This window comes from Anthonomus grandis, chromosome 1, assembly GCF_022605725.1.
Source record: "Anthonomus grandis grandis chromosome 1, icAntGran1.3, whole genome shotgun sequence".
NCBI classification, from domain to species: domain Eukaryota; kingdom Metazoa; phylum Arthropoda; class Insecta; order Coleoptera; family Curculionidae; genus Anthonomus; species Anthonomus grandis.
In genome coordinates this window covers 40,066,552-40,127,846 of record NC_065546.1, presented here as the reverse complement: position 1 = coordinate 40,127,846, position 61,295 = coordinate 40,066,552, and the positions used below count along the sequence as shown (strand labels likewise).

Genomic DNA, 61,295 nt, shown 5'->3' with positions numbered 1-61,295 from the left:
AAGAAATATACAAACCTCACAATAATATCAGTTTATAATGTAAAATATATTTAAAAAATGCTGAATGAATCTAGTTGTCTTTGTGCTATTTATGAACATAACAAAAACCGTCGAAATAATAAGATAAATAATCGCATACCTCGTACTTTTGATAATAATCCGAGGCCTAGCTCTCGCAAAAAGGCTGAGATATCTAATCTATCTTCAGATATCTAAATCTAAATGAATACTACCTGATGACCACAGACATACAGTATTGTGCATAAATATAGCAACAAGCGATGTTTTCAAAAATATTATTTGCTCCTTTATTTATTCCATATTATTTCTTTACTTTTAAGTACACGCCTCTGTATTATTTATAAATATACCGAGATATCATAAGAATGCCAATGCAGAGTAAGGAACTTCATGTTTGTTTATTTAGACAATGTGCAATAATATAGCAACATTCTTGTTTCGCCTTTATTTTATCAGTTAAATATCGATTTACCTGCTGTAAAGTTGTTATTTTTGAATCTCAGAATTAACTTAAAATGGGTCGCTCAAAAACCGTCTCTGGTGATGTAAGAAAAATTATTGTGGAACATTACGAAAATGGTGTTAGGCAGAGTGACATTGCAAGAAGCTTACGGCTTCACAGGTCAATCGTATCTAGAGTTTGCAAAAAATTTCGCCTTATTAGAACAGCTGCACCGGCGCCCATTCCTGGTAGACCCAGAAAAACAAATTTGAAGATGGATAGGCAGCTGCTACGAATTTCCAAAGAAAATCCTTTTTTGTCTTCTTCTCAAATTTTGGCAAAATTAAAAGAGGGTGAAGGAGTAAACCTCAGTTCCAATACCGTAAGGAGAAGATTACTTGATGCCAACTTACCTGCTCGTCACCCCGCCAAAAAACCGTTACTCTCAAAGAAGAACGTCAAGGCTCGTTTTCACTTTGCCCAATCTCATGTCCACTGGTCTGTAGCTGATTGGAAGAAAGTCGTATTTAGTGATGAATCTAAATATAATTTATTCAGGACTGATGGAGTGATGTACGTCAGACGCCCCACTGAACAAAGATTAAACAAAAAGTATATTTGCCCCACAGTTAAACATGGAGGGGGAAAAATTCTTGTATGGAGATATTTCTCGGCTCGTGGCATGGGACCCATAGTAAGAATAGTGGGCAAAATGGATCGTTTCATGTACAAAGACATTCTGCAAACATATTTAGTGCCATATATGGATGAAGTCATGCCAGTAACAGCCATATTTTAGCATGACAATGATCCAAAACATGCTTCTTAATTTGTTAAGAGGTGGATATCCAATGAAAAATAAATGTAATGGTCTGGCCATCTCAATCGCCAGACCTAAACCCTATAGAGAATTTATGGCATTACATTGACACCAAAATCAGGCACCTAACATGCTCTATTACAAATATTCTCTTTGAAATAGTGGAAAAGGCTTGGAAAGACGTGAACAATGACTATATTATGAAATTAATTGAGTCCATGCCAAGACGATGTACAGATGGTATAAAGGAGAAGGGGTACTACACGAAATATTGAATTGATTTTAATTTAGTTGGGTTATATTTTGTTTAGAATCAAAACTATTTTTTGTTGCTATATTTTTGAATAATAAATTTGCATAAAACAATTTGGTGATTTATTTATTATGATACAAAAAATATGATAATATAAAAATATAAACAGGCTCTAACTATTCTTGTAAATAATATATAAACCTTACATATAAAATAGATACTAAAAGATATATAACAGGAAAGTTAAATGTTGCTATCTTTTTGCACAATACTGTACATATCACCTACAGCCCGTTTAGAATTTGCATCCCGGTGATGGGGAAAAAATAATATTTTGCCTGTAGCTTTTAAGTTTAATGCAGAAAATCCAAACTTTTTAAATAAGATTCTTTGGACCGATTTTATGAGACAAAATTACCAGATATCCATAGGGGTAACAAATTACAAATAATATCCATATTTGGGCATATCAAAATCCTAGAGAAATTCAGCCAACATCATTTCAAAATTAATTTTTTATTATTAAATTAATAATGTTAATGTTCATCGTACACATTTTGGATTAATGGTATCGGACCAGTGGCATAGCCACCCAAGTTACAGGACCTTAATCCGCTATTATTTCGTATCCAAGTATTACGTACGGGGGACTTTTAAAGATAAAATTTATGCAACTGTATTTACAAGAGAAGATTTAATTCTAATGTGGACCACTGTCGATACAGGGGGGTCTGCACACAGGATCTTCGGACACAGTCTGCAGATTTCGCTGCAGGTCTGACGACCCCACACATGATACAACGCCGCAGTATAGTCTTCGCTTTTAGCAATGGCAGATTAAACGGATGAAAATATTATTTTAACGTGAATTGCTCTTTGCATAATTAGAGATGAAAAAAAACCGAAAAGGAAACGAAAATCTTGGTGTAAAGAATGGCTTATAAAACTGAGTCCTGTTAATTTATTGGAAGAGTTATGACTGTATCCAGACGATTGGCGAAGTGTATTAAAGAACACAAAATTTTACGAAAAATTAATGAGTGACAGATTAAATATACCTAAACCAGAAAAAAATTAACCTTACGAGCGAACCTTACCTTAGGTTTTGGTGGGATAATGCTTTTTCGTTAGGAGTAAATCTACTTAAACCATTTTCTTAGAAAAATTTAGGTAAAAAAAAATCAATTTTTAATTACAGATTGTCACGAGCGCGTCGTATCATTGAAAATGTTTTCGGAATTTTAGCAGCTAGATTTCGCATATTTCATACAGATATTAGGGTCAATCAAGAAGCGATTGAAAAGATAGTAATGACATGCTGCGTTCTGCATAACTTTTTGCGTAGAAAGACCGAAAGGATACACGCCTCAGTACCACTTGGACAATGAAGACCAAGAAGTTGGAACACTTAGCCAAGGGCTGTGGGTTACTCGAGATGATTTAATTGATCTGCAAATTAGTTCTAGGAATTCATCACAAGTTGCAAAAAAGACAAGAGAAATGTTTTTAACCTATTTTAATAGTGATGAGGCTGTTCCATGGAAAAACAAAAATGATAGTAAGTCAAAATACCACAATTTTGGCTTGTAAATATCATTTCCAGATTTCCAGATTTATTTGATTCCAAGTCCCATTTCCAGATTTATTTGATTTTTCTACTAATTTTAGTTCTCTTCTAAATGTTGTTCGAAATTTGTTGAGTTTCTCACTATATCCTCATTTGCATCTTTATTTACTGTTTGAAATTTTGCGACCAAAATTTCCATAGACCTTCTTCGGGCGTTTCGGTTATGATAGGTTTCACTTTTTATTTTCCACACACATTCTTGTTCTCTATATAACAAAAAACTCCCGTAAAAACTCCTATGAATAAATCGACATTTTGGTGATCTATAACCTTAATTTTTTTTTTGGTAACAGTATCAACAAGTCGGTCGCGTCACTTCCGCGTCAACCTTGACCCAGTCAACACGTGGTCGTTTTTTTCCTTTCCTATCCTTCGGATTCCTTTCCTAAATCCTTTCCCACCTCTCGCCATTGGACATAACGTGCCTTTAAAAATTAAATTTAGTGAAAGTATCAAGCCCACTTCCGTGTCATCCTTCACCTAGTCAACACGTGATCGTTCTTTCCTTTCCCATCCTTTGGAACCCTTCCTAGACCGTTTCCTGCCCTTTGCCAGTAGCTGAACCTATTCACGCCGGTAGCCAGTCCGGATGCATCGTGGGGAAGTTGAAATTGTGAAAATTATCGATTCGTGGAACAGGGTAAATACTCGACGGTTTTCCCGAATCTCCAAATCGTGCTGTCAGTTGCCTCGTAGCAGAGCCATTAAACTAGCAAGTCCAAGTCGGTCGCCGCCATACACGATCAAAAACACCACCGATGCAACGGCATTGTACAGCAGCAGTCGAACGTGTTTGTTTGCAAGCTTATTACGATCACATAACTGTCGATTTGGTTTGATGCGACACGGTCTGCAGCCTCTGTTGTATCGTGAGTGAGCCACCTAAGGATTCAGCAATCCTTCGATGAGATACGGCAAAATCCTCACGAGCCGTAATACATGCGTTAGGTAGAAGATCTCAAAAATGTTTTGAGAATCTACTACATTTTGGGACATTTTTGTAATTTTAAGTTTAATTTTCTTTCATTTGGTTTTTCTAGTTTAAGTCACTTGTTTTATTAAATTTTTTGTTTACATGTGAAGATTAACAAAGGGATTTCACCTTAATATTAAACAGCTGTTTACCATTGGTAACCTAGGTAATTAATTAAGAATTGGTTAAGCTAACTAGTTAGTTTATTGGTTGAAAACTCGACTAGTTTAACAAGTGATAGGTAACAAAATTATTTGGCAAAAAATTAACATCTAACTTAAAAAGATCTGCTTATTTATTTTCTTAAAGCATTTGCACATTTGTAGCTAAATCGGTTGAGTGGTGACAGGTGATTACACGGTAGTTTTAAAGCGGTTTAAAACCGGAGTATCCACTTATTTCAATCGATTTAACCTAAACCGGTTCACGATCGCTAAAGCGGTTTACAGATGAGTTTTATTTATGGAGACTCTAGTGCCAGACGTCTATCATCGATTCTCAGGGAATTGTCAGGTGCTTGCTATGATATATCAGGAAAAATAATGACTGGCGCTCCTTTTCACAGACTAAGTAAGGACCTTTTTGGTAATGTTATTAATTATAATAGTAAAGATAATGTAGTTGTATGTCTTAATTTATATTTTACGCAGGCCACATTGTCTAGTCTAAATAATCTGTTGTTTATAGGAAAGAATACTAATCTTATCTTGTGTATTACGTATAATTTCAGTCACAGTTACTTCTATTTTAAGACTCTTAAATACATCAATTCATTCATAAGAAATAAAAACCTATCTGTGAGAGTTATCACTAATGCTTTTCAAGGGCGATCACATCGGCTATCACCGAAATCACTCTGTGAAATTGTATCATTATATATATCTATCACTCACTCTGCCTTAAAAATAGTATCAAAAACTATACCTTGTATGGATCTAACATGGAATAGTGGACCTCTGGAACACAACAAAACTTTTCTAAGCCAAACTCAGTCGGAGTTTATTTTGCTTTAGCCCTTTTAAATATTCGGTCAGTCAGAAATAAATCTGATAAACTCTCTTTATTTTTAGCATGTGAAGATAACCCTGTCATTGTTGTTTTGACCGAACATTGGCTCAAACAAGGTGAACCTTTTTTTATAGAAAGTTATATTAGGCAGCCATCTATTCCCGTACTCAGTATAATCATGGTGGAACCTTGATATTAATAGATAATAAGTTTTTAGAAAGATATAACTTTGTTGATGTAACCAAGTTTGACTATCTCCTGGAAGAAAAAACTTGAATTTTGTATTGTTTATTCTAAACAATTAAATTTGTACATTTTAAGCCATTACAGGTCACCCTCGAGTAATGTTAGTAGTTTTATTGATAAATTATATAAAATTTTAAGCCAAATATCGGTAAATGCCTCACTAATATTGACAGGTGACATTAATGTAAATTTTTTAGACTGCAATAACTCTAACAATTATTTGTCGGTATATAGAGTGCTGAAATCTTTTAATTTAAGTTTACATGTAGATCAACCTACTCGCCTTACTCCTAATTCAGCATCACTTTTAGATTATGTTTGCTATACGCTCTGTGAAACACATGTAGAATTGTAAATGCTGGGTTGTCTGATCATGAAGCCGTATTGTGTTCTTCTAAGTGAAAAAAAGTGTACCTCAAGAAAAAAAAGTGGGGAAGGTTGTTCACTAGAAAAAATTTCTGTAAATTTAAAGAATGTTGTAATTCAATAGACTGGAATGGTATCATACTTGACAACGGTGATCCTTTTGAGAAATTCCATTCAACTTTAGTGGATGTTTTTAAGTCAACTTTCCCCATGATGACAATTAGGGAAAAAAGGAGAAGACCCTAGTACAGCAGGGGTGTCTTAATTGCTGGTAAAAATCTTCGGTGTTTGCACTCCATAAGAAAGTTTGCCCTAGACAACTCCAGATTCATATCCTACTTTAATAGATGTCGCAAAATTTACCGCGATACAGTGAAATTGGCAAAAAACTTATACTACTCAAGCAAAATAAACCAATCAAGAAATAAGTCTAGAGAGTCTTGGAAAATGGTGAATGACTTACGAGGTGAACGTGGGAACCCTTCTGTTTCTAATAGCACGGTGTCGGCCAAAACACTCAATCATTTTTTCCAGGGTGTTGCTTGGGGTCTATCAATATTATTGCCTCCGTCTGTTAGAGATCCGCGCTCATACTTACACAACATTAAGGTGCCTGAAACACTTTTATTTAGACCAACAGATTCTAGTGAAATAATGGAAGCTTTTTCCTCAATGAAAAATAAGAACTCTTCTGGATGGGATGACCACTACCAACCCTTGATTCTTTGGCTGAGGTGATAAATGTTTCACTTTCAAGTGAGTCCTTTCCACAATTACTTAAAGATTGATTATACCATTATTTAAGGGTGGAAACCATGATGATCCATCAAATTTGACCCATCGCCATGCTTCCCACGCTTGGCAAGCTTTATAGATTGGTAAAAACTAGGATGATGGAATTTCTGAAACGGCATAATGTTCTTAACCATCAGCAATTTGGATTCCGGACGAAACCAAGTACATTTGATGCTATTTGATGGTTGAACGCTGGGGAGAGTGCGGCGGCGGTGTTCTGTAACTTATCTAAGGCGTTTGATTGTGTAAGTCACAGGATACTGCTGCAGAAGCTAGAAACCTATGGATTCAGAGGAGTTGCTCTCGACTGGTTTCGTTCTTACCTATGTGGAAGAACACAAAGATTATTCTTTGACAATGATATGTCATTTCGTCTGGATATGGATCCGGGTGTACCCCAGGGTTCTGTTCTTGGACCGATATTGTTCCTGCTATATGTCAATGATATCTCTCAAATTCTAATTAGGGGCAAATTTACTATCTTTGTGGATTAAACAACATTACTTTGGCATGACACTGACACCAAGAAGTTAAAGAATATTGTTGATGAAGATTTAATTCTTGTAAGGTCATGGTGTGAATCTAATAGATTAACTTTTAATATTTCTAAAACTAATATTTTAACTTTTAAATGTAACTTTGGAACTGTCACTTTGTAAAATGAAACAATAAGTCCTTCCGAAACATGCAAATTTTTGGGTCTGACGATTGATTGCAATTAAAATTTAAAAATCATATCTCCTCTTTAATTGGGAAGTTATCATCCAACTGTTATGCTATTAGAGTAATAACACATTCTCTGGGACTTGATGTGGCTAAAATTGCCTACCAAGCTCTTATTGAGTCTCATCTGAGATATGGTATTATGTTTTGGGGTGTGTGCTCTCAGTATTTGTTCAGCTCTCTATTTATTTTGCAAAAAAGAGCCATACGCTACATGTCTGTAGCTCCCTTTCGTAGCCCCTGTAGGCCATTATTTTTAAAACACTCTGTCCTGACATTGCCATGCCTTTTTACTGTTTGTCTTATCCACAAAAAATATCGCCATCAGCTTGGCCCCCCCTCCTCGGGTTACAATCTCCGAAGAACCTTCTCTTTACCTCTGCCTATCCCAAAAAGTGAGCAGATTAAGTCATCTATTGTGTACGGGGGCAGAAGGCTTTTTAACCACCTACCCCTTTATATAAGGCTAATAAATTGTGAAAAACGTTTTAGGAAAAATATAAAGAAACTTTTACTTGCTAAAGCATTTTTTTCTCTAGACGAGTTTTTAAATACAACTTTTTGACAGTAAAGAGTTTTGCGTAGACGTGCGTAGCCTGGTGTTCTTACTACCTTTTCTTTGGGTGTGTTCTATATTCTATGTATGTAAGAATTGTTAAAAAATTTTATATTTTTGTAAAAGATTATGTTGTCAACTATCTTTAAGGTTTTATATAATGCTTTGTTAACGACAGATTATGTTACGTAACAATAAAGCTATTTTTGACTTTGACTATACATGCGAATTATCTTTAATCGATTTCCACTTAACCACTTTAACGTGCTCGTATAACTTGGTAATTGCTAATATCTGGACAAAAATTTATTAAAATCCATAGGAAATGTTAGATTTCGGCATTATATCAATTAAATAACATGGGGCGCGGACTATAAATAGTCGCTGGCAACCGACATATGCTGTGTTCTCGATTTGGTTGCTGGATATCGATCGGACGCTAGCTTAACAGACAATAGATGTGCTACACGGCGGTTATGCTTTGATTTGACAGATGACAAGAAAATTCTAGAAGTTTCTAGTTTTTTTTTATTTCCAAATTGGCGTTTTCCGTATTTGTTTGGGAAGATTAGAGTGGAATTGTTTTCTTGGATTTTCCTTTGGTAAGAAATGTAAAATTGTTACTACAAATGTATATTATTGTCCCTTTCATATAATGAATAATTATTTTACTTTAAGCAAAATATCTGATGGAAAAATACCATTAATATTTATATAAAATACCGGCAAAAGCAGCGTCCTCTTGTTATCTACCCTAACTATTCTAAACCTCTAAAACCACTAAATAAATTCCATGTGAATCTTTCCTGTTTCAGATCTAAAACGCATTTGTCAAGATGTCTCCTCCATACAAACTTACTTATTTTGATATCATGGGCCTTGGTGAGCCCATTCGTATTATGTTGACCTATGGTCAGCTCGAATTTGAAGACTGTAGAGTGCCAAAGGAAAACTGGCCAAATCTAAAGCCAAGTAAGTATGGTTGTGAAGTTTTATTTTTATTTTTTATTCAGTATTATGAACACATGAAGGTACTCGGATGTTAGATATAATGACTACTAAAATCTGCAAAATAACATGAAGCCTATAAATTATACAAGCCATAACCAATGTTAGATAATTGGTTTTTGAGAGATGACACTTTAGAGCCAAAAATATCCAAACCTTGTTGCAATGTTAAACTATTACATGTTTTTAACATTAAAGTAAAGGGACAACAAACTACAAGCAGGGATGGGTAGGGTATTTGCCGCCCAGGTGCAAGAGCTAATTTTGCCGCCCCTTCTGCAGTGATTTTTATAAAAAGTGTTTTAAAATGCCTTGAATGCCTTGGAGAGGGGATGTCAGATGGATGTAATCTACACCGACTTCTCCAAGGCATTCGACAGAGTTGACCATAGTATTTTGGCAAAAAAAAAAAATTGGATATTTTTGGATTTTCTAATCTTATGGTGAATTGGTTTGTAAATTCCCTGTCAGGGAGGACCCAGCAGGCACGAATAGGTAATGCAAGATCAAGCTATATTAATGTCACTTCAGGTGTTCCACAAGGTGGGCACTGTTCACCTTTGCTCTTTAATATTTTTGTGAATGATATTGGTGCCTGTTTTGAGAACAGTGACTTCCTTTTATTTGCTGATGATTTGAAGTTTTTTAGAGAGATTTTATCAATACTTGATCAGATTTTGTTGCAAAGTGATTTGGATAGATTGAATGTCATATGATTGATGATAGATTGGTTGTCACTTCATATAACATTCAAGGAAGTACACTTCAATATTGCAGCATAGTTAAAGATCTTGGTATCTCGTTTGATGTTCATTTAAACTTTAATGCACACATAAACAATATTGTTCTCAAATCCTCTAAGAATCTGGGTTTTGTACTAAGGAACTGTATAGAATTTTCTATAGGGACGTGTAAGAGGTTATACATGTCATTGGTTGTTTCATTGCTGGAATATGGCTCAGTGATATGGTCGCCCTTTTACATGAATAATTGCTTGTCCTTGGAAAGAGTTCAGAACAAATTTATTAGGTTTTGTCTCTATAAACTTCGAATAAGAATTCCGGATGATCATGTTTATGATATTGTTTTAGAAATGCTTGATATGAAGTCATTGAGACAAAGACGGATATATGCAGATTTAATTTTTTTGTATAAATTATTGAATGGTCAGATAATTTGTCCAGAACTTCTGATGACAATACAATTTAATATTCCATCTACGAATGTAAGGCAGTATTGTGTCTTTTCATTACCATTTCATAGCGCCAATTATGCATTACATGCTCCTATTGAAAGAACTCTAAGAATTGTCAATACTAGGGAGGTTGAAATTTTGGGCATTTCCTTATCTAGATTTAAGAGTCAAATAAGAGAAATTGTTTAATTTTTTTTTTTTTTAGTGCAATACTGAATATTATACTTTAGTAGGGTATGTTTTTAGTATTTTTAGAATTCTGTTATATTGATTTAAGTTATAAAACTATTTTCGGTATTTTACATTTATAAGTAGGCTTTATTACTGCTTAATATTTAGTATTTTACTGTTAAGTATGGTTAGGTTCAATTGATTTTGTATTTAATTTACTGTTGTAATGGGGTTGATCCCGTAAAATAAATAAAATAAATAAAAAAAAAAAAAAAAAAATGCCCTTACCAAAGTACATTTAAAAAAAGGGTGTAATAAAAAAATCATATTGAATTAAATTCCAAACACACATACAGTAGTGGCCATAATTATAGCAACAAGTACATTTTTCCTTCAAATTATATGATGTGGTAGATTAGAAAAAAAACTGGTATATTTTATGATGTATTTTTTACAAAGCTTTTTATTTATGTTTATTTTTTTGTTACTTTAGAAAAGAAATAAAAAATGGGAATTTTTTTTAGGAAACGGGTTGGACAAAATTATAGCAACACATTTTAGAAAAATCAATTTATTTATTCTCCAAAGTCAAAATAAGATTACAATACAATAATATTCTTCAGTATTTAGTATAGTACCCTTTAGCCCTTATAACAGCAATGCATCTTTTTGGCATGGATAAAATAAGTTTGTTTATAACATCATGATCGATTGACAACCAAGTATCCTGAAGAGCTTCGAAAAGTTCTCCAGCATTTTTGAAATTCCTGGTTCTACACCTGTTATCCACAATTTCCCAAAGATTTTCTATTGGATTTAAATCCGGAGATTGGTAGGGCCACTTCATAACATTAATTTTTTCATCATGGAGAAACTCTTTTATTAGCCTTGAAGAATGTTTTGGATCATTGTCATGTTGAAATTGATATAACAGCGGCATATTTTCTTCAGAATAGGGTAACATAACATTCTTTAATATATCCTTGTACATAAATCGATCCATAATCCCTTCTATTCTGTGAAGAGGTCCCATACCATACCCCGAAAAACAGCCCCACACTAAAACTGAACCACCACCATGCTTAACTGTAGGAGAAGTGTACCGAGGATTAAATTTTTTGCCTACAGGACGTCGAACGTATGCAGCACCATCACTTTTAAATAAATTGAATTTTGATTCATCGCTAAAAATAACTCTGCGCCACTGATCAATAGTCCAGCACTGGTGTTCTCGAGCAAATTCAAGTCAGGCAATTATAAGTTGCCTCACTTCAACAGACACGGTTTTACCACGACTCATACTGTTATTTAAATAAGTTAATAACTACCAAGAAATCACAATATAAATTGTTTCAATATTGCACTTCAACAGATTGAAAGAGCACTAAATTTCAAATGTTGCTATAATTATGACCAGGTGAAATATTTGCAATTACAAATATTTATTGTCAGCAAAAAAACAGGTAGGCTTTTTTTTATTTGAATGAGAAATTTTGTTTAAATATTAAGAGGCCATCTAAACCAGTGGCATCTAAATCAGTACTTTTACGATTAAAACATACATATAATAGTTATTATTAAATATTAGTAAAATTCAGATTTGTTGCTATAATTTTGGCCACTACTGTATATTAATCAATATATCAATATTATCTATACCAAAAATATACATAAAAGCATTTATTATTTACTTATATAAGTATTTCTATATTAATATGTAATTACATCAATATAAACACCTAAAGAAAATATATTTTACTTACATACTAATTTAAAGAAATAAAAAAAAGTAATTAGAACCCTGGTTTAAATGCTAACATTTACTTTTCTTGCCTTTTTATATGCAAATTCCCTAATTAGGTCGGTAAACATCTAAATTAGAAACAATGTCTTCCTTAATACTTATTATTGATAAATTTAATAGTCTTGATTGGCTCATTGTGGATCTTAAGTAGTTTTTTATTAATTTAAGTTTGGAAAATGAGCGTTCCCCATGAGCTACAGTGACTGGCATTGTTAAAAATATTCTTAAAGCTACGAATAAATTTGGAAATATGTCTTTCAAATTGTTAGCAACCAGATATATTAATATTTCTTTGGCCGAGAAAATATTTCTATCATTAATGTAAATTGATAATATGTCGATTTTATTATAGAGGTCCAATCCATTTATGACCATATTTTTTGTTTCAGGGTCAGTTAATTTAGCTTCTAAATTCTTATAATAGGTCATTATTTTGGGTTTGGAAAATGCTTTCAAATTGTTTAAAAAACCAAATAATTCAATATGTTTTTGTAAATCGTGAAATATCTCATCCAATTTTGAGGTTGAAATATCGAGAATATAAACAAAAAAATTACTTTAAAATTTATTTCTGGAGATCGGATTGGCTCATCCTTGTGTTCATAATCAAAAAACGTTTTTTTTTTTCCTTGGTTTAATTGAATGAATGGCTGGAAAGGAAATTTCGGCGTCTACTTCTTCCGCAATTTTCTTAGATTCATTTATCATGTCTAAAAACCCGTTCTCACCGTTAACCCGTTAAAACCGCTCATTTGTGTCAAAAATAATTTGATTTCTTTTAGCATCTGTACAGCTTCTGGTAAAATAACATTAGACTTTTGCAGTGTTTTGTTTACTATATTAATTTTTGCCAAACTGTTGTACCAAATAACTAACGAACAAATAAATTTAAATGATTTTATTTTATTTATTAGGGACATTGCAATATTCTTTGTTTCATCATTTCTGCTTTCATCATTAAAAAGCGTAAACAGAGCATCATACACTTTTTCTAACTCAAATCTAAGAGTTTTTATTGCCTCAATATGGCTTTCCCAGCGGGTATCCGATAAGGGCTTTAATGTTAGCCTGGGCAGCTCTTTTAAGAGAGCATTCCATCTGTAAGTTGAGGCCGAAAAAAAGACATATATTTCCTGAGTAATGCTAAAAAAATTAGTTACTTCTAGAGAGCTTTTTGCTGCATCATTAACTACTAAATTTAAACTATGGGCGGCACAGGGTACAAAAAAGGCTCTAGGATTAATATTTAAAATTTTTTTTTGTAGGCTGTTGTGGCAAAAAAGGCAACTTTCATGTTTGCTCCGTTGTCATAGCTCTGAGCTCTCATATCGGCAATATCGATATCCAGTTCTTTTAATTAAATAATAAAAAATCTGTTAACCCCTGACCAGTAGTGTTTGTAACTTTACAAAATCCTAAAAAATGTTCTCGAATTTCTATACTTTTAGAACAATCATCAATAAAAACGAATCTAACAGTAATGGTAATTTGTTCTTGGTGACTAACGTCAGGTGTACAGTCAAGAATGATTGAGAAATATTTGCATAATTTTAAACATTCAACAATACACTTTTTTACTTTTTCTCCTATTTAAAAAATCAAATCATTTTGTATTTTATCTCCCAAATAATGCGGCATTTTGTTCCCATCTTTTTGGACTCTTTCAATATGTTCGGCCATTACAGAATCAAGTTTTGCAATCGTCTCAATTAATTTCAGAAAATTGCCGTTACCCTTATCAAATAGTTTTTGACTATTACCCCTAAAAGCTAAATTTTGTCCAGCTAAAAACTGGATAACAGATTTTATTCTCTCTAAAATCGAAGTCCATCTTTTTTTTTCCATTTGAAATAAATTTTGATTGATAGAGTCCACAGTTAAACCTTTTTCTATTGATTTTTTTAATTCAAGCCATTTCCTAACACTTTCAAAATGCCCCTTACTGGTTTCGTGTCTTTCTAAAGTCCGAGATAAATGTCGCCAGTCACTAGCCATTCCCCTCATTAAAACTATTATCAGAAACTTACAAGGAGAACAGTACACTGAAACTTTAGATTTTGAGTAAATAAGCCAGGTTCTAGGAACTTTTTCATTGTTAGTTAATTTTTTTTTTAAAGTAAGCAGCGCTAAAACATCTATTTAAATTATTAATGGGATAATTAATATTTTTAATTTGAACAGGTCCTATTCCTAAAATCAATAAATCTAATATTATCCGTTAATATTTCGGGCCAATATGCTGGATCTTTAAATCGTTCTTCATTTACCTGAATAGCTTCAATGTTCTCAGTTTGCGTATTTGCTGGCGTATTCGTCGAGTGATCATCTTGTTTCAGTTCATCTCCTGATGGTTGTTGATCTCCATCATTTGGTTGTTCTACATCGGCATCGGCTTCAGTTGACGTCAAGGTTTAACATCCGGCCTTTGGCTTGTTGGAGGTTGTGCCGGTTGTGGGTTCGTTGATGACGCAAAAAACTTTTTTAACGAACCTGCTAACCGCCTGTCATCTTCCTCCATTTCTAGCTTCCTTTTTCGGTATTGGGAACCAGAATGCCTCTTTCGACCATCAGCCATCTAAATCAACAAATATTTTTTTTAGAATTGGCACAAAAATCCAGTGGCGAAGCGTACGAGTAGACAAGGTAGACACTGTCTACCCAAAATTATCCAGTTATTTGTCATTAATTTATCACGTAATTATTTCATGTAATTTTTGAATTAAAATAATAAAAAATTAACACAGAACGTAGTCGCTATCGTTACTATTATTATATAGTATCTAAATATGATTAATCCGAAGGCGCGCCCCGCCTGCCGCACTGATTAAGATAAAAATATGGGCTGACACGCAATAATTAATGTATACGAGTCCCAGGAAGACACATTGATATTTGTCTTCCGAAATTTGGAGCATCTAATCGAACCAAATACGCATTAAGCAGGCTACAGAGGTCCGGCCGCATCAGCCTATTATGTATGCAAAATTTACTCGCGGGAAAAACATTAGAGCTTTTGTCTATCGAAGTCGGCCAGCTATTTTATTATGCTGTTGAGCGTTATTGTTTATGGACACGCTTGATCTGGTCGGCCACAATACATCTTACAGGTTTTTTTAGTGGTTATTTATGAACGACTGTTCGATATTGGCAATTGTGTTTTAGTTGTGTTTTTTTGTAAGTAGAATTTATTTATATCTATCTATCTTTTTATGCTAGTAGTAATATTTCATGCGCTTTAATTCTCTATTTCATTGAAGTGAATAATATTGAATTCACATTTTTTTCTAATTAACGATTTTTATTGTTTGTCTACCCGAAAAGAAAGTTCACGCTTCGCCACTGCAAAAATCAGACATCACTTTTTTCAATGAAAAATTGCTTCAGGCATAAAGTTCTAAATATTTGGAAGATAATAATAAAATATTTTAAACTTGCCGTTAACAACACAAACACAATTTTTATATAAAATGTATTAAAAATAAACACTAATCGACAAGTCGCTTTAAAACTCGCAAATTAAAATAAATTAAAAACAAAAGGGTGGGAATTTCTAAACATTACACCCCCGCTTATTTCTGCAGCTCCAAAATACATATTATTTATTACCCAAAAGTATTGAAATTCGGAAAGAAATAATTTTCGAGGAATTACTATTGGTGGTACTTTACGCGGCTCTTTTAATTACGCCGCCCTTATATAACATCATCAGCACCGGCGCCGGCGCCGCCCTGGCTGAACCCACCATAATTGCGGTGCTATTGTTTTTATTACAATATTATTATTATTTATTTATCTATATAGATTATTATTATTATTATTATAGCAACGATTCGGGGAACAATGCTCGATTTCAGTAAACATTGTATTCTGTTGGCGCCTTAATTATAAGTTTTAAATTTTATAAATTTTTGTTATTCATATTTTTTTTTCATAACTTGGCGCTTTTTTATTTTATTTTTCGGATATTTTGCCGCCCCAAATGAGCGCCGCCCGGGTGCGGCGCACCCCTTGCACCCCCGGCACGGCTCGGCCCTGGCTACAAGTTATCACAAAATTACCCCTACATTCTTAACCTTAGATTGATATTAAGAACTTATATTTATCCAATCTGATATCTAATATTATTAATGATGTAGTAAATAGAAAACACAGCTTTTTTCTCATTTAATTTTTTTTGAACAAGTGTTAGAAACTTAAAACTAGTTAAAACTGCATAACAACATTAGGCAAATCATTAATGAAAAGGGGAAATTAGACAGGGCCCAAATTACCAGCCTCCAATTTTAACTCTGTACTTGCATTCTGCCTGATAAGATTGTACTAATAATTTTGCATGGTTTGCAAATTCAAAGAGGTTTAATTATTGCAGCAAAAACTGTTGATCCACCATATAAAAGTTTTGACACAATCTAGGAAAATTATGTCTAACTGTTGATTATTTTCAATTGCCATTTATTTATTAAATAGATGGGATCACTGCATTACAGAATTATATACAGTATCGGACAAAATTAGAGAGACTTCTCTATTTGCCAACTCCAATTTTTTGTACTTGAAATAATATTAATATTTGTTAAGCAGTGTATACCGGAGTTGACAAGAATTCTATTATCAACAATTCATTTTTGTAGCTCATGTTTACATTTATTTAAAGAATGTTTTTAACATTGATAAAAAATTACTGCGACAGAATTAAAGAGACTCATTTTGTATTTAGTTTCGCTGAAGTCGCGATTAGTTTAATTTCTGTTTATTAGTTTGAGAATATCATTAGCAATGCCTTGTGGTAAACATTATTCCATAGACCTAAAAGAAAAAATTATAGAAGCCTATAACTCAGGTCGCTCACAAAAATTAATAAAAGAGCAATTCAACGTCAGTAAACAAATGGTTTCCAGAACAATAGAAAATTATCAGCTCCGTGGAAGAGTGACAAACCTTAAAAGAGGTGGCCGCAAGAGAAAAACCTCAGTACTGCTGGACAGGAGAATTAAACGACTAAGTCAGAATAATCCGCGTCTTCAACACAGATTTTGGCTGAATTGGAGGCACCTGGGGTTTCATCCAGGACTGTGCAGCGGCGATTAGTGGAGGCGGGGCTTCCTGGAAGGAGACCAGCAAAAAAACCCCATCTATCAAAAAAAAATGTAGCTGCTAGAATGTTATTTGCAACACGTCACCGTTACTGGACAGCTAAGGACTGGAATAAGGTTTTGTTTAGTGACGAGTCTAAATATAATATTTTTGGAAGTGATGGAGCGCAGTTCGTACATCGCCCAGCAAACAAAAGGCTTGATCCAAAATATGTTTCTGGTACTGTGAAGCACGGTGGTGGCAATTTAATGGTTTGGGGTTGTTTTTCGGGTTATGGAATGGGTCTTATCCACAAAATTGAGGGCACTATGGATAGATTTATGTATCGGACTATACTGGAAGATGTAATGTTGCCTTACGCCGAATGGGAAATGCCGCTAAGATTCACGTTCCAACACGATAACGGCCCCAAACATATGGCCAAACTTGTGAAGGAATGGTTTTTGGCTAACAAAATTCAAGTTTTAAAATGGCCACCGCAATCGCCGGACTTGAACCCAATTGAAAATCTTTGGGAGATTATAGAGAAAAAGATTCGCACTAAAAACATCGGGAATCGTGCTCAATTATTTGAAGAAATCGAGAATGCCTGGAAATCAATGGATTCGGCTGTAATTTCGAATCTCATTGGATCGATGCCGAATAGATGTGAAAAAGTTATCCAGAATAAACGGTACTGGACAAAGTATTAGGTTAGTTTCATTAGTATAGGGTACAAATGTACTTTAAGGATAAGTCTCTCTAATTTTGTCGCACAGAATTTTTTGCATTTTTTTATTTTTCCTAATAAATCTTGAGAAATGTTTTTTTTTTTAAATTTATTTTAGTGCCTTTTTAAACTACTTCAAAACATAACATCCTTCAGCACAAAAAGAGGAATTTAATCATTTTTATCTTACATAAAAGACGTAAGTAGTCGAGTCTCTCTAATTTTGTCCGATACTGTATATTTAATTAACTGGATCTGTAAAGACACATACAGTAGTGGAAAAATGTAGAGCAACATTTAATAAGTTGCTGAAATAAAATATTAGATGATGACTTTTAGCATAAAATCTGTTAGCTTAAAATCTTTTAGCATAAATTCTGTAGATAAAAACATATGGTACTTATAAATGGTTTGCCAATAAAAACTGTTAATTCTTATCTCGTTTTACCAAGGGACACAAAAAAGAATACTTCAGAGTGGAAAAAAGTAAAGCAACATTTAAAAAATATTTCTCAATCATGCAAAATATTTTACTTAGTGTTAGTTTAAACTGATAAGTTGACGGTATTTGGCTGCTTAAGATGCCTCGCGGTAAACATTTATCTGTCGATATTAAAAATAGAATTGTTGATTTATACAAAAGTGGTCAAAAGCAGATTGCTATTGCAGAGACATTTAGGTTACATAGATCTATCGTGTCTCGTATAATTAAGCAGTTTTATATAAATAGCGATTTATCTGTTAAGAAAAAGGGAGACGTAGAAAAACCACTCCATATACCGATAAACAAATTATCACAATTGCTAAAAATGAGCCTTTTCTGGGATCCAATAAGATAAAGCACCGCATATCCGAAGAGCTTGGAGGAAATGTGACTTCGAGGACGGTGAGAAATAGACTATTAGAGGCCAAGTTATTTGCCAGAAGACCTGTCAAAAAAAAAATAAGACACATTACATTATTTATTTATTTATTTAATATATCAACGGGCTTTGGCCCAATATTACAAAAAAATATAAGAATAATAATTGGATGCTCAATATAAACTAACCTAACCCAACATACAATTAAAGCTTAGAATATAAAGATTACCTATAACTTAGAACAATCAGTTCAGAGAAAAAAAAAAGACAATACTTATATAACTATAACTTATATACACAAAGGAACAATTACCATCACAATTCACAACACCTTATAGTTCTAGTTTAAGACAGCATTATCAATTAATAAGATTTAATTTCTTAATGAACCTTAATAAAAATTTCTAAATGAATTATACAGAGCATGATTGGAAAAAGGTAATCTGGAGCGATGAATCCAAGTTTTGTTTGTTCAAAAGTGATGGAATTGTATATGTTAGACGCCCTATCAATGAAAGACTCAACCCTAACTATACCTGTCCAACAGTGAAACGTGGTGGTGGAGCAATAATGGTTTGGGGATGCTTTTCGGTCTATGGTATGGGCCTCCTGTGAAAAATAGAAGGTATAATGGACCGGTTTTAATATAAGGACATATTAGAGAGCCAAATGATTCCATATGCTGATGATACTATGCCTTTAAGACATTTATTTCAACAGGACAACGATCCCAAGCATTCTTCTCGATTTGTAAAAGCTTGGTTCAGAAAGGAAAACATTAATGTAATGGAATGGCCTTCACAATCCCCTGATCTCAATCCAAGTGAGAATCTGTGGGACATTTTAGATTCCAAAATCAGAGGAAAATCTTATGAAAATCAGCAAGAATTGTTTGAAGCATTGAAGGAAGCATGCGTGAATATGGATCCAGGGATTATTTCTAAGCTAATAAGATCTATGCCAAAACGTTGTGAAGATGTAATTAAGAATAACGGGTACAAAATAACTTAAAACTCAAACTCAAAAATGCTTTATTGTCAATATAAACATAGAAGTTGTAGACAAAGCCAATAGACTGTACATTAAATGAATAAAAACGAGAAACTAATTTAAAATAAAATAAAATTATATAAAATTTTGAAAAATACTTAAATGCTAATCATTAAAAAATTCACTTAAACTATAGTACGCTTTACTAGCAAGAAATATTTTCGTCCTTGTACGTAGGCTTTTTTCAGTCTTAAGTTGTCTTATTTCTAGTGGAAGTTTATTAAACAGCTTTCTACCTCCATATATGATAGAGCTACGGACAAGTTCAAAATGAGGAATGGGTAGCCTCAACAAATAATTTTGTCGCGTATTATAGTGGCTTCCTAAGTGGAGTTCCTGTTTATATTTTCTAAAAACTAAGCAAACTGTTTCCAAAATAAAGATACAACACAGGGTTAAAATATTATGACTTACAAAAAGCGGGCGACATGAGTCGAGAGAATATTAACTTATGTTTTTTTATTTATTAGAAATGAAATAAAAACGAATATTAAAAAATGTTGCTTTACTTTTTTCCACCTAAAAAATATTTTTTTAATACAAAAATACTAAGGACAAGGAAATATGTTTTTTTTTCTTAATATTAAATTGCTTGTGTAATAATAAATTACTGGAATTAATTTTACTTCTGGTTTACATTCACTGCTTGAGAAAATAATGTATTTTCAAATGTTGCTCTACTTTTTTCCACTACTGTAGATTAATAACTCTGACATTTATGAACAAAACCATGTTGCTCCTTAAACACATTGGTGTAATATGCCTCACTCATACACCCCCTTACTGTATGATTTGGTGAGAAGTTAATCATATATCTGTGTTTTATATTTGCACTTATATTTTAGATATGCCATTTGGCCAGTTGCCAGTACTAGAGCACCACGGAAGGGTCTCCCATCAAAGTATGGCCATCTGCCGCTATTTGGCCAAAGAAGTAAAGCTGATTGGCAAAGACAGCTTGGAAGATTTGGATATTGATGCTGCAGTTGATACTGTCAATGATTTTAGGCAAAGTAATGTTTTTTAAGGCATAAATATGTGGATCAATCATTTATTTGTATAAATGTTTTAGAGATTGGCAAGTACCATTATGAATCTGATGAAACTGCCAAGGAAGCTTATATCAAAACATTGTTTGGGGAGATAGTGCCATTTTACTTGGAAAAATTGGATAATATGGCCAAGGAAAATGCAGGTTATCTTGTTGGCAGCAAGGTAAGCATTTACTTAAAATTTAAATTAATAGGTGAAAAAATTGTTATGTTTTAGTTGACTTGGGCTGACTTGGTTTTTGTTGGTCTAATTGACTACATGAACTTTATGGCGAAGAAGGATCTTTTGGCCAGTGCCCCTAATCTACAAAAGGTGAAGGAGCATGTGGTCAATGAGCCAAATATCAAAAAGTATATGGAAACTCGTCCCAACAAGCATTAAAAAGTATTATTTGGATTTTTAAATGTTCAAAATAATCACATTTTAAATGTTGTATTAAAAAAACATGACTATTAACTGTAAATGCGTTAAACGCAAAAATCTTCTATTTTTGATGTTTTTTAAAAGTTGTTTCTATGGTCTATTCTATGAAAAAAAACCATATCAGTTGGTCTTGCTTACAAGGCAGAACTAAATTAAAACTACAGTTTTCTACCAAGAAATAATTTTTATTTTTCTTTTTCAGTAAAGATAAGATACTTTTTGTATTATTTTGTTATATACACCTTTAACCGTTTTGTCAAAGTTAAACATATTTTTTTTTGTAAAAGTGACAGCTTTTATGAAATTAACTATTAAGCTTCATTCTAAGACATAAAATGGTAAAAGTGTGATTTGCTCTTTGATAGTGTATCTCAAATTGCATAAATATATGGAAAGTTAATATTAAAAAGTAGAAAAAGTACATAATCAATATTTTATTTGTATACCTATCAAATTATCTTAGTAATATCATCTAAGATCAAATGGTCACGTCTACTTTGACGCTTATAGGTTGTTTTGTAATAGCCAGTGTCTATTGGCAATAAAATGTCTGTAAACTAGAGTTTGTAGAGGCTGGATAAGGCATTGTGTTGATCAATATAGTATTAATTTTCATCCCACACACCTCTGCAGCACTGACCTCATTGAATCATGCTTGAAGGATAACCATCAATATGTTAAATTTCAGAATAACTTACTGCTTACTTCAAAGCAACTTATCTGGCATAGCGTTGCCAAATGTTTCATTCTAGGCCCTTTTTCATTTATTTCAATGATTTGAATGAATTTTGCCAGAATTCAAGACTTACACTGTTTATCGAAAACACTACTTACCTGGAACATAGTTTTAGACGGACGAGAGAAAGTACAATTTCGGTTTCTGGATTGTAGGAATAGGCTCAGCCCCAACAATACAAAAACTCAGTCGTCGCTGAAATCTGTTTATATCCTACCGAGTGTTGAGAGGGTGAAATTCTTGGGAGTGTACTTGGACTGTGCCATGAGCATGTTAGCCCTATTCAGTAAATCCTAGACTGTTTCAAGAGACGAGCTTACTATGGCTATTTTGATTCCAACATGTCCTGCGCTATTTTTAACTGAGGACATTCCTTGGGGGGCCTCTGAGATATTTGCTCTACAGCGTAGATGTGTAAGGGAAATGGATGGGGTACATTATCGATACTGCTGTAGGCAATACTTCGGTGAACTTAAGATACTTACTTTTCCATATCAGTATATACTTACCTGTTTAACCTTTGTCAAGAGGAACCTGCCAATTTTTTCAATACATGATGAGAGCAGAGTATCAGTAGAAATAGCACCATAAAATCATTGTATTCAATTCACCAATACCTCGGCTTGAACTTTAATTTTTGCGATGTGTTTGATAATGTTTTTTAATGTCTAATGTGTAATTAGATCTTTAATTTTTTTCATATAGTGGTAAGATGAAGATGTTCCATCGGAATGTTTTTAGTTTTTTGTGTGAATATTTTATAATTTAAAGTGTGTTAAAACGGTTTTTTTAATATACTTTTACCGACTCTTATAAGCACTTAATGGAGAAATTGACTTTGTTATCATTTCTTCGAAAAAGTAAAAAAATATATTTAGACAATCTCCTGTCATAACCTTAAATGTTTATGATAAATTCAGTTCAGAGTTTACAACAATTTTTCAATATATTGTGAAACCAGATTAGATTGTGGTAATAATTCACCTAGTAACCTTAGCCCTGATATAATCATGAATATTTTATTTAAATTTTAACTAAATCGGATTATTTAACAATAGGGATAGTTTACCCATTTAAAAATTAAAATACCCGTAAAGTTTATATTAGGCTGCTTGATTATGAATTTCATTATATTAAGCAATATTTTAATTATCTAAGTCCTAAGAGAATCATTGGGCTGGCACTAGAGACGATAATTGTTGTAGATTTTGGGGTTAGTCTATGAGCAAAATTTAAGATAAAGATATTTTAGTGATCGATACAAAAATAAACCTGATGATATACAGGTTGGGGAATTGAAGATTACGCCTTGTCCAAAATAATGACAACTTCGTTTGCTCCAATCAATGAGCAATATTTTCTGATATTCTCTGAAGTATTTTTTATTATTTTTTACATTTTTTTGTGTGGCAACACGCTGCACCAAAGTATATAGATTTCAACTGTGAGACTGTGGCTGCACTGTCGAATTTTAAAGCACTATTATTTTCCTCTAGTTATGGTTCTTTATACTCCTTCCGGAAGAGTTTAAATTGTTAAATAGTTTTATGGGAGGCATTTGACAGGTAGAGATTTGTCTTTGTAGTGCCCTAGAAGTATTGGGAAGGAACTGTGTACGGACCATAATATTGTTACCAGTATTTGGAAAAAACATGTTCAAATATTGAATGTTCAGACGACCATGTTATAGGTAAATTTTTTATACATGGCGACCATTTATTGATTGCCGCCCATAAATACCCTGAGTTGCTGCAAAACCAAGTTCTTCGCACCATTTCGTTTTTTCTGCTTAACACGTTGACTGCCATATATGTGTACCATATATGGACACAGTCAATTTTTATTCAGCGCCATGTGTACCACCAGTGGACACAGAACTTCTTACCTTCCAAGCCATGTGTACATGGGGCGGCCACATTAAGCGTTGATTGAAATGTATGTATGGATTGGTCTGGCGTAGGAAATAGTTTGTTTGAGAATGGCTCGGGAATATTTTTGTTTTTCGAAATATTATGACACAAAATAATGACGTTTTTAAATGATACGTTTATTTTTTAAATGGGCAGTAATTTAACATGTAAAATTGTTATTTATAATTATAAAATAAACAAACTAATTTAATTACATGTTTTTGAAAAAAACAGTCTTTACAAATAAAAATATTTTCGTCACAACCTAGACATACGTAGGAAACTCTTTTGGTATTTTTTACAGCATAATTACACCCCTGTTCTTGTGAGTTTTTTTCGTAGCAATATCTGCACCGGCCTCTTTTTAGCTTTTTCTCGTTATCTGTCTTTTCGGAAACTTTGTGCTCTTTTGAGGGATTCATTGGGATTGGCGTTACTGCCATTTCCAAAAGTTGCATGACAAGGTTTTCTTTGAAAGTCGTTATTGAGATTTTTTTCTCGTTCATTTTATTGTACAGATTTAAGGCATTTACGACTGGATAGGTACCTGTGATAAATTAAAAGGCCAATTTTCTGTACCATTTAATTGACTTTCTAAGAGAATTTGAATAAGCTGACATTTGGTCTGACATATTAACAAATGATTTAGCCTTATTATAGTCGATTATTGCAGAAGGTTTGAGCCTAGGACCCTCTCTATGGTGTACTTCCTTTAGTTCATCTGTATGTTTTGTGGATAAGAAGAGCACGTCCCTCTTGTCATGCCACTTCATAACAACAACTTTATTTTTATTTTGTTTTGCAACAATTTCCCCCTTTTTTAATTTTGCATCAACTACAGACTTTAGTAGGTTTCTTCTGTTTTTACGAATCGTTCCAACTAGATGAGTTGATCTATTTTGCAAGTTTCCGCAAGAGGAATAGAGGTGTACCAATTGTCTGCAAAAAGGGTCCGGCCACTATCAAGCAATGGTTGCAACATTTCCATAACAATAGATTCCGCAACCGATTGTCCATTTATTTTCTCTTTACCACAATATACTTTCAGGCTGTAAGTAAATCCTCCATCTAGACATACTTTATAAACTTTAATGCCGAACTTATGTCGTTTTCCTTTTATATACTGTCGAAAGGATAATTTACCTCGGAAAGGTATCATGGTTTTATCGATGCAAAGAGACTCTTCTAGAATAATGCAGAAAGAAGCATTCTTGTTCAGCATATCAACAAGGCATTGAATTTTATGAAGCCGGTCATTGGGAGGACAATCTTCATTATTTGCCAAATGAAACATACGTAAAAGCAGCTCAAATCTATTCCGCGGCAAATATTCTGATATTTCGTTTTTATATAATGGATGTTTGCGCCAATAATCTTTTAGTGATGGTTTTTTATCCAATCCCATCCAAATTAAAATAGCAATAAATGTTCGTATTTCGTTATAATTAGTATCCACCGCACTTAGGCGAGAATATTGGCCAATATTTTCATTCGTTATGGCAAGAATAATTTGCTGTTTCGCGTATCTATTTGTTTCGACAACGATCTTATTAATAACATCGTCGGATACAAGTAATTCAAAAAAATGAAGTTCATCCTTACCGCGCATTTGGGTCTGCAAGGCTAGTGAAATTCCAATATTCATTGGTAGAGTGAATGTCGAAAAATTTCCTGAAGCTGGTCTCCACTCCGGTCTTTCATCATTGCCTGAAGAATCTATGTTTATATCTAACTGAGCAGATGTTGAAGGCTCAGAAGTTAAAAAAATGGAGGGTAGTGTATAAGAAGATAATCATTACTAGGAAGAGAAAATATGAATTTTAGACGTTAAATTTGATATACATAAGTATTCCACTTAGTTTCGTACGCGAGTTAGTATATTGAAACTTTTTACAACACTGTTTTTTTTCTAATAACATTTTAGAAAATAAACCATGTATAAAAAATGGAATTGCCAAACCTCCTACGTACCTAACTGAGATACATACTTCATCTTTTTCTTTTTAGGGCGGTCTTCTTCAGAACTGCTTGAAGATATCTCGCCGGCCAAATATGTCGGATCCAAATCAGAATCTGAGATATTTGAAAACTCGTCACTCATGTCGAGGTCTCTATAAATCTCTATTTCTTCTGCCGCAGCCTCCACTGCTTGTTGCATCTCAGTATTAGAAATAATTCTTTTCTTTGCCGCCATTGCTCCTCCAAATTATAGCCCACAAAACAACATGTTTTTACACCGATTTTTATAGAAAGAATGACTGAAGAAGGCAACAAACATAAAATGCACGTGGTATTTCTGCTTTTAGTGAAAACCGTACAGCTGCTGCCATCTCTCCAGGCGAATCAACATTGACCTTGTACGTGTCCAGATAAAGTACACATGGCACACGACATCAAAAAATAAAACCTGTTTAATCAGGTGCCATGTGTAAAAGTATACCATATTTGGACACAACTTTTTTAAACTAAAAAAAGCAAAATATACATAAATTTTTACACATGCGTTCGTTTTGATGCAGACACTGTTTTTAATAAAATAGTTACGTGGTCCGTAGGACCCGGTAATTTTTTTTTCTAATTGGGACTGGCAGTTAACGTGTTAAGTTAGACCTGGGATCGGTCTATTCTCAATAAAACAGCTGCCCTGCTCATTTCCAAATTGTCCATTGTCCTGCCATAAAAGAATTTTTAACAAATACTTTTCCTAATCGTCTTATTGCTGGGACTGGCGATGTTAAATGGCCTCCTGGATCTCCAGGTTTGTCCTCAAATGATTTTTATTTTTAGGGTAACCTTAATAGGGAGACCATTTACAAATAGGAATTTAGTGGGCGAATAAATTTAGAGGAGTTGCTAGAGAAGAATTAGGTGTATAAAAATTATTGTTATATGTACTTTTATTTTTATTGATTTTTGGGGAAACTTTTGTGGTTTTTGTATGTAGCTATTTATGATTAATAAAGATTATTATTATAATTAGAAAATTGTTGAAAGTGGTTTTATGAGGTTATCTTATTGTTCAGCCAAAGAAGGAATTCTAAACCTTTTAATTAAAGAACTCTCCTATAATATTTTTCGAAATTTTATTGCAAGTAATACAGTAACCCCCATCAAAGTCAGTATCGAACCGTTGATCGAATATAGGGTATAATACATATAACCCAAATATTCAATAAACGGTCAAACTAAAAAATAACGATTTAGCAGAGCGCACGAAATGCAGGTGTGCACGTTGTCACATTTTATTTCGCCTTTAAGCATCTCTCTAGGCGTAATGATCGATTCCCCAACCTGTATAATGTTAATTGTTGTTGATTATTTATCAAGGATTTCTAATAATACCTATAATAGCTTTAATTCTATTCTACTATTATACAGATGACACTCATAAAATCCAAACATTACGATCTATCTCATTTAATTACAAATACGTAACAGCTGGTTGTCCTTGACAAAAATTACACTGATCGCAGTGTTGTATCACAATTATTGTTAATAAATACAGTAACAATTCAGAGTTGTTGTATTAGCACCGTACTATTAGTTAAACTTATCATATATCTACTTATAGCAGTCATATTAATAGAAGATAAGATATTCTCTAGATTAAACAAAATAAACATGTTATTTGTAAGATATATTGCAAATTCATTATTACGTGCCTGAACACCAGCATTTTTTATCATTTGTTTTTTTGCCGATAGGAAAAACATCGCATATACATATATATTGTGAGGCATTTTTTTAAAATCAATTGATTCCATCCGGTCCCAGGGTACCAGTATAGAACATTGTTAAAAAGGTAAGTTAATTATTTATGAAACATTAATTAATCTTTGGATCGTATAAACATTTACATTTATAATTTAAAGATTCCCTTGGGAATAGATTATGCTATAAGCAACGGCAAATGTCTTAGAAATGATATTTGCACATTAAGAAAGCAAACAGAATATTAATAGGAGTTTTATTTTGCTGTATAAATGATAAAATCTATTAATTATGGACAAATACATAATTAAAAAGTAATAAAAACATAAAGTACAGTGTGATGTATAAATTGGGCTCAAGTAAACATTCGTCTTGTAAAAACGCATTATTATTAACACGTTTTATTAGATCCACAAGCTTCTTGTAAACCCCATCTTAAAACTTTGGGTTTTAGTATATTTTTCCTACATTTTTCTGTTACTTATAGCGTGTTAAAATAATACCTATTTTAAAACAGGACCTTACAAGTTAAAGCCTACAAATATAATTTTTATGATTTGCTTGGCAAATAAAGGAATATTTTTATTATTAAAATAATAATAGTATAATTAGGTAGTACACCTAATTATTAAAAATCAATTATTAATTAAGGGATAAACAATATTTTAAATAGAGTCTAAATATACTTTAGAAATATATGATTCAATTTCTTTAACATCTTTAACGCGTACTGTAACAAAAACTCATATTATAGTTTCATACAGGGAATCAATTTGAAAACTTTCAATGCGAATATCTTTTAAAGCAAAAAAGTTAGAAAACTAAATTTGGTATATATTATGTTCTATACATAGGGGGGCGAAGAACTAGCATTTTTAGATCCAAAGGCTGAGTTAAAATAATAAAACATTTGAAATAAATTTAGCTTTTCGAACTTTTTTATTTTAAGAGATATTCGCATTGAAAGTTTTCAAATTGACACCTTGTTAAATTTCTATAGATATTTTTATCGACTGTCTTAATGTATATTATATTATTTTACTTAAATATGTCCGGACGGTAAACCATTTAGATAAATTAAGGCAAAAGTAAAAAAAACCTTTGTATGTCTAGTAATTTCTTCAGATTTTTTTTGCCTTATGGGTCTATCACTCGGAGGTCGTTATAATAATATCATTCATAAATAATCGGTTACAAAATTACTGTCGATTAACGAGTTCACAAGATGGTCAAGGTTTTTATAGACCAAGTATATTTATGTCAAAATCATCTTAACCGCAACCTGAATTTAATAATTTCTTTTATTTTGGGGCAGAAATAACTAAAATGGCTCCCCACTACAAACTAACATATTTCGACCTTACCGGACTGGGCGAACCGATTAGGTACCTACTAAACTATGGAAACATTCCGTTTGAAGACGTTCGTATCCCAAAATCCTCTTGGCCAGATCTAAAAGACAGTAAGTGATGTTCCGAGTGATTTTTCGTTCAACCACTATCTAAAGTTTAAATTCTAGCGTTAAACCCCCCTTTGGGACAACTACCACTGCTGGAAGTGGATGGTGAAGTGCTGTTTCAAAGTATCGCCATCTCAAGGTATGTTGGTACCGTTGTTGGACTAGCTGGATCGAACCCTTTAGAAAATTGGCAAATTGATGCGGCTGTTGATACTGTTTTTGACTTAAGAATAAGTAAGTTTTGCGTTATTTAAAGTGAACTATCCTTAGGTTAATAAAATACCTCATTAAGGCGAGTGATACTCCATATATACAAAAACTGTGTTTACTCTGAGTAAGTATTTCGAATGGTATTGAAATATCTTCAGGCGTCCCTCAAGGTTCACATATTGGACCGGTCTTTTTCAACTTGTTCATAAAAGAGTACTCAGTCTGTAGTTCCTAAGCTGTTAAACAGGTTGTTTTTCATGGCACTGTAGGCGATTGCTTAGTGATCATTAGCATGGTTTTTCTTAGGGTATATCTACAGTGACTTACCAGTACAATTTGATTGGTGCTTTTGAAAGGTCTGTATGGGTCGATAGTGAGTATGCAGACTTCTCAAAGGCCTTTGATAGGGTTGGTCATGACCATCTGGTTAGGAAGTTTGGGGCTATGGACCTGGGAAGGACTTTTGTCATAGTTTTTTGACTGGTTGCACATAGTTGGTCAGGATAAATAATTATATTTTTAATGGTATTGAAATATGTTCATGGCATCCGTCAAGGTTCGCATATTGGACCGGTCTTTTTTAACTTTGTTCATAAAAGAGTTGACCGAAGTAATTGTTCATTCAAACCATCTTGCTTTTGCTGATGGTTTTGAACCGTATAAAGCCATTGAGTCATCTTGCTGCTGAGTTACTTCAATTGGATTTAAATAGTGTTGCTGAGTGGACGAGTGGTGTAATAGCAATAGTCTGGAACTGAATGTAAAGAACTGTGCATGTATTTCGTGTGGTAGTTCTAATAAAATTATTAATTATCAATACGCAATCGACAATAACGAACTCAGGCTTGTTGATACAGTTAAAGATTTATGTGTTCTTTTTAATACCAAGCTAACTTTTTTATCGCACATTTTGGATATTAATAACAGGAGCATTATCACTAAAAATAGTGTATACCTTTCACCTTACTGTTTAAAAAATTACTTTTTTACTCTTTGGTGCGTTCCTTGCTTGAGTATGCATCTGTAATTTGGTCCCCTTATTATGATTCTCATATTGAACGCCTTGAAATTATACAGAAAATATTCTTAAGATCCCTTGCTTATTGAGCTGAAGTTAATATTTGTCGTAATTATTACATCGACCATAATGCTATCAGTGTCTAGTTTAATATCCCTAATCTCAAAGTTAGACGGACTTTAACATTTTATAAGATCTTGAATGGTTTATATCATTGTCCTACTATCTTGGAACCAATTCCTTTTAAAATTCGTTAAAAAAAAGGGTTAATTTCCCTATGTTTCGTTTACCCTTTCATTCGGCCAACTATGGGTTTTTTCTCCACTGATTGAGTTTCTTTAATGAAAATAGTTTTAATCCATTTTCCAATGGCTTACGGTCATTCAAATAAAAAATTATTAATATTAGACTTTAACCTACGTTCCTTGCATAGTATTAAGTATCATCTATTATTATTTTTGTAAACTGGCTCTGCCGGATATTGAAATAAATAGAATCCTGCTGTCATAAAAATCTATAATGCCTACCCTGTTTTTTTAAGAAATTTTCAACTGGTATACTGAACAAAACGAAGAGCTAAAGAAGGAACTCAAAGAAACATTGGTGAGGGAACAATTGCCCTACTACTTATCAAAGTTTGACGAATGGGCTAAAAAGTACAATGGCTATCTTGCTGTTGGAAAGGTAATATAAAAGTTATATAAAACGTAATTTATAATTTGGCTTTATTTTTAATATTGTGTTCTTTTCAGCTGACCTGGGTAGATCTTTACTTTATAGCAATCATTGACTTCTTGGACGAATTTCTACCAGGATTTATTGGCAAACCATCCTTGCTGACTGGATATTCCAATTTGGAGGCACTTAAGAACACTGTTACCGGTCTTCCCCAAATTAAAAAATGGTTGGAAACAAGGCCTAAGTCTGAATATTTAAAATTGTAGGCTTTTATATATTTTTTTATGAATAAATTTATTACTTATACAGCGGGTTTCAATAAGATGCTGGTACTTACAGGGCTTTCAGGGTATTGTAAACTTCTTAACTTTTGCACAGGAGTTAAAATTTAAAGAATAAAAATATTTGGGCAGGGATTTAAAAAAATAAAATTATTGGTATTTTATAGTAATTATTGCCTTCTTGGACAAATTTCTACCAGGATTTATTGGCAAACCATCCTTGCTGACTGGATGTTTCAACTTGGGGGCACTTAAAAACATTGTTATACCCCGGCTTTCCCAAATTAAAAATAAATAATTGGAAACAAGTCTGAATATTTAAAATTTTAGGCTTTTATATAATTTTTCATAATCCTTAACCGTATATAAGGATGTCGTAAACCTCTTAACTTTTAAACAAGAGCTATGATTTGTTTTAGTGTTATTTGTTCCTTTTGTTTTAGTGAAAATTAAACAGGAAAACGATTTTTCCAATTCCTTTAAAAAGCTTTTTGTCCTATTAGTAGATACTAGACCCATATTGAGACGGCCAGTAAGATTTCTGCATTTTTACCCTCATCTGGTGATAAAATCTAAAATAGTTAAACTGATATAGGTAATATTTTAGGATAAAAAAACGGGTATCTCTGCTTTTATTTATTTATTGATTGCTACACTGCGTAAAAGGTATAAACCCAATCACAAAGTAGGATAAAGAAAATAATTATATAATAAATAACCTAGCTAAACTTAAAATGATGAAAATAAAATATACAATGCATATAAATCTTCAGGATACATTAATGAGAAATAATATTCTAGGACCGTAAAGCATTCAGTATGAGCGTTCAAACAATGTACCTACCTATCGCATGACTCCCCTTTCTATTTAATTTTTTTTGAAGTTTTGCAACATGAGCTAGGACTAAAAAGGAGTATTTAGGTTGCTTATGATGTGTGCCAAATTTTACATTTCTACATGAACGCATTTAAAAGATAAGAGGGTTCACGATTTTAGTTTTTAACCAATTATTGTTCACTAAATAGAAAGATATAATAGAATGAAATTCTCCCTGTATATAATGATAATGCAACACAACACTAGATGGCGATACCAGTATTAAAATCAGGAATAGCTCTCACCACGAACTTAATAAATATACCTGGACTGCTAATGCATATGGCCAGAGATAACCAATGCTTTGGTTGTCTCTGATATGGCCACGATACCCAAAAATGACCACTGCCTGGTGGCCGCCATTTTTATAGTGGTTGTGTCCTTTTGATGTTGGTCACTCTGAACATTTTCAGTGTTGCCAACAAAAAATATATTAAATAACGGTAATGAAGTTGACGACGCTGACGTTTGACGTGTGATCTGTCACGAACTAAATTAATTTTTCTCATTGACAATATTTTTAATTTATCATTGGAATTCTAAAATCACGACTTGACACGATCACTCGATATGATTGATTTTAAATAACATTGTCAATTGTGAGTATAGCGGATTGTCTAGTTTTTGGCGATTTGTAAACGACGCCAAAAATCAAAAGCGACAATCTCCATTTTTTGTAAATATTGAGTTTTGGGCATAAATTATTATTGCTAAAGCTCCTTGATTACCCTAGAAATTCATTTGTAGCATAAAAGACAATATCTCATACAAAATTAGGTTTAAAAATTGCCGTTTATTACAAAACATACAATCTCCAATGTGTGATTCACAGCAAAATAAGCAATATCCATTTCAACCAATTACAGTCAGTGTACGGGTCACCTGACTTGACTAGTTTTACTAGGGGTCTCCGCTTGTTTGTTTCGATGATGTTTATTTCCTGCTGTTTACGTTTAAAGATTGATTCGTTGCTTTCAGACATAATTATTATTTGAATTAATTTAAAACAGTGTAGTTGGTTATAATTTGGTTTGCGATATTCACGGAAAGTTGTTTAAAATGGAACATCCTTTAGAAGTTGAACAATCAAAAGCTAGAAAGCGGCGTTCAAATCCCGAGAAATGGACCTGGAATGCACAAAAAAAAGCAAGGTAGGAAACATTGAATATTTCTATAAGTTTAGAAATAAAATTGATAACCCCTTTAGCAAGCATTATCGATATTAACAATTTATTGTTATGTCAGTAAAACGGTGCTTCGGAAACATATGTTTTTAAATTATTTAAAGGTGTTTCTTTTTGTTATAGATACATGCCTTCCAAGCTTCCAGTAGCTCCACAATCTAGTCATCATTCTGGGGCTCTTCAATGTAAAAAACTGACTATGAGGGACTTAAAAGCTTTTCATGAAAAATTTTATTCTACTTATGATAAGTTAAAACAAGATGCCTTAATTTTGAAGTACACACAAGTGTTAAACATAAAAAGACGTCGTCCTAAAAATAAAATGCACTCAAGGAAGCAATTCCATACAAAATATTTTATTAGCAGCATTGAACGTACTTTTCTGAATTCTTTAAATATTAAGAGATTTCGAGTGCAGCGTGCTATTGAAAATTTCATGAAAACTGGTACTGCGCCCCAGGAAAATAAAGGTGGCGATTATAAATCAAAAAAATTTAAAAACAAATGCTTGGCTGTAATACTTTTTTTGAAATAACTAAAATGTGACAGCTCACACTACTGTCGGTGTTCCTCTATGCCGCAGTACTTAAGCTCGGATCTAAATATTAATAAATTAATTAGATTGTATAATGACCAGGCTGTCCCTGAGCTTAAAATCAAGCGTACGTATTTTTGGAAAATATTTAGCACTAAATTCAATTTAGGTTTTGGGCATCCTGGTACCGACGCATGTTCCACGTGCATACAATTAAGTTTAAAAATTAAGAGTGAAACAGATGTAAATAAAAGTCGAAGCTTATGGCTGAGAAACAAGTTCATAAATACAGAGCTAAAGCATTTTTTGATCTGGTACGAGAGAAGAGGGATGACCTTATTACCTTTTGCTTTGACTGTGAAAAAAATGCACCCCTTCCAAAAATACCTGATCAGAGTTCTTACTATAGCCGTCAGTTATACCTTTATAATTTTATAATCACACAGGGAAGTTCAAAAGACACATTGTCTAAAAATAATACGTTCTGTTACGTATGGACCGAAGATGTTCACAAGAAAGGCAATTGCCTCAGCCCTGTACCACAGATTACAAAATACTGATTTTCATAATAAAAAAGTTATTCGTTTAGTTGCGTGTCATTGCTGCTTGCTCTTTTTGGTTGCAACAAAAAGCTCCTCAAAACATTGAAACAATAGAGCTTGTGTTTCCAATTACAGGGCACTCTTTTATTCCGCCAGACCGAGTCTTCGGCGATATGGAGAAGAAAATCAAAACTTTCGAAAATATTGTAAATCCAGATCAGTATAAATACATTATATCTGAACATGGGACTATCATAGAGCTTGGTAGTGAGTGCGTCGTTGCAGATTTTAAGGCAGCAGCTGAAACTGTTTTAAAATCCACAAGTTCTTTACACTTTAAGATAACAGAGTGCAAAGATTCTTCATACGAAAAAGCACAAGAAAAAAACGATATTTTAGTAAGAGGAGAACCTGTGTATAGGCATAACATGAGTTTATTTAAATCAATAACAAAAAAGAATAGACTTTTGGAAAATTCATTCATTTAACAAGCCGTAATACGAAAATATGGAGTGAAAGTCAAAGAGAAAAAGGCTAATGATGTCAAAAAGTTGTTACTAAAGCACTTTGAAGAACAGTGGGAGCTGAATGTTGAATTAGTTTATTTCAAGAAATTTTTTGAACTGACCATTTGAAGACTTCCCCGAATTCGTTGTTTGAACTTTAATCTTAATTAATAATATTCCTAATTATTAAGTGATGTGTTAAAAATTTTATTTTAGTAATGATGTTCAATAAATAAAAAATGTCAAAAATGTCTTGAATAGTTTTAATACTGTGTTCCGTAGCAAAATCAGTAATCTCCGTAATACGTCACAACAAAACTAACAATATCCGAATGTTTATATCAAAGTCAACAATCTCCAATTTTTATTTTTAAATTATGGTGGTATTATTGATCTTAAGATGTTTTTAGAATATATTTATACTAAGAAGGACATTTACTAACAAACTACAAACTTATATTTTGAAAAAATACGTTTTCGTATATCTAAATCATTTTTCACCGATTGCCAGACTTATGCTGCGTGGGAGATTGCTGCTTTTGTTATGACATGCCTCATATAGCTTCCTCCTTATTTAATACGGGGATTATGTATCACTATCCTATTTAAACGTATTTGGTTCACTGTTTCTCAAAACCTAAATATCGTGAATTGTCTGTCTGTTTTGTTTATGATAGAATAATATATAGAGTTGTTTATTTTTACTATATAAACCCTTGCTAATTACAAACCCTCATAAAATCATCTATATTTTGATTTTTCAAGATGGTTATACTTATTAATGTGGAAACACTGTACATAGAAGGAAAGTAAAGGCCGTAAAGTAAATATAGAATGAAAATAAGTGTTTTTAACTGAATTTGTTAAGTAAATCTTAATTGTTTTGTTTCACTACAATTGGCCCAACTGAAATTTGTCATAGTGACCAACATCGAAAGGACACAATCACGCAAAATGGCGGCCACCTAGTAGTGGTCATTTACTTTTCATTGAATTGGCATTCAGTCCAGGTATATTTATTAGGTTCGTGGCTCTTACCGTATACTTAAAAACTCCACCTCTATTCCTCATATATTTATGCGCTGGATTTATAAGTATCTGCCTTTCACATGATCTGATTACGTTTTTACCATGAAGTCTAAAATCTCTAGATTTCTACGGTTCACGCTTTTTACTTAAAGGCCGATTTACATGATGCCAGTAACTGGCGCCAGTCTCACTGGCACGCCAGCGCTGGTATCGTATAGACACTATTATATTACAGTGCTGTTACAGTATCGTATATACAGTGCTGGCCGACTGCACTGGCGAGAATAGAGGGTTCGCCTATTTTTCATGCCAGTCGATTTCACCTCCATGCTCCGAAACACCCGCGCCAGTGCTTAGGCAGCGTCTAAAGTCTAAACACGTTGCCGCCAGTCAGTAGCATACTTAGGAAGGCTGTCTTGAAAGTTGAATTATTTAGTTTAATTTTTGTAATTATTTCTGGGTGTTTTTGAAAAAATGGCCCGTAAGTTTAGTGCAGATGAAACTTTAAAGCTTGTTCAACTGTATAGAGAGCATTAATGCCTATGGAATATTCGATGCCAGGAATATAAAAACAAACAAAACCGAACATCGGCTCTTGAACAAATTCGGACCGAAATTGGTATCGAAGGTATTACGATTGAGGACATAAAAAATAAGATAAAAAGTATTAGAAATACTTACTATTTAGAAGTCGATAAAATCGAGAAATCTACTAGATCTGGCGCTGGGGGAAATGTCTATATACCGAGAGTAACATGGTTTGAGGAATCAATATCCTTTATCAAAAATGTGGCAGTAAGACGAAGAACAACGGTAAGAAAAATAATATGTATATTTATAAGTTTAGTTTAACATTATTTACTATTTTTCTAATACTATATGTGACCAAATTGCCACGGAACACTACCGTCGTCCATAAAAAAATTCTTATATTTATCTCTTTTTTCTCTAGCAATATTTGCTGAATGATTACTTCCTTGATTCGAGATACTTTTTAAAGGAGTTATTTCATGCCTCCATAAGCCTGGTATAATATTTCCATCTTGATCTTCCCTATCTATACAAGTTGCAGTGATATACATTTTTGATTTTTTTCTTAGCCAGTTATGTAGTGCACAAGTTGCAAAAATGATTGCATCTACCGTATTCAAGTTAGTCGGTATTGCCTTTTCAAAAATACGAAACCTACTGACTAAAATCCCAAAAGCGTTTTCGACTATACGTCTGGCACGTGATAGCCTGTAATTAAATATTTTTTCTTCTGCACTGAAGTTAACGCCTGGATATTTAATAAATATGTCTTAAGCGGAAATGCTGCATCTCCAACAATAACTCCATCTTTAGATAACAGGCCATTTTCTAGTTGCTCGTGAATTGAACAGTTTTTGAAAACACCACCATCAGATGCATCGCCACTTGTGCCAACGTTTATGTATGAAAAACAGTAGTTGTGATCAACAATAGCTAACAATATGATGCTGCTTGTTTTTTTATAGTTAAAAAATTCACTTCCACTATTAGAGGGAGCTCTGATTTCTACATGTTTTCCATCTATTGAGCCATAACACGTTGGAAAATTTCATTTTGTATTAAAGCCCACCTCAATGGTTTTCCATTCCTCTTCTGTATTTGGCATCTAAAAAATGAAATAACATAATTAGATATTTTTTCTTTTTGTAACCTATTGAAATAACAGTTTTGTTAATATATTTTGTTCTTTTATTTGCAGGATAACATAGAAAATGTCGAAGAAAACCCTATCAACGACATGGGACGTTCAGTTTCATCAAGCGCAGAAAAACGGCCACTTACTACAGCATCCCTAAAATCTAAGCGCAGCAAACTCTTACAAATGTCTTCATTAATTGACGATTTAAAAAATATAGATAAAAATATGGAAGAAACAGAACATGACGTATTTGGAAAGAGTGTATCAGCTCAATTAAACAAATTATCCGAAGAACAAGCAATCATTGCTCAAGAAAAAATACAGAGCATATTAACTCAATGCAGACTTGCTGATATAAAAGCCAAAAAACCTAATTCCGCATATTTTAATATTCAGCAACCGGTGCAATCAAACATGCCCTCTCAAGCGTATACCAGCGTCCAATATCAGCAGTCGAGCTACCAGCCAGCATTATACTGTCCCCCACCAGAAGTCAGTGCAACAGGCACTACAAGTTCTTCTTCGGCTTCTCACTACAACGATGATTTTTCCCCAATTTCATATCACAATGATAGCCTGGACGAAAGCACACAAGCCAGTGATATAATAGCGACTGCTTTGAGAAATATGTAATGTAAATTATTCTGAATAAATTAAACATAATTTACCATAATAAATTGTTTTAATGCTCTAAAAATTGCCCGACACACTTCTTCTATTAACTGTGATATAGCAGATTTGGTCACGATAAAAGTGACTTATGCTTCGGTAAGACATTCCTGTAGCTAAATATGTCAACGTTATTTATAACTTTATTTTTGCGGGTAGTGCATCTCTCATTATGGTGTCTTGACGCTGAATAGGGTGTTCTATGAGAGAAAGTAACTCGTCAAAATTTTCGGCTGTAAGTCGTAACGCTAATCTGTACTCAGAGGGATCTTCTAATCTAAGCTGTTTTAACAGCAAAGCCAAACCTCCTGTTATTGATCTCTCACTGATCCATTTTCTCACCCATAGTCGCTTCTTTTTTTTCAATTCTTCATCTAACATATTACTCAATTCATCTTTTAGTAACATAATCACGGTTCTTATTGTTCTTTTTTTGAAAAGTTCCATTTTTCTCGAATTCATTTTTAAAAACAACACAGTACAAATTCACAACTGACTTGAACTTACTGACATCGTGTAAACAACTTTAGGTACAACACTTGGCCAGTAAAAAAACTGGCCTGCCACACAGTGCTTCGAGTATATAGGAGCTTGGGACAAAAATCAGTTACTTCTATTGTGCTAAGCGTAATGCTCCGAAACTTATGCAACTTTGCACAAATAAAAGGCCCTTTCATTGAAAGAATTTAGAGAATTTAATATCTAATGTTACAGGGAAATATGCAACCAATACATTAAGAGCTGGACAAATAAAAATGTTGCTTTTTAGTTTTCTTATAAAAAAATAACAGTAACTTGCCGATTTACCCTATGAAAATTAAATTATTTACTTAACTTTTAATAACAACAATACAATTACACAATAAATTTAAAGTACACGATATCTATAATTTCCAAAGTGTAAAAGTTGATTTATTTTTCGTAACCTTTAGTATGCTGGTATTTCTTACGGAACGAGTATGGTACGAGAAATTTAGTCCAAAAAAAACTCACTTAATGTTTTAAATACATCACTATCACTATTAATATAATGTATTTAAAACATTAATAAAAAGGTATATACACACAACTACAAATTTTTCTTTAAAGGAAATACGGCAAAAAATATTATAGATACAAATAATAAATGTAAAAAGTGGGAAAAAATAACTCCTAAATTTGGCAAAAAATAAACAGTACTAATACTAAGCATGAAAATGCTTTAAGGTTTTATGTGAAAATTAATCTAATCAAAACTAAAATTTTTCGATTTTTTGTATTTCGAAATTTTTGTATTTTAACTAAAACTGAAAACTATAACAAAAAAATCTTAACTTAAAAAAGATATGGAAAATATGTACACAAATTATATATAGGTTTAAGGAAAATTATTCTCAATCAGAATTATCGCTAAAATCACTGCTGACAGAATCTTCTTAATTTATGTCTATATCATCAATGTATGTATGTCCTTTCCTCTCGTATAATATATTTTTCGACTTCCCGGTTTCGATTCTCATTTTTCTTTAAAGTGACTGTCCTTTGCGATGAGATAATGGGCTCTGATGTTAAAAGTAGTATTTTTAATAAATCCATATTACATTTTGCTCTAGAATACTTGCATGTGTGAAATAATCGATATTTTCTTGCCTCTTTATGCCTCGCTTTTAAAGCATCCTCGGAAAGTTGTCCTATAAGTAAAGGAAATGAATCAAGTATTTCAGATCCGTGTACCAGAACCTTATGCCTACTTGGCATGTAATACCAATTATATAAATTTAAATATAATTGTTTAGTCTCATCTAAAAGTTTCTTAAACTCTAGTACCTGAATGTGACAGCCACTAGAAAGAGTTCCAAGAATAGTCGAAAAATTTATTATAAGACGCTTGTCTATTCTTGTTATTTCAGAGCTTAAGTCTGGATTGTAAAAAAAGGGAGCTCTATTGCCATCGTTGCTTGACCCGTATCCTTGCTTTGGTTTGTCCATAATCAGGCCCATTTTTTATTTAAAAATCTGACTGTATTTTCTTTTTGTTGTTTTCCACTATTTGCTTATTTTCTGCTCCTTTAACTTGCCAAGATCTTATTTGCAATCGATAACTAATGTGAAGTAAGCACGCAAAAAATCTTATCCAGCAGTGTAATGTGGACAAACCAAAGCTATAGTTTTCTACTTTTGAAAGACGGTTGGTATTTCGCAAACTCATTTCTTTCGGACTTGATCCACAGATGATGCATCTGGATATTGCGTTTGTGTCAGAGAGAATATTTGCTACACTACCATCCATCATATTGAACAATATTTTAAATGATTCTATACAAGTAGTTCCGTTTTGAAATTTTAAAATAAAATTATTAAGGTCATTAATTTTATTTCTGCTTTGCTTGGTGAAGTGAGTTTCAACTTGAGGCAAGGGATTGCTCAAATTTAAAAAAGAATGGATTTTTTCATAAATAAATAGTTTTGGATTTTAATTCCGATGGCCATGTATCAAAAAGATCCGCTTTCTTTATTGATTTGACATCCTCTGAAAAAAAAATATTTAAAGCTTCGCCGCAGACTGACGCAGATAAACTATATACGAAATAATAATATATAAATGTATTAACAATAAAATGTAAAAACTACAAATGGTTTTAAGAGGGTTTTTTATATGCCTTTTCAAAGTTTCAAATTTAAAGAGAAATATAAAATAATTGCAAACTACTTTTACATTTATTATGGTTAAATGATAAACGACTTTTAAATTTTTTAATACATGATAATAAAGTACATACCTTGTTGTACACTGTCCATGTTTAAAAAAGATTTCAACTTTTAACCGCTTGTCTTGAAACACCAACAAAGTATACTCATGTTTTAATAACAAAAAGGTACTGTTCAACACACGAGATTTTATTATTTTTGGCGCAAATATTTATAAACAAAAAATGCTATTTGCAATAACATTTTTGTGGAATAGTGGCTATTAGTTTGTGGTCTTTAAGATAAGGTATTTAAATACTTTGAAAAACAAGTCACTTTTTCGATTTTTGTTCATTTGTTCATTGGTCGAAGCATTGTGTGCCAGTCTGACTGGCGCCAGTTACCGGCATCGTGTAAATCGGCCTTAACGTTTGACGCCTGTCAACGGACTTTAAATTATAACCTAAGATGAACCAACATTTTTAAACGTAAACAAAACAAATTGTGAAAATTTTAATATTCATTTCCTTTCCAATCTCGTTAAATATCGTAAAAATAAGTGAAAATGGGAGAAGGTGAATGTGAACCCATGGTCGAGGCACAATCTAAGAAGTCCAGGCATCGCAAGAAACATCTTTATAACACAATCTTGCAACAAATGGAGTTTTATTTTAGCGATTCGAACCTTTCCAAAGATCGTTTTCTTTCTCAGCTTTTGGCGGAAAGCGATGGTAACTATTTCATATCACTCAATTTATCTATTTATAAACAATTTTAAATTAAATTCTTTGAATCAACCTAAACACCTGAATTTCAGGTGTATATCCTTGCCTGTACTATAAGCCTGGAATTTATTTTTTAATTAATTTATTGCAAATATTCAAATTTCATTTTCTAAGACAAATTGAGGAAAGCAGCTTTAAGAAATCGTTTAAATCGGCAAATATTGGAACAATTTAGGCAGTATAGAAATTTTACTGATTGAACTGATCAAAAATATCTAAAAAGTTTCTTGATACTGCAATATTGAAGAGTCTTCGTGATCAAATAACTCTTAATATTTATTTATTTAATTATTTGTAATATTACACATAGCGTTTTTACAAGTCAATATAAACGGTAATATATAAAATGCAATTTCATGATTTAAAATTTAAGTATTAACTAAAATTAATAAATAAAAATTATATACGCACATATACAGTAAGATTCTAGAATTTATATATAATTAAAATCTACAGAGACTCAATTTAAAAATACTTATAATAGACACACAATATTTACAAATAAAACAGTTAAATTAGGTCATTAAAATTGTTATTTAGGTACTCTTCAAATGAATAAAAAGACTTTTAATAAATAGTTTTAAATTTTTTTAATAAAAGCTTGTTCATTAATTTCCCTAACCTGCAATGGTAACATTATAGAAGCAAATCCCATGATAAACAGTTCCTCTGCGGGTTCTCCCAAGCCTGCGAAAATTCCAGCAAAATATTCAGACTGTTTTGAGTTGAATACTGATGTATATTACTGTGTGTTAAATACGATGGTAGATTATTTTTTATAAAAGTCAAACATTGCAAGATGAATACTCATGGAAAAGTGAGGATGCCAAGTTCAGAATAACAGTGTCGACAACAGTCACTGTGTCCCAAACCAGTCATAGCCCTTATGCACCTGCACTGTAAACCAGATATCTTCTCCCCATGAGTGGAGTGACCCCAGTTCAGCACAGCATATGACATAACGGAGCTAAAGTAACCATGATAAGCCAACAACAAAACTTCCCTTGATACAGAGCTGGATAGATTTCTTATTAGAAAGGTTATTTTTGACAACTTAGATGACAGCTGAATAATGTGGTTTTCCCAAGTGAGACCAGAGTCTAGAAGTACACCCAAGAACTTTACAGATTCATCCTGTGGCAGATCTGTTTGAGAGTTTCGAAGTGAAAAATTTAAATGCTGTGTTTTTGAAGGATTAAGGTTTAGTTTGTTTGCTACAAACCATTCCCTCATTTTACTCTCTATTTCCTCTGTACTGGCGATTTTCTGTTTTGCCAGGTGATGATGTTGGAGTAGAGTAGTGTCATCAGCAAACAGGATCAACTTATGCTCATGTGCCCGGTCTGTAAAATAAGGCAAGTCATTTACATAAATAAGGAATAAGAGCGGGCCTAGAATGGATCCTTGTGGTACTCCATGATGTAATGGCTGTTTATCAGATACACTAGCATTGTATGACACATATAAAATAAATAATGTAGCAATTGGTGTCAAAACAGAGGTTTCTGACTTAGGAATATTTATTGACTCCAGGTTATCTTTTAAAAGTCACATCAATCAGGTGACTGGTAGGGCAATGAAAATGCTGGGTTTTATCCAACGGTCTTCAACTGATTTGTCTTTGTTTACTTTTAGATTACTTTATTGCTCTCTTGTTAGGCCCATCTTGGAGTATGGCTCAATTGTGTGGTCCCCTTCATATAACTGCTACATTGAGCAGATTGAAAAAACTCAAAATAGATTTTTAAGGGCGGCGGCTTTTACATGTGGTTACAGGAGACAGGAGTATTACTATCAGTGGGTCAGGGATAACCTGAACATTAGAGTCACGAAAAACATTACTCGACTTATGTTTTGTGCATAAGGTTTTAAATGCTACTATAGATTGTCCCGAGTTATTGTCTCTTTTTAAACTTAGGGTGCCTTCCAGATTGAATAGACAATCAGAAATATTTTTAGTCCCATTCCACCATACCAATTATGGCATTAATGAGCTAATTACACGAATGGCTCGAAGTGCTAATGGTCTGTCAGGACAGATAAACTTTTTTGACTCTAGGATAACATCTTTTAAGCGGCAGTTAAAGAATATTATTTCATAGGGGCTTTAATTAATTAACTCATCTACACCTTTCACTGATTTATAGATAGTTTTGTATCTGAATATATATATTTGTATGGGTATGCTATGTAACACTTTTGTAAATGGATTCCGTAAATAAATAAATAAATAAATATTGGAGTCGGCCATACAGGTATGACCTGACAAAGGCAATGCTCTCTGAATGAAAGTTGTAGTAACAGAACTTGCTTAATAAAATTTCATAAGATACACAGTCAAAGGCCTTTATCAAATTTATGTGTATTCGAAGGCTGCCCCATGTCATCTGGCAAGTTTTTAGATCAAGCTTTTAAAAACAGAATCTCAAGTGGGAATGATAGAATTTCTGCTTCTATCAGCTAAATCATTGTCAGAAGCACACATCTTGGCAGAAAACTATATTATTATACTGGGTGTCCAGGAACTTTACCAACAAACTTTATAGGGTGATTCTATAAGAAAAATTAAGAAAATGTTACATTAATGTATGTCCTAAATGTCTTACTTTCTGATCTATGGTGTGTCAAAAATTTAAAAAAAAGTTCTTTTTTAATAACTTTACTACCAATGCATATATATTTTTTTTTAATAAAAAAACAGTGTGACACTGTATTTTTCTGAAATAAATTTAGTTTTTAAATCCCTGTTTAGTTTTGAACAAATTTGTATTCCTGAGTTTTTTTTAATTTGATGCACTGTTTTTGCATAAATAAATAAAAACCTTTTTTGGTAATGCTCATTTCAATAAATAAGCACATAGCAACTAACATATTTCACTCTATTTATTTAAATATCTGGCAATGTACTAGACCTTATAATCAGTAGTAGTAGTTGAAAGTAAATATTTCAAATGCACCTATTACTGGATCGGATGTCTACATTTCATTCAGCCTTAGATTTGGAGTTTGAAATTCTTGAACAGCTGCATGAGTTTCCATATAGCTATGCATATAATGATTTTACAAATTTCAATTACGGTGATTTTATTTTTCCTGTTTTACTGGCAAGTTTTCTTAAATAAAGACTGTTGCAGAAAATAAAAAATTTCCTTATTGATTTAGTTTTGAATTGATGACACTAATTTTTGAAAAAAACGAGAGCACACAGAACTTTTAAAGTAACTAACTCTGTTGAAGACTATACAGTATTTTCTGAATTGAGAAAATCAATAAAAACTTTATATGAAAATACTTATCATGCACATAGCTCAGATGTTCAGGGATCTATATCTTCCGATAGTAACATTTTTGGAGTTACATCAAAAATAAAAAGGATTGTTTTCCTAACTCAATGGTTTATGGTGATTTCTTCTTGAAATCAGATATTGTAGAGCTTTTTGGACATTATTTTTCCTTTATCTGTTACAATACACTACCTGTACTACTCAGTCCTATAACTATCTAAAAACTTCCAATCTTGGCTCATTATATATTGCATATGAACAATGTAGGCTGGATCGGATGGCATTCCACAAATTGCTAGTATGCCAGTGTTACTATTTAGTTTACTATCTAAAATATTTAAAATATTCTTGTCCACAGGTGTGTATCCTGATATCTAGAAGGTAACTTTTGACCTTCTCTCTTGAATGAGTGATATCTTAAATTTTGAGAGAGAAGATCTTGTGAATTTTTTTTATCCTTCAAAAATGCCCTCTAATGCAGTGGTAGTAAAGTTATTAAAAAAATATTTTTTTAAAATTTATTATACCCTGTAGATCTGAAAGTAAGACGTTTAGGATGCATATTCCTATTAAAAAAAAATATATATTTTTTTGGGGACTCAGTACTCACCCTGTAAAGTTTGTCACTATAAGTATAAAGATAAGAAAAATGATTTATAAATTCTATCAAGTAAGAGAAATCATGCAACCTAAACCAGATTTAAGAATCTGGGGTGGTATTGCAAGCACAACTTTATTAAACTTAATATGCCAAAAATATATACTAAAGGTTATCATATACAAAAAAACCAACAAAATTCTCTTTGAATTCTATTTGCAGAATGTGAGGCCCTGAAAATAAAAGAAGTATAAATTTATTTATAAGTAATATACTTATAAAACTACCCCTTTGTAAAGTAATATAATAAGATCTGTTAAAATTCAACATATTTTTCAAAACATTGTAAATAACATGTGGATTTTTCGACTTGTCAGTGGCACATTTATTTTGTGGGCGGAAGAATATTTAATCTTTACTGGTGCATTGCAGCAGTATACATAGAAAGGAACTTTTCAGTATTAGTGGAGTTAAATGGATCAAAAATGGTGAATTAATTAAGATATAATGAATACATGTTGTACCTAGAGGTTAAAATTTTTTTACTTTCAAGTGGCTATTTTATATCATATTTGATGTGAACAAAATTACAGCCCTCCAGATATTATCTCACTATTACAAGCTTAACACAATTCTCAGGCCAAACTTCACAAGTGGCAATAATTTTGTAATAAAATACTATCATTATTTAATAAAGAAAACTAGAGAATTTAACTTAGACTACCCAAAAGTAAAATTAAATAATAAATTTAATATTATATTAACCCTTGGGGCCCATAGATAATAACTTAATCGGGATCGGATAGGATGACTATATTTCATTCCATAAATTACAAAAAACCTACTTAAAATTTTTGCCACAAAACCACTGTAATAATGGAAAGCCTTTCCAGGAATGTTAAGATTTTTCAAGGGTTATTTAGAACTTCTAATAAATATTCTCTTAGATCCTAGATTCCAGCTCAATTTAGTACATATCGTCACACTCGTTAAGGATTCTAGATTCATGGAGTTCACACTCATTTTGTTTAATTTTTTTCTTAATTGAAATTTTGTACAAAATTGCTTTCTGTTTTATTACTTACATATACCTAATTTTAGACATTGATTTGGATGTCTTCCTCAAATTCAACAAAATTAAAAAACTAAACTGCACAACACAAGACATCCAGAAAGCCATAAAAAAATCTGAACTAATAGAGCTTTCTGAGGATGGCCTTAAAATACATCGGACGAAACCCATCAAAGTGAAAGATAACGTGGATTATTGCACAATTTACGTTGAAAACATCAAAGGTGACGCGAACCACGAAACCCTTTCGCAAATATTCTCCGATTTCGGCAAAGTAGTGTACGTTTCCATACCAAAATACAAGCATAATAAGGCGAATAAAGGTTTCGCCTTTATAGAATTTGAGACGGAAGAACAGGCGGCTGATTGTATTAGATTTTTTGAAGGGATTGGCTGCAGGATTCCTCCCGAAAAAAACCCGGAAGAACTTAGAAGTATTGCGACGTTTGAAGGCGAACAAAAAGAGTTGAATGTGGCACCTGTGGAAACAAAAGATGTGATGGATCACGAAGAGGAGAAAGGTAAAAAAAGAAAATTGAGCGTTGACGAGCAAGACCGCAAAAAAAAGCAAAAACTTGAAAATGGTAAACAGGAGACTTGCGAAGTAAGTCAAGTAGAGGAGTCTGAGGATGTAAAAAAAAAGAAAAAGAAGAAGGAAAAAAGAAAAGCTTATATCAAAGAGCTTGGACTACAGGTTCTTTTAAAGTAAGCTCCGATCAACTCAATTATTTTTTTATTTACTATTTTTAGTAACTATTTTTAGGAAAGATTGGAAAAAGCTCAGGAACCACTATCTAGATTTGCAAAAGAAGAAAATGAAAGAGTTTAAACAGTACCTCTATAGGCAGAAATACGGACCCAAATCCCAACAAAAAGTTGATAATGAGGAGAGTAAAGAGGCTCAGGAGCTCTCTAATTCGGCAAATAAACTCAGTTTCACTCCAGGAATTATAGTTAAATTGAGGTTGCCAGAACCCTGCACAGATGTAAAAAAGTTAAAGGTAAGGCAATATGATTTTATTCAGAAAAATTTCTAATGTAGCTCCAGAAATTTTTGTTTCTTGTAGTGGAATTATGATATGAGATAAATAAAAGACTTTTAGTGTGCCTCCATTTTAATATTCACTTTAATTCAAAAAGAAAATGCTTTAATGTAGCAACCTTTCCTATCTTTTCAAATTTCTTTCTTAATTTTTAATAAAATAAAGCAGATCGATTTTCATTACGTGCATTTCATTACTAACTTAGCTCAACCTGAACCTGTAATTATTTGTCTTCATCTCTACTATACAATTTTTTTACAATCCCTGATGATGGCCTCATATAATTATGTATGTTCGAAACAGGTCAGGTAGTTAACATCGTTCCAATAGAAATGAAGGGAGACTAAATTTTTTTTATTTACGTCAAAATGGTTTTTGGCAAAAGCCCACAAACTTAATAAAACGCATTTCGATCAATTTAGAAGATCATCAGGCGGCATTGGAAACACCTATACACGTTCAAAAAGTATCGCATTAAGGCCTGATGATGATCCTCTAACTTAATGAAAAGATATTCTTATTTAATATTGTTGCTAAAATTTTTAGAATGAACTGAAATCGGCCTCTCCAGAGGTAAAATATGTAGACGTTCCACTGCCTAGCGGTAGCCAAGAAATATTTATTAGGTTCAGCAACTGTGATGCAGCCAAAGACTTTTGTACTAAAGACATTGCTGGTGAAAAATCTTTGATTGATGGGGATGAAGAAATATTGTACTGGCAGAAAATCGAGACGGACAGAACAGTTAAGTTTAAAAAGATGGCTAAGAAGCAGCGTGGTCGGGAAAAGCTGCTGAAAAGGGCGGAGAGAGAGAGTGGGAAACATATAAGGTTTGATGAAAATGACTAAGAATACATGATATACTTTTTATGTTTTATTGGATATTATAAATTAGTATTGGAGTGTTATAAATTAGTAAGTCATGTATGGAAGCATATATATCACATAAATCACATTTCTTAATTTTTTGACGACGCCGTTTTACAAAATTTCTACATTAGAGTAAAATGGACTTTGGAGTTACATTTAAAATGGAGCATGAATTAAATTAAAAGAACAATAGAATGACATAATAAAATATATAACTATTTCAATTAGTTCTTAAAAGCAGACAGACTTAGCTCAAAAGTGTCAGGGAAATCCAGTAATAAATCTTAAAGTTCTAAAATCATTGACAGTACAAGCCATAATTGGTTAAGTGAAATGGGACAATACCTTAAAGGTATCAAAAATAAGTCGCACTGAAGAAAACTTTTAATTGAAGGCCTTGGCGTAAAAACGGTGTATGCCACATGCAGTAGGTTTTGAGAAATCGCCGCTGCAAAATCATTTTTAATCCACAAAATCAAAATTAAATTCTTTTTATTTGAATTCGGTTGTAAAAGATAAAACACCTTACCTAGTCTTATACCAATAAAAAGGTTTTAAAAAAAATCACTATATTTACTTTTTTGGAATTTAATTTGCAAAAAAATGTGGCTTGTATCCTTTTACATGAAAAAATAAAGGTAAACTGAAAAAACATAAGTTAAATGAAAAATAAATTAATTGTCATCACAATGGGTAGTCTTCATCCAAATGCTCTATATCCATCGGTAATGTCCCTTCTTGACTAACCAGTTTTTCTGCGCCAATATCCAAAAAAAATGATGGCTTCAGGTATATACGGTAGCAAAAGTGATAAATTATCAAGTTTTTTGGGGTTTATTTTTATTGGCTCCATATATTTTTGTTTTAAACATTCTGTTAAACATTGCCTTCTAATACCTTTTTTTCCAATATTTAAATTTTTAAAATGTTCATTTAAGTAATGTTTTATTTTTAATAGGTTGGGATTTACGCTGTCAAACTTAAAGATACAAATTTTGCTAAAGGCAACTTTTTCTTTTTCATCAGTAAGCTTTTTTTTAGTAATATTTCCTTCTAAAGATTTGAATGAAAAGAAGTCTTCTCTCTTCATTACAGTAACTTTAAACGGATTGGTTCTCTTACACTTACTTACTGCCTCATACCAATCTGCTGGTTCATATACTGCCTTTATCTTCTTTTTATATTTCTCTATCATAGCAAAGTCCCTATCGGACGGAAGATGAGTATGCCCCACTACTAAGAATCTATGCTCTATGGATTCAAATACACCTTCTGTAACCAACTGCTTCCACAAGCTCATTAAGACCCAGTTCTTATTTTGACCTCCGCAATTATCTGTATATACAATAAGGTTTTTGGGGAGGTGTTCTTGTTCTTTGAAATGTTTAAAGAGAACACTGGAAATCTCATCGCTACCTCTTTTACCAGTATTCTCAGACCACATGTACATATAGCCCTTATCATTCACACAGTCATGGACTCCAAGATTATATACCCATGCCTTCTTTAAGTTAAAAGCAGGACCAGTTGTTAAAGAGGGTACAGGGAGTGCTTGCTGAAGGTCAAATGATAATACGTATGTATCCTTTAAAGCAGCCATTTTTATTTCATCCTTTAAAGTATTTTGCATTGCTTCGGCGCGCCTTAAATGCAACTCCTTTTCTGTCTTTAACTTCTTTAGAGATTCTTCATCTTTTTTAGAATTCTCAATGTTTACATCTAGTTCATCGCATATCTTGCAGGTATCGCTTCTTGGTAGCTTAAATCCTATATTAAACTCAGAACAAAATATCCTTCTGTATTTATCCTGACTTATAGGTATTATATTATTTTCAACACACCGAGCTTATAATAATCATAGTATAAAGAAGATATATTGAGGTCATGATTAATGTAAGTTTTATGAGGATTTTTTTTCTACTGTAATGGCTTGTGTATTTTGGAGTAATATTAATATGGTCTCGAACTGACTGGCAGGCCTCCTCCGGTATTTTATTATGACGCACTAGAAGCTTCCCTCGTTGATCTGGTTTAGGTGTGGTTAGGCCTTCAAGCATTTGTTTGTGCAGAAGCTGTAATCGCTTCTGAGACGTCAGACCATGAATGGAAATAAATTCTCTTTTACATATTTTTACATCAAAGCCATTGACCCTCACAAAATAGTGAAAACTAAACTTCCGAGAAGAGACAGCTCTCTTTGTTTTCTTGGAGTGTGAACGTTTTTTTGGCAACTGCTTTATGTTATGAAATAAATACGCGTTTTGCTTGTCATAATCGCCAATATTCCAAAAATCGTCAAAAATTTTATTTGCTGTACCTTGAAGCAACATCCTACAGTTTTTGTTTCAGACTCTGGCTCCAATATTTTTGCCTTTTTTATTTATATAGGGCAAACCAAGATTTCGACGTATTTTTCTTAATTCAGATCTTTCGACGTTTTTCTAGTCTTGTTCCTTTTTTCAGGGGTAGGAAGCTCAGCACGGCGTTTTTTTCTGGATTCCTGTAAACAAAAAATCCGCTATATATGGTTATTTTAGTACTCTGACAAACATATTGGGATGATGATAACAAACAAAGTAAATGTTATGTCAAAAAAAATAATATTATACCTGTGAAAAATGTCATACTCCCGTAAGGGAATCGTAAACATTATTACAGATATTTTAAGAAAATACACAAAAATAATGGCAAAAATACATAGCTACAATTTTCAGAAAAAAGGTATATGCCACAAAATAAGCCAAATAAGTTTCACAATAACATAACTAAAATTTTCAGTAAAAGGGTTTAAGCCACATAACCTCAAATACATACCTGTTGCTCTTCACAGGATGATACACTGGATTCATTTTCACTCTCTACGCAGTCTCTCTCTTTTACACTATCGTCAGAATTCCATCCACCGCTATTTTTGTTACTAGAATTACTTGAAAACTCTTTAAACTCTCGAGAACATCCGGCACGTGGGCTACTCATGATGGCGGCTTGTAACCTTAAACCGAAAATTTTTATCACACAGCAGATTAAGCACACAGCCGAGCAATTACAAATAAAAAAGTCGGGCATAAGGATTTTGTGGCTTGCATCCTTTTCACGCCAAGGGCTTCAATTAGACTGTTGAATTTATTTATCCAAAACTCATTAACTCGAAAATTGTGTCACTTGGAGCAAAAAATATATTTATTTGAACGTTGAGCTTTTTTTAAATTGCTTTCTAAAATTTACATATCGTATATTACGTAGGCGAAGTCTTTGTTAACAACACGTTAAAATTGAAACAGCTTTTTTGAAAATTTCACTTGTACAATAAACCGCATTTTTCTTAACAGCTTTTTTAAATTAATTCAAAATAATCATCCATTATTTTCACAGAGACTTAAATATATGACCAAAGGGGGAGAAAGTAAAGAAATAAAACTCAGAGTTTACTTTCTCCCCCTTTGGTTTTTTAAATAATAAAGAAAGGACCTAACAAATATGTAATATAATAACACAAAGTATAAACGGTTATAATGGATTGACCTATTAATTTGTAACACAAGTGTTATTGCCATGTGATTATTATTATTTGTTTAAAGTAAAAATAATTGTATTTTATATATCTAACATAAGCAACACTGTATAATTACTTCTTAGGAATGTTTGATTAAATTGAGATTTATGTATTTCGAAATTGTTTTTTACTGATAAAGCTCTACTTACGATAATTTATTTCAGTAGAAAAAATGAATTAAAAGTAGGACAAAAATAGAATTATAATTGAATTTGTATTATTTTAGAAAATTTAACGTTATGCTGGGAAACAAACATTTAAAATCCGATATTTTTAAGTGCAATCAAGCAGCTAAATCCGAAGCATTTTGCGATAGTTCCAAAAAAATACAAAACTATATAAAACTTCTGTATAACTTTAAAACTCCAAAATCTATAATGAAAGCTTTTTAAATCTAATGTCTGGTAACGGTATTTGTACAATTATAAATTTCCTAAAAAATTCTGAGACAAAAATAGGAATGGAAAATAGCATTTCTAGCTTGAACATAAAAGCTTGTAGTGTCAATTTAATATTCTCTACAAGCCTACTGCTTTCATCTGCCATATTATTTAAGAAGTGAATGTATTGATTCAAGGCCTAATACATTTTTACACAAGAATAACTGAATTAATAAAAATCAACTATTAGTGGAATTGGTACAGATAATGCTCCGGTCAGAATGGCGAACAGCATTGTAGAAAGCTTTAAGAATAATAGAAAATGCATAACTTTGTTCGTGGACCTGGCGAAGGTATTTTACACTGTGCAGCACCATATCCTCCTAGAGAGACTAACTCACGAAGGAATCCGAGACCTGCCTCTCAATTTGCTCAAATTCTATTCTTCAAATTTTCTCCGGTGTAGGGGCACGGTGCTTGGTACGGTTTTTTTCATCGTATACATAGGGTTAATTGACCAGAAGCCAGTGCTTGACCATTTTTATAATTTACCGCCTAAAATAAGAAAACGCCGTTCTTTTTACCCATTTTGATTGGTCTAATAGGACGGCCAATCATACAACTCTTATTGCCAGCCGCAATTTTCTAGTACTGACCAGTTTCTAGTGTGTTTATAATTTTACAAAGTAAGGGTATTTCCCGCGTGTGGATTTTCTGACTTAAATAAGAAGCAAGGTAAGTAGACACTGACCTTAAAATTTTTTCATATCTTCGCCATCACGCTAGGTATAAAAACATTTTTAGTATTAATATGCTCAGTAAAGATTAGTGATTAGCTCTATGTGTATAGTTTTTTTTTTATTATTATTAAATATAGAAAAAAAGACTGGTCAACTACTGCTTTTTAAAAATACTTGTTTTACTAGTTGTTGACCAAGTGGTCAAAAACTGTAATTTTACGTAAAATAAGGAAATTCATTGCTTCTCTATTTAAAAAAAAAAAAAAGATTTTTATAGAAATACATTGCTATTAAAAACATGTCTTTTTCTTGATGATTTCCAGTATTTAACCACTTTTCTATAGTGGTCAACTACTGGGTGGTCAACAAATAGTGATTCATATCACTTGATAGAAAACGCCAGCATATTTTTTTTCAGAACATGGTTGCCAAGTCAAAAAAGGTCTTTTTCAAATATAGCGAGGAAGACCTAACTAAAGCTATATCTGATGTAAAACTAAAAATATGTGGTGTACGTGAGGCGGGAAGAAAATATAATGTGCCCCATTCCACAATTATAAATAAACTTAAGAATAACAACATTTCTGGTATAAGAAAAATGGGTCCACAACCATGTTTAACCACTGATGAAGCAATGTTATAAGTAATGCAAAAAAAGGAATTCCGTTAAATAAAAATGCTCTTTGTCAAACAGTTGCCGATATTGTCCGCGCGGATGGGCGCGAAACTCCATTTAAGGATGGTGTTCCAGGCGATAAATGGTTCCAGCTTTTTCTTAAACGTCACCCTCAACTGAGTCAACGACATGCTGAATCTATTAATCTTGCTAGGGCAGCTGTCACCGAGCAAAGCATTAGAAAGTGGCACAATGAAATAAAAGAGTACCTAGAAACAGAAAATATTGGCCTGGATATATTTGAAGATTCAAGAAGAGTCCTTACACATCACAAAAGAAAAGAAAGTTAATTCTGCTAATCAATGTTGACCCTATCATACTAAACCCCGCATACATGTTTTCAAAAACTAAGTAAAAAGCTTTTGGAAAACTATAAATACTATGGGATTTTATCTATTTTATGATAGGTGGTAAAGCATGTCGAAACTTTTAATAGTATGATTTTAAATATTTTTCTACTCTAGACAAAAAGCATTATATTATTGTAACTTATTCTCCCAGTTCGCAGCATTAACTATTTGTGTTGCACTAACGTCGGCTGCACCAGGTGGTTATGGAAACGGTGTCTAAAATCACCATAGATAATTAGGTAACAAAATTTTAAAATGTTTATATGGTAGCAAAAACCATTTGATTTCATTCAATAAGCACAAAAGTACAATTTTCATAATAAAATTAACTACGTTCAACCTGTTGTTTTTCAGATATACAGGGTGGAGACTCAATGAAATTAATTGTTTTTTAAACCTGTCTGACATGTGTGGCACGTTGTTGGAAAGCCCTTCTAATAAGAAAGTAGACGGTGCAGTTTTCTTTTTAACCAATGACTTTGGAATTGGAGAAACAAACAAAATATTCCGACGTTAAATGCGTATTTTGTTTATCTCGACAAAGTGATCAATTGCTAAAAAATGACCCTAGTCATCCCACAAGGAGTCAAGTCAGGACTTATTTTTTAAGTTATATGATACCTCTTGTGCCACCTTTTGTAGGAATGCTTGTTTAAAATGGAGGATAATGACACATTTTGTTTGTCATAAAGTTTTGTCTTTAAAATTTTTCAAATTAAATTGAAACATTTTTGGTATTATTACTGTTTTATTACTTAAGCAACTGACAAAGCCCTAAACGATGATAAAATTCTTATGGTTAACTTCTTAAAACATTTGGCGTAACTATAATAATTGAGTGTTGTTTCGGATCCTTTTTATTTAGATCTGTTTTAGTTCTTTATCATTTCTGTGTCTTGTAGCATAGACGTTATCTTTAAGGTGACTTTGCTGGATATTCGATGGTCTCTCTCCGTCCAATCCATCGATTACGGAAAAAATATTAGCAACATGTTAAGGAACGCATCTACTTTCTTACTCAAAGTAGATGATTTCGTAAAAATGTTTATTTTCAATATGAAATAGTCGTGTTAATTTTGGTACCAATGTATTTTGTAAAAATTCTATATACCTCTCCGTCACCAGTTAGATTGTTATCAAAAAATGTTGGACCAATCATTCCATCTTTGATAGATATTTATTTGCAAAAACCACATGATAAGATTTTGGCTTAAACTTTAATCTACCTATACGTCTCCAATAATAGTATTCATGAGTTTAATGAAGACCACAGGCAAAGCGAATACTACTTAACCTGCTTACCTATGCGTGGTTATCCAGACAAATTTAAAAAATATCACAGACCGTTGAAACGTTTGACTACATCTTGTCACACATAAAAGGGGACATACAGAAGTGGAGTAACTTCAGGAATTGTATAGAGCCAGCAGAAAAACTGTCGATTTTGTTGAGGTAAGTTACTTATTTATAATACAATTTCGGCAATACGTAAGTTAGAACATATTTATTTCAACAAATTAAATTGTAAAAAAATAAAAAAAAAGTTTCGCAAGGTAATTGAGATATTTTAAGATTCTGCTTGTTCGGAATTTTCTGGTTGGCATGGAGAAAGAATGGAGCTTGATGTATCCGAAGAACTGGATGCATACGGTTGATTGGGGTAGTATCCTGTGTAATTTCATGGAGGGTGAGGTAAAACTGTCAATGGCGATGTCCATGGTGTGTTGCTTAGTTCTAGTGATTCAAGCTCAGCGATGACACAACTCAGAATATTTGATCGTAATTTCATTCGTTTTAGGAGTGGTAATTGTTTGAGCGAAGGAAGTAAACTTTTGAAGAATGATAGGTCGTCATCCTCCTCTGCACTTTTCTTCTTTCTAACTTAACAGAAGAGAGTAAGTCCGGGGCACCGAAACTTACTCTCTTCTGTCGAGGAGGTGGTAGTAGGTTGTGGAGCTTTGTTTACTTGTGTAAGTTCCTCAGGCTCATCAACATTTTTATCTTCAGTGTGGACGTCAAAGTCATGTTGTGATCGAGGAGTTTCGCCTGATTCCTGAGTTTCATCAATTTCACCTGATGTCCATCAGTGTATTTGCTACTTGAGACGCAGGCAGATTTCCTGAAGTAGCTCTTGGCTTCATCATAGGAACCAAGAAGCTCAATGAATCAAAATAAACCCACTTGGATTCGGCAGCACACTTGCCGCATCACAGTTTTCCTTAATTTTCTTGCGTAACATATCTCTCAGCAACTCCCAACTCTTGCGGGCCATATCTCCTGAAACAAGGAGTTGTATAAATAACAATAAAATGATACTTAATATAAAAACACATGTATTGTACAGGTTATTTGTTTTAAGGTTATAAACTTAAATATACTTTTCTCTTAGCTCATGTCTGTTTTACTATAATATTTCTTATTATTATTTTTTTTAATTTTAGGTATCTATCAACAGGTCTTTCCTTTGAAGCTCTGAGCGAAACATTTCGCATGAATCACTACACCGTGGGTAAAATCGTAGAAGAAACTGCTGATGCTATTTGGAACCAATTAGCTCCAATCCATTTACCGGTTCCAAATCGAGAAAGATTTCTTGAAATTGCTGCAGAATTTAAGGACATGTGGAACTTTCCTAACTGTGCCGGTTGCATAGACGGCAAACATGTTAAAATCAAAGCTCCTCGGAAGAGTGGTACCATGTTTTACAACTATAAACATTTTTTCTCTGTTAATCTTCACGGAGTAGCAGATGCTCGGTGTAAATTCATATTCATTGACGTTGGAGCCTTCAGAAAGCAAAGTGACGGGGGCGTATTCGAAGCTTCTCCAGTCTCAACTTTTTTTGACAATTGCTCTAAAACGTTGCCAGTTCCTTCACCAATCGATGACAGTGACACTCTGTTTCCATTTGTTCTAGTCGGTGACGATGCGTACCCATTAAAGACTTTTTTAATGAAAGTCAAAGAAAAATGACCGAAGCACAGCGCGTTTTCAACTATCGATTGTCATGGTGCAGAAGGTGTATAGAATGCGCATTTGGAATTTTAACTGCGAAATGGAGATTACTCTACAAAGCCATTGAAACAGAGGTAGAAAAAGCTGAGAAAATAATCAAATGCATGTGCCTTCTGCATAATTTGATTATTGACAAAGAGAATATTACACTGATCAACGAGTGCTTGAAGACACTCTACAGGAATACCAACAAAAACATGAAAGACCAGATCTTGGCGGACGACGATTTAACAGATCCTCTACCGCTGCACAAGAGGTGAGAACTTTCTACAAAAGTGTTTCGTGGCAGAATGAAATGGTCTTCAACGTTAACAATAAGAGATAAACCTTAGATACAGCGAGGCAGACAGAATACTGCACTATGGAATTAAACATTATATGATGAAAATGTTTGTTTTTTTTTACCTACATTATAGCATGATAAAATTTTGGTCGTTAATAATTACTATATACATATTTATTTATAAATAAGTTAATAATTATATCAACTAGTAATAATAAACTATTACCTTCAATTCCAAGCTCTTTACCAACTTCATCCCACAGCTTTCCCCTTAAATTGCGGTTGGGGTAATTTTTTTCCCTCTGGTCCCACAAAGCCACGCACTAACTCAATAAAGTTTCATTTGTCTACCATTATAACAACAATTATTATGATTTATAAATACTTTATAAACACGAGCCAAATAGGAACACCAAACACGAACCAACTGGGAGAAAAACAAACTATTTTGGTTGTTGTCAGACCAGTTCAGACCCGTCGCTCCTTCCCGGCACGACAACTGGCTCTAGTGTAGGACGGAATACGGCTCCTTTGTGTTTGTTTTCGTCAGACCCGCTCAGACCATCAAGTCTGAAGAAAATCCGCTTTCAATGTAGGAGCAGCCTAAGTCTTCATCTGAAAATAACACGCACTGTAAAAATATTTGACCATTATCAACCAAATTCATCATGGTTTCCCAAAATTCTAACCGAGGTTCAGATTCTGTTTCATTTTAAAGGCTTTTTTTCTGACTGACATTAGAAACTTAAAAATTATTTGTGACGTACATCGTAATCTCGAGTTGCCTTGTCTTGCCGGAGTGATCAGTGATTCTTCATTACTCAGTTGAAAATCCAGTTTTGAATCCTCGCTTAGCGATGGCTGCTTTTGCCTATAGGGATACTTCTTACATCTCCATGAGTTCTGAATTCCCAATTTTACTCACAGTACTTTGACTGCGGGTTTCTCGAATTATCGCCACTACTTCATTTTGAGTTCACATCCGGTTTTCAAACTCAATCATCATTAGGATTTCGATTTTTAAACCTTCTGTTAAAAACGGACTTTTGGCGTAAATAAATACTGCATACTTACTTTAACAAAGAACACTTTTCTAATAATACCTACCCATTCTTTTAACGTCGTGATATTTTGTATTTGTTTTTTATACTTCTAAAGAGTTTTTCAAGGTAAAGGTTATTTTAAAAACAACCACGTACACGGTCCATTTTCTTTTTAAAAGAACTTTCCAACTGACCTAGTTCTACTTAAAAAATTAAGTAAAGTTAGGTTTCAGCCTTTCGGAGGGATTGAACTTTCTTTTTGATAGTTTTTTAAAGGTGGCAAAAACACTTAGTAGACTTACTAATCAATCTTCAGATATACTTTTTTGCAGTTTGTGGGGGTGGATTTGCAGGAGATGATCACCAAGGTCCAAGAAGTGCAAGTTAGTTCACTTTATTGATTTATCTTAATTATTAATTGGTAACCTGAAACAGGGATATACAAGTGATTTTGCAAACAATAGGTTTTCCCATTAAGAACATTTATATTGTTTCCATTTCGCCGCAAGGTGGAGGAGGCTTTAGAGATGGATATGGAGAAATAGATAGTGGTCTATATTTTCTATCTACTATACTTAAATGCCTTAAAAAATTAACAGTTTTGTTATATTAAAGGTTTTGGGGTTCAAGCAGGTGGAGGACATTAAGGTTCTGGCGATGGACATTAATGAATCAAGCCCAAAATGTTTCAAACAAAGTGGAATATTAATGTTTTTTTTTTGTATTTTCAGGCTACAAATACCATGGGTACTAAGATAAGAAATTCTGTTTTTTCAAATAAATTGTGTATGTTTAGATAGTACATTGTTTTGTAAATGAAAAATATGGAAACGTAACTTTAACAGGCGTTCAACATTATGACTATTAAGGAATTTTAGAAAACAAACTGCAACCTATGGTTAGAAAAAACTAATAAGCGTTTAAAATTCGATGTTTTTATGTGCACTAAACCAGTTAGATCTTTTTCCTGGACCCCGATAATCATATTTGTTAATTTTTTTTGTAAATTCAACTAATATAAAGCTATCCAGCTAATTAAATCCAAGAATTTAACGTAATATATATTTACATAAATATGATTATTTATACTTTTATCTTACATAATAAAAACAAACCAAGTAAATTCCGCTAACCTGCTAATCAGTTTTGACCCTATCTTACTGACCCCTGCATATATACATACATGTTTTCAAAATGCAAATAAAAACTTTTTGAAAACTATAAAAGCCTTGGAATTTTAACCGATGACGACAATATACTTTAAAATTTGTGCGCGATAAGTGGTAAAGCATGGCAAAACTTTTAATAGTAAGTATGATTTTAAATATTTTTGCAGTTTAGAGAGAAAGCATTATAATATATAAATTTTTTCAGGTGGCAGCATTAGCTGCTTGCGTTGTCCTAACTTCAGCAGCACCAGGTGGTTATGGAGGCGGTGGCGGAAACCAGCTTGGTGGAGGAGGTGGGTATGGAGGTAAAATCATTTAAACATGTTCATATAATAGTGTAGACTTTTTGTTTTAATTTCATTAGTCGGAAAATGTCCGAGGATATATATTCCCAGAGAAGGACTATAAATATATTTATAGTTGCAATACTTACCTGAAATCATCAGAATTGTTTTTTACAGGAGGTGGTAGCGGTGGATTTGGAGGGGGCCACCAAGGTGGTGGTGGTGGATTTGGAGGAGGTGGTCACCAAGGAGGTGGTGGATTTGGAGGTGGCCACCAAGGGGGTGGTGGTGGATTTGGAGGTGGCCACCAAGGAGGTAGTGGAGGTTAGTTCACTTCAATGATTTACCTTAATTATTAATTATATAATGAGTAATCTGAAATAAATAAATAATTTTATGAAAAATTTTCAATATTTATATTTTTTCTATTTTAGGACAAGGTGGAGGTTTTGGAGGTGGTCATGGAGGAGGTTTTGGAGGCGGACAAGGGGGAGGAATAGATGAAGGTTTGTATTTTTTATTCACTAAATACTTTTGAAAAATTAACAAAATTTAAATTGTTTTAAAGGTTTTGGCGTAGGTGGAGGTCATGGTGGCGGACATCAAGGAGGTAAGCATAAAAATGTTTAAAACATAAAGTAAAATATTAATATTATTTTTATGTTTTTCAGGTTATAAATCCCATGGGTACTAAAAGGACATAATATATGAGATCCATTTTTTTAAAAATAATTTTGTATTTAGATGTGAATTGTTTTGTAAATAAAAATTATAAAAATTTAACTTTAGGCTTTCAATTCTATGGCTATACATGATGAAGATTTAACCAGCTGAATAATAAATATTATGATAAAAAAACGCATAACAGCAGATTTTGCCTATTAAAACTTGGTTCTTAAATTTTCTATAATCTTACTTTAATATTTTTGTTTCTTTTAATCCTTTTTACTTCATTTATTTTATATCAACTTAAGCATGTTGACTTTTTCTTAAACTTGTACGGAACATTCAAACCTTAATGGGATATTGGTGAGATATCTCAGGAATATCTATTGACTTAAATCAGTCATTTCTATTTAACCATTAAGCTTCAGAGCCACTTTAAAGGAATTAACATTTTGATTGTTTTCTTTAAATTGGCATGACATTATATTTGATTAACCCATTGAAAAACAATGAATTTAGAGCACGTTCTTAAGTAATTTATGTAAAAGTCCGTTCTATTACATGAGTCATTATATCACTAAGAAGCCCTTGCGAAGAGTATGG

General features: G+C 32.7%; 4 protein-coding genes and 1 long non-coding RNA gene across 10 annotated transcripts; 4 read left to right on the top strand and 1 right to left on the bottom strand.

The window, feature by feature from the left end:
• Positions 1 to 8,275: 8,275 nt before the first annotated feature.
• Positions 8,276 to 21,283, top strand: LOC126737117 (glutathione S-transferase-like). Its single transcript, XM_050441859.1, has 5 exons — positions 8,276 to 8,432; positions 8,646 to 8,802; positions 20,570 to 20,737; positions 20,797 to 20,939; positions 20,994 to 21,283. The coding sequence occupies exons 2-5, from the start codon at positions 8,667 to 8,669 to the stop codon at positions 21,156 to 21,158; spliced, it is 612 nt and encodes a 203-aa protein (XP_050297816.1). The 5' UTR covers positions 8,276 to 8,432; positions 8,646 to 8,666; the 3' UTR covers positions 21,159 to 21,283.
• A 6,104-nt stretch (positions 21,284 to 27,387) lies between these two features.
• LOC126740277 (glutathione S-transferase-like) lies at positions 27,388 to 31,228 on the top strand. Its single transcript, XM_050446233.1, has 5 exons — positions 27,388 to 27,648; positions 28,873 to 29,019; positions 29,077 to 29,250; positions 30,786 to 30,928; positions 30,997 to 31,228. The coding sequence occupies exons 2-5, from the start codon at positions 28,884 to 28,886 to the stop codon at positions 31,186 to 31,188; spliced, it is 645 nt and encodes a 214-aa protein (XP_050302190.1). The 5' UTR covers positions 27,388 to 27,648; positions 28,873 to 28,883; the 3' UTR covers positions 31,189 to 31,228.
• A 10,137-nt stretch (positions 31,229 to 41,365) lies between these two features.
• On the top strand, positions 41,366 to 52,206 carry LOC126738743 (la-related protein 7). The gene is made up of 4 exons (XM_050444182.1): positions 41,366 to 41,612; positions 46,650 to 47,325; positions 47,384 to 47,621; positions 48,210 to 52,206. Exons 1-4 carry the CDS (start codon positions 41,447 to 41,449, stop codon positions 48,510 to 48,512), a joined length of 1,383 nt encoding a protein of 460 aa, XP_050300139.1. The 5' UTR covers positions 41,366 to 41,446; the 3' UTR covers positions 48,513 to 52,206.
• A 2,083-nt stretch (positions 52,207 to 54,289) lies between these two features.
• Positions 54,290 to 60,809, top strand: LOC126741223 (uncharacterized). Of its 6 annotated transcripts, none has more exons than XM_050447628.1 (7): positions 59,722 to 59,881; positions 59,948 to 60,035; positions 60,204 to 60,245; positions 60,279 to 60,350; positions 60,461 to 60,532; positions 60,595 to 60,636; positions 60,698 to 60,809. In XM_050447628.1, exons 1-7 carry the CDS (start codon positions 59,864 to 59,866, stop codon positions 60,718 to 60,720), a joined length of 357 nt encoding a protein of 118 aa, XP_050303585.1. In that variant the 5' UTR covers positions 59,722 to 59,863; the 3' UTR covers positions 60,721 to 60,809. The 6 variants fall into 6 exon arrangements, with proteins under 6 accessions (XP_050303554.1, XP_050303569.1, XP_050303585.1 ...); XM_050447620.1 differs by having other exon boundaries at positions 59,725 to 59,881; positions 59,948 to 60,047; XM_050447597.1 differs by lacking the exon at positions 59,722 to 59,881 and adding an exon at positions 54,290 to 54,317 and having other exon boundaries at positions 59,948 to 60,047; positions 60,204 to 60,350.
• On the bottom strand, positions 55,722 to 58,139 carry LOC126741256 (uncharacterized). Its single transcript, XR_007662148.1, has 2 exons — positions 57,757 to 58,139; positions 55,722 to 56,509 (listed from the first exon to the last, which is right to left on the bottom strand). It is a non-coding gene; the product is annotated as an uncharacterized LOC126741256 (long non-coding RNA).
• Positions 60,810 to 61,295: the final 486 nt, after the last annotated feature.

Excerpts from the sequence above, each read along its gene's own strand:
- LOC126738743 (XM_050444182.1), top strand. The coding sequence starts at position 41,447 with ATGGGAGAAGGTGAATGTGAACCCATGGTCGAGGCACAATCTAAGAAG. Across the intron at positions 41,613-46,649 it reads GCTTTTGGCGGAAAGCGATG|ACATTGATTTGGATGTCTTC; the intron begins GTAACTATTTCA and ends ACCTAATTTTAG. Across the intron at positions 47,622-48,209 it reads CAGATGTAAAAAAGTTAAAG|AATGAACTGAAATCGGCCTC; the intron begins GTAAGGCAATAT and ends TAAAATTTTTAG.
- LOC126740277 (XM_050446233.1), top strand. The coding sequence starts at position 28,884 with ATGGCTCCCCACTACAAACTAACATATTTCGACCTTACCGGACTGGGC. Across the intron at positions 29,251-30,785 it reads TGTTTTTGACTTAAGAATAA|AAATTTTCAACTGGTATACT; the intron begins GTAAGTTTTGCG and ends TGTTTTTTTAAG. Across the intron at positions 30,929-30,996 it reads GCTATCTTGCTGTTGGAAAG|CTGACCTGGGTAGATCTTTA; the intron begins GTAATATAAAAG and ends TGTTCTTTTCAG.
- LOC126741223 (XM_050447597.1), top strand. Across the intron at positions 60,533-60,594 it reads AGGGGGAGGAATAGATGAAG|GTTTTGGCGTAGGTGGAGGT; the intron begins GTTTGTATTTTT and ends ATTGTTTTAAAG. Across the intron at positions 60,637-60,697 it reads TGGTGGCGGACATCAAGGAG|GTTATAAATCCCATGGGTAC; the intron begins GTAAGCATAAAA and ends TATGTTTTTCAG.
- LOC126737117 (XM_050441859.1), top strand. The coding sequence starts at position 8,667 with ATGTCTCCTCCATACAAACTTACTTATTTTGATATCATGGGCCTTGGT. Across the intron at positions 8,803-20,569 it reads CTGGCCAAATCTAAAGCCAA|ATATGCCATTTGGCCAGTTG; the intron begins GTAAGTATGGTT and ends CTTATATTTTAG. Across the intron at positions 20,940-20,993 it reads GTTATCTTGTTGGCAGCAAG|TTGACTTGGGCTGACTTGGT; the intron begins GTAAGCATTTAC and ends GTTATGTTTTAG.